General features: G+C 44.7%; 2 protein-coding genes across 2 annotated transcripts; one reads left to right on the forward strand and one right to left on the reverse strand.

The window, feature by feature from the left end:
• Positions 1-21,860: 21,860 nt before the first annotated feature.
• On the reverse strand, positions 21,861-36,228 carry ppm1aa (protein phosphatase, Mg2+/Mn2+ dependent, 1Aa). The gene is made up of 8 exons (XM_060925157.1): positions 35,899-36,228; positions 33,379-33,654; positions 33,000-33,293; positions 32,017-32,295; positions 31,774-31,891; positions 31,580-31,691; positions 25,564-25,621; positions 21,861-25,098 (listed from the first exon to the last, which is right to left on the reverse strand). Exons 2-8 carry the CDS (start codon positions 33,634-33,636, stop codon positions 25,069-25,071), a joined length of 1,149 nt encoding a protein of 382 aa, XP_060781140.1. The 5' UTR covers positions 33,637-33,654; positions 35,899-36,228; the 3' UTR covers positions 21,861-25,068.
• Positions 36,229-43,342: 7,114 nt separating this feature from the next.
• On the forward strand, positions 43,343-56,893 carry dhrs7 (dehydrogenase/reductase (SDR family) member 7). Its single transcript, XM_060925158.1, has 7 exons — positions 43,343-43,534; positions 49,680-49,832; positions 49,997-50,103; positions 50,247-50,486; positions 50,564-50,686; positions 56,280-56,495; positions 56,618-56,893. The coding sequence occupies exons 1-7, from the start codon at positions 43,405-43,407 to the stop codon at positions 56,663-56,665; spliced, it is 1,017 nt and encodes a 338-aa protein (XP_060781141.1). The 5' UTR covers positions 43,343-43,404; the 3' UTR covers positions 56,666-56,893.
• Positions 56,894-59,766: the final 2,873 nt, after the last annotated feature.

The following is a 59,766-nucleotide window of genomic DNA, read 5'->3' on the forward strand; positions in this document are numbered from 1 at the left end:
AACTTTCCAGGACCGTCTGGACAAACACCTTCCCTTCCTTTACATATTTCTGGTTCAGGTTTCAAATATTTAGGAGTTAAGATTACTAAGTCCTTTGCTTCCCTTTTGTCAAATTTTACAGCATTAGTTAATCAAATGAAGGATGACTTCAAAAGATGGTCTACTTTACCTCTCACTTTGGCAGGCCGTATAAATACTGTAAAGATGACGGTTCTCCCAAAGTTTTTATACCTCTTTCAGTGTTTACCTCTCTTTCTTACCAAGTCTTTCTTTCGACTGCTAGGTCAAGCTGTGACCTCATTTATTTGGGGGAATCAAGTACCGAGAGTTAAGGTGAATCTTTTACAAAGGCAGCGAAGTGTAGGTGGATTAGCTTCGCCCAGTTCTATCCATTACTACTGGGCTGCAAATGTCCAGAAGATACTTTATTGGTTACACGCCGCTAACACAAACTGTTGTATTTTGGAAGAACAGTCATGCAGACATTCAAGCCTTAGGGCTTTAATTTACTCATCCTTACCTTTAAAGCCTTCTCGCTTCTCCTCTAATCCTATAGTTCAGTCCACACTAAAAATTTGGAACCAGTTTCGTTCACATTACAAAATTTTTTCTGCCTCTATCTTTGGCCCCATTCACAAAAATCACTTATTTCCTCCATCTCCCGTACCATGGACTTGTCATTCATGGAGTGGTGGAAGAGGGATATTTACTGTTTCCAGAGTCTTTACAGCTCCAAGACCATGGACAGTTTTGAAATCTACAGAAACAGCATAATCTACCCAGACAATTATTCTTTCAGTATCTCCAAATACGACATTTTCTCAAAACTATTTTCCCCTCCTTCCCCAGTCTACCAACACTGGGAGTCTGGGAAGACTTAACTCTTTTAAAACCAGAAAGAGGTATAATTTCTGTCATATATCAGAAATTAATGTCTTTGGATGACCACAATTTAGCCAGAATTCAGTCTAAGTGGGAAGATGAGTTAGGAATGGAGCTGGGAGACTATTGGGACTGTGCACTTACAAAAGTTAATTCGTCATCATCCTGTGCACACCTGGCTCTTATTCAGTTCAAAGTCTTACACAGAGTACATTATAGTAAAGCCAAATTGGCTGAAATATACCCAAGAGCGGATGCAAGCTGTAGTAGGTGTTCCTTTTCTCCAGCTAATCTTATGGACAGTTTTTGGTCCTGTCCTTCCCTTGAATGATACTGGTCTGGAGTGTTTGAGGCTTTGTCTGAGGCATTCAATATATCCATCGAACCGAACCCCTTAACTGCAATTTTTGGTGTTCCTGCAGACACAGTTTCAAAGACTCAATCTGATGTCATTGCTTTTACCTCACTGCTTGCCTGCCATAGAATTCTCTTAGGATGGAAATCTTCTACACCCCCTTCGCTAGCCCGGTGGCTGGAGGATACTATGCTCTTTCTTAAATTAGAAAAGATTAAATTTACTCTTAAGGGGTTGCCATCTCAAGTAAAATTTTTTCATTAACCCTCTGTCACTTACTTTGATAAGTTAAAAGAACTGGAGGCTGAATCCACAAAGCTTATGTTACCTTCCCATGATCTTTTTGAGTGAGTAGGTCGAGTACACATGAAGCTGCTCTTGAACACCTAGGCTTATTCAATTATTTATTTCCTTCCCCCCCCCATTATTATTATTATTATTATTTATTTTTTTATTCTCTTCTTGGCTTGAAATTTACTTTATGCTATTGTTGTTTGTTGCTGTTCCATGTTTTATAAAAGGAAATAAGGTGGAAACTGCTTTTTACTATCTTTGTCTTAGTAGACAATGTCTACTTCACCCTCTGTATCACTTTGGTTTTCATCAATAAACAGATTTCTTAAAAAAAAGAGAGAGATTTTTTTTCCGTTACTCTGAGAAAATTTTCTTAGCATCCACCTTTTTTTTTTTCCAAACACGCATGCCCAGTGAAACGGAACTATTTTCGATTTATGTGGTGTTATAGTTGCATGTGGTTTTCTCGATCATTTAAGTCCATCAGCTCGGACTGCCCAGACTTCTGTGACGGCTGCAGAAGTTATGTTCTGCCAATTTCTCGTGGAGCACTACATCCCCCCGACTGTGGAACACAACATCCCTTCGACTGTGGAACACAACATCCCCCCCGACTGTGGAACACAACATCCCCCCCGACTGTGGAGCACAACATCCCCCCCGACTGTGGAACACAACATCCCCCCCGACTGTGGAGCACAACATCCCCCCCGACTGTGGAACACAACATCCCCCCCGACTGTGGAGCACAACATCCCCCCCGACTGTGGAGCACAACATCCCCCCCGACTGTGGAGCACAACATCCCCCCCGACTGTGGAGCACAACATCCCCCCCGACTGTGGAACACAACATCCCCCCCGACTGTGGAACACAACATCCCCCCCGACTGTGGAGCACAACATCCCCCCCGACTGTGGAACACAACATCCCCCCCGACTGTGGAACACAACATCCCCCCCGACTGTGGAGCACAACATCCCCCCCGACTGTGGAGCACAACATCCCCCCCGACTGTGGAGCACAACATCCCCCCCGACTGTGGAGCACAACATCCCCCCCGACTGTGGAGCACAACATCCCCCCCGACTGTGGAGCACAACATCCCCCCCGACTGTGGAACACAACATCCCCCCCGACTGTGGAACACAACATCCCCCCCGACTGTGGAACACAACATCCCCCCCGACTGTGGAACACAACATCCCCCCCGACTGTGGAACACAACATCCCCCCCGACTGTGGAACACAACATCCCCCCCGACTGTGGAACACAACATCCCCCCCGACTGTGGAGCACAACATCCCCCCTGACTGTGGAACACAACATCCCCCGACTGATCGCGGCAAGTATGCAACGATCCAGTTTGTCTGCTCCGCCTACCGTAGCTCTACCTTCTAAAGTTCCCGCCGAGTTTCTGCAGTCTGTGGCAGTCAGAGGAGGTTAGCGGCTGTGTTGGCAGCGCGTCGAATAATAGTGAGTAAAGAGGTTCACATACTTTTGCCACTCACAGATATGTAATATTGGATCATTTTCCTCAATAAATAAATGACCAATTATTTTCGATTTATGTGGTGTTATAGTTGCATGTGGTTTTCTCGATCATTTAAGTCCATCAGCTCGGACTGCCCAGACTTCTGTGACGGCTGCAGAAGTTATGTTCTGCCAATTTCTCGTGGAGCACTACATCCCCCCGACTGTGGAACACAACATCCCCTCGACTGTGGAACACAACATCCCCCCCGACTGTGGAACACAACATCCCCCCCGACTGTGGAGCACAACATCCCCCCGACTGTGGAGCACAACATCCCCCCCGACTGTGGAGCACAACATCCCCCCCGACTGTGGAGCACAACATCCCCCCCGACTGTGGAGCACAACATCCCCCCCGACTGTGGAGCACAACATCCCCCCCGACTGTGGAGCACAACATCCCCCCCGACTGTGGAGCACAACATCCCCCCCGACTGTGGAGCACAACATCCCCCCCGACTGTGGAGCACAACATCCCCCCCGACTGTGGAGCACAACATCCCCCCGACTGTGGAGCACAACATCCCCCCGACTGTGGAGCACAACATCCCCCCGACTGTGGAGCACAACATCCCCCCCGACTGTGGAGCACAACATCCCCCCCGACTGTGGAGCACAACATCCCCCCCGACTGTGGAGCACAACATCCCCCCCGACTGTGGAGCACAACATCCCCCCCGACTGTGGAGCACAACATCCCCCCGACTGTGGAGCACAACATCCCCCCCGACTGTGGAGCACAACATCCCCCCCGACTGTGGAGCACAACATCCCCCCCGACTGTGGAGCACAACATCCCCCCCGACTGTGGAGCACAACATCCCCCCCGACTGTGGAGCACAACATCCCCCCCGACTGTGGAGCACAACATCCCCCCCGACTGTGGAGCACAACATCCCCCCCGACTGTGGAGCACAACATCCCCCCCGACTGTGGAGCACAACATCCCCCCCGACTGTGGAGCACAACATCCCCCCCGACTGTGGAGCACAACATCCCCCCGACTGTGGAGCACAACATCCCCCCCGACTGTGGAGCACAACATCCCCCCGACTGTGGAGCACAACATCCCCCCCGACTGTGGAACACAACATCCCCCCCGACTGTGGAGCACAACATCCCCCCCGACTGTGGAGCACAACATCCCCCCCGACTGTGGAACACAACATCCCCCCCGACTGTGGAACACAACATCCCCCCGACTGTGGAGCACAACATCCCCCCCGACTGTGGAGCACAACATCCCCCCCGACTGTGGAGCACAACATCCCCCCCGACTGTGGAGCACAACATCCCCCCCGACTGTGGAGCACAACATCCCCCCGACTGTGGAGCACAACATCCCCCCCGACTGTGGAGCACAACATCCCCCCCGACTGTGGAGCACAACATCCCCCCCGACTGTGGAACACAACATCCCCCCCGACTGTGGAGCACAACATCCCCCCCGACTGTGGAGCACAACATCCCCCCCGACTGTGGAGCACAACATCCCCCCCGACTGTGGAGCACAACATCCCCCCCGACTGTGGAGCACAACATCCCCCCCGACTGTGGAGCACAACATCCCCCCCGACTGTGGAGCACAACATCCCCCCCGACTGTGGAGCACAACATCCCCCCCGACTGTGGAGCACAACATCCCCACCGACTGTGGAGCACAACATCCCCCCGACTGTGGAGCACAACATCCCCCCGACTGTGGAGCACAACATCCCCCCCGACTGTGGAACACAACATCCCCCCCGACTGTGGAGCACAACATCCCCCCCGACTGTGGAGCACAACATCCCCCCCGACTGTGGAGCACAACATCCCCCCCGACTGTGGAGCACAACATCCCCCCCGACTGTGGAGCACAACATCCCCCCCGACTGTGGAGCACAACATCCCCCCCGACTGTGGAGCACAACATCCCCCCCGACTGTGGAGCACAACATCCCCCCCGACTGTGGAGCACAACATCCCCCCCGACTGTGGAACACAACATCCCCCCCGACTGTGGAGCACAACATCCCCCCCGACTGTGGAGCACAACATCCCCCCCGACTGTGGAGCACAACATCCCCCCCGACTGTGGAACACAACATCCCCCCCGACTGTGGAACACAACATCCCCCCCGACTGTGGAGCACAACATCCCCCCCGACTGTGGAGCACAACATCCCCCCCGACTGTGGAGCACAACATCCCCCCCGACTGTGGAACACAACATCCCCCCCGACTGTGGAGCACAACATCCCCCCCGACTGTGGAGCACAACATCCCCCCGACTGTGGAGCACAACATCCCCCCGACTGTGGAGCACAACATCCCCCCCGACTGTGGAACACAACATCCCCCCCGACTGTGGAACACAACATCCCCCCCGACTGTGGAGCACAACATCCCCCCCGACTGTGGAACACAACATCCCCCCGACTGTGGAGCACAACATCCCCCCCGACTGTGGAGCACAACATCCCCCCCGACTGTGGAGCACAACATCCCCCCCGACTGTGGAGCACAACATCCCCCCCGACTGTGGAGCACAACATCCCCCCGACTGTGGAACACAACATCCCCCCCGACTGTGGAACACAACATCCCCCCCGACTGTGGAACACAACATCCCCCCGACTGTGGAACACAACATCCCCCCCGACTGTGGAACACAACATCCCCCCCGACTGTGGAACACAACATCCCCCCGACTGTGGAACACAACATCCCCCCCGACTGTGGAACACAACATCCCCCCCGACTGTGGAACACAACATCCCCCCCGACTGTGGAACACAACATCCCCCCCGACTGTGGAACACAACATCCCCCCCGACTGTGGAGCACAACATCCCCCCCGACTGTGGAGCACAACATCCCCCCCGACTGTGGAGCACAACATCCCCCCCGACTGTGGAGCACAACATCCCCCCGACTGTGGAGCACAACATCCCCCCGACTGTGGAGCACAACATCCCCCCCGACTGTGGAACACAACATCCCCCCCGACTGTGGAACACAACATCCCCCCCGACTGTGGAACACAACATCCCCCCCGACTGTGGAACACAACATCCCCCCCGACTGTGGAACACAACATCCCCCCTGACTGTGGAACACAACATCCCCCCTGACTGTGGAACACAACATCCCCCCTGACTGTGGAACACAACATCCCCCCGACTGATCGCGGCAAGTATGCAACGATCCAGTTTGTCCGCTCCGCCTACCGTAGCTCTACCTTCTAAAGTTCCCGCCGAGTTTCTGCAGTCTGTGGCAGTCAGAGGAGGTTAGCGGCTGTGTTGGCAGCGCGTCGAATAATAGTGAGTAAAGAGGTTCACATACTTTTGCCACTCACAGATATGTAATATTGGATCATTTTCCTCAATAAATAAATGACCAAGTATAATATTTTTGTCTCATTTGTTTAACTGGGTTCTCTTTATCTACTTTTAGGACTTGTGTGAAAATCTGATGATGTTTTAGGTCATATTTATCCAGAAATATAGAAAATTCTAAAGGGTTCACAAACTTTCAAGCACCACCGTAAGTATGAAAAGCGAGAATGTTGTGCGAGCAATAGGCTGAAGCACACTATCGCTGAAAGGAGCTGTGTTGGGATTGAACGCTGGGTTAAATAGCCGCTCACATTAGCGCGGAGAGCTTTCACACGGTCCGCGGTCTCAAAAGTAGCCGCTCACCGGCGGCAAATCGCCGTCTGTGGCTTGTTATGCCGCCGGCTATTGTCAGTCGAGTCACAAAATTTAATATTAAATATTTCTGACAGCAAAAAAAAGTTGTGAACGTAAATTACATCCACTATGTCATGTATGTCCGTTACCGCGTCAACTGTGTTTACATCCTCGACACGAGTGCAGCCATTACTGCCCTGTGTTGCCAGATTGGTTTTAAGTGCATTTTGGCGGGTTTTGAACATATTTTGGGCTGTAAAATGTCAGCAGTATCTGGCAACATATTTTTTTACTTAATACAAGAAATTAATGGATGCCAACGTTTTTGCCAAAATGGTATTTTATTTTCCATTGTTTCGGCAGCTTCAGCATCATACTGTGAGATTCTGTTCAAATTGTTTTTTTTTCTTCTATGAAGCCTGAGCCGTTTATTTTATTAGTTTATAATTATTGTTTAATTTAGTCTTCAGGAGAGACTGCCTGCACACAGTACTAGTATTAATAGTTTTTTTTTCTTACATGAAAGCTGAGGCATTTATATTATATTTGAAGGTAACTTCATGTTGTGCTGTGAGGTTCTCTGCGCTTTAACTTTTGAACCAACAGGAGCATTTGGATAAGTAAAGCCTATTTTTCTGCATTTTTGCAGTCCTGCTAATCTTTTTATATTGGTAAAGTTGTTTATAGGACCATTTCTCAGTGTCTTTGTTTTTTTTAATCAATAGTTTTTCAGTAATAACTTAATATTTAACATATCACTCAATTTTAACCCCCCCCATTGGCTGCCCCCATAGTCTCCAAAATTTCTGTGGGAAACACTGGCGTGCGTAACAACGCTAATCAAGCTTAAGGTAGACGACCCGCCTCAAATACCCGTCCCAGGTAAATGTTATCCCAATTTTAGACGACCTGTTCCAAACCATCCCGCCCCATGAAAAAATTCGTACTTGCATCTCTCTCTCTCTCTCTCTCTCTCTCTCATACATATATCCCTGCACGCTTTGCATGCATTATGTCTGCTGCTGGCAGACATTTTACCATTTTGCACCCTGCTGTAAATTATTTGTACCCTGCTATTCTCCCAAACTTTGAAGCCCCTGCACTGTAGACAATCTTAGCGTGCACATTACATGTCGTCAACGTTACCATGACATGGAGCGCATGAGTCCAGTCAGCGTATTCAGCTTTCTAACAGTGCTCTTTTTTTTTTATATATATTATTCTCTCCCCAATGGTGTGTCTTTCCTGGCTTTATTATTTAGTATTTATTAATTTTGCATTCATATTTTGCAATGATTTTACACCTCTGTCTCAAATGGCCCCTGTTTGCTCCGCTACTGCTTAAAAACCTGCTGTCTCCCTTGTATACCTCTCGCAAGGTATGACTTGATTTCATTGGTAAATCGCTGCCGCCTTGCGTGAGTTTGCTGTTTAACTGGAAGCAAGTGTGCTACGGGGCTACTACGTATGTTTTAACGATTAGTTTTAAAAGATGTGTATGCATTTTTACTGTTAATATGGTTGAAATGGTTGCTACAGCAAGGGCCGGTCTGCGATGCTGTGGTTTGCAGCATGGGGTTCACATGAGCAATCAAGAAAGTCATCATCTGACAACAGTGCATTATATAATAACACTGTTTTATTACCAGAACACCACTAATCAAAAGTTTAAATGAGTTCTGTTGCAGTTAGGGGAAAAACCCAAACCCCTACAGACTGCATTTACTGCACAAATGCCCTTTATCACTCTGTTGTCTTGTACTTTTGTTGCTATGTGACATAATGTACTAATGTTGTACTAATGTTGCCGTATGACATAAATAAGCACACAATCAGTTTGTATCCCTGATAGTCAGTTTACCAATACAAATGACTTTGTTTTGAGAATTGAACTCGATTGTCTGTTTTTGGGAAGGGCGGGGGTAGGGCAGGTTGTAATGCTTCGTGTTGGCCTAAAAATTTTTCATAATGGTCTTAAAAAGTCTAAAAAAGGTCTAAAATTTAACTTACTGAATCCTGCAAGAACCCCGAGTGTGACAGCCAGGTGGATATCTGTCAATGGTAGGGTTCAGTATTTCATTAAAATCCTCTCCCATTACTATGTGGGCATTTGGGAATTTAGTTAACCAGAGTTTAAGTTTACTTTCTAATTCTAGAAATAACTGCATATTTTCTGCATTAGCATTGTACCCATACACATTCAAAATTATGCAAATAACCTTGTTACAATTAATAACTTGACAAATAAAATGCCCTTTAGGATCTGCATCTGTGTGTAGAATATCACCATTAAATTTATGCTTTAAGGTCAAAACCCCTGCAGACCTTTCACTACAGTTAGCAAACCACATAGCGGTATCATTACCCCACTGGCTTCTCCAGAAACTAACATCATTTACAACGGAGTGAGATTCCTGACAAAAACACAAATCTGTATTCTGCTGTTTAGCAAACAAAAATAAGGCTTTACGCTTAGTGACGTTTCTTAATCCCCTGGCGTTAAAGGAAACTATACACAATAAAATGCTTTAAGAGATAAAGCTCCTTGGAATATGAGATAAGTATCAAAAACTGTTACTTTGAGCAAACGATCTCGCTAAAAGAAAACCCTTAACCTAGGCTACTAACAGTTTTCAACGCAAAAGCCTCCTCTCAGCTGTAAAACGAAACCTAAATGCAGCCACGGGTGAGGAGGCGTTTGTGTGATGTGCACTGGCACTGCTGTGCAGGCTGCGCATCATCCGCGATCAGTCAGTTCCTTTCCCTCGATGAAGGCTCTTGCACCAACGTAATAGGCCGCCTTTCCTTCTCCTCTCGCTTTCTTAATCAGTGGCCAAAACTTAAGTCTGGCTTCTTTGACAGGTTGTGGAAGATCTTCGGCTATCGCAGCCTTCCATAAGGCATCTCTGTTAGCCTGGGCCCGCCCATCCTAAGTGTGACGCAACACGGGGGCCTGTTGCGAACTTAGTCTGGCAAGGCAAGCTATCTCCAGCTCTTCCAAGCTCCCGAAAAATCAAGAGCCAATCAACTTTGAGCATCTCCAACGGCCCTGGGTAGAGGCGTGTTCAAGGCAGTGACGTAGTAGAACTGTGACCGGAAGCCATAGATTGTTTACAGAATCTATGCCGGAAGCGCTTCATTCACTACAAACATTACGAACATGGAGCAGCGGCAAGCCTTTGACACAGCGGTAGATGCTGTATTGAAAGCATTCAACAGGAAGTTCTCATTGAAAATGGAGCAAAGAGCAGCCCTGGAGGTATTTATCTTCTTCCTGTTACTCAAGCAGTTTCCATCGCATCACATACGTCAGAGGAAAGAGTGATGTGACTGGTTTAAGCTTCGTCACAGCCTTTTCTGGCTTCGACCAGTAGCAAACTGAGGCATTTCAGGGAGGCGGGTCAACCACGCCTTTGGGAAACGGTTGGGCTTAATATCTTTGCCAGACCAAATGCTCGCAGAGCTTTGAAGTTGCGTTAGCCAGACTACATCTCTGTAGCACCGCAGGGCCAATCGAATAATGACTCCTCTTGGTCTGGATTTGGCGACGGTGTTGTTCTTGTCACTGCTGTTGCTCTGAACTGGCCTCCCAAGACGATGTTCAATATCAATGGCTTCTTCGGGGTTTATCTTTGAGTCTGGGAGGACGGCCTGGCACAATTCCAAAACTTTATTCCTCACGTTCTCGTCCTTACTTTCTGCCAAGCCATATATTTTCAGGTTCCATCTTCTGGAGTATGCCTCCAAGTCAGACGCACAAGTGAGAGGTTTAGCAACCTTAATTTCTTCATCTTTAAGACGAGTGTTTACGTTCGCTACTACCTTCTGTGTATCTTTTGATTTCATTGCATGCAAAGTCCAGTGTCTTTTTTTTTTTTTAACCCGTCCATTTTCAGTGAGTTCTCATCTATCTTCTTCTAGTTGACGTTGACTAGCATCTCAAGAGAATCAGCTCTCTCATTGATAAGTTTAGAGAGAGTGGCGATGACAACGTTGTCTTGTGCAGAGTCGCTCTCCATTCCGTAGAAAGCCGTTTTAGCTGCAGGTGATTTGCATGGGGTTATAGGTAGAGAGTAAGATTCGTCTTCTGTCACTACAGCTACTGTTGATATAGCTTTAGCATAGTCGTGACACGAGGCTATCAGCGCATTACCTGGTGGCTGCGAGTTGGTAGAATCGTTTTTATGCATTCTTTTCAAGTCTCGTTTTTGCATTAGGTTGCAGTAGGTCATCACACTAGGGTAACTATGGTTCGTTTTGAGGTTGTTAGAGTGGTTTTCTATGTATTTTCTACCAGTTCATATACTTTGTGCAGGAGCTCGACAGAAACGCACCTTACACGGCAGCCATCTTGGCCCCCCGACCGTGCTGATGATGTGAGAGTGGAAACAGCACGACTGAACGTCACACAGCTCCTGGGTTACTGATTGGTTATTGGAGGGTCACGTGCTTACAGAGAGCCCAAACGGAGCAGGTGAAGATTGAGAAGGTTCACCACTGGCTGCATCTGGAACAGGGAAACCCTGGGGGTGGAGCTAATGGACCATGTTCCTGAAATAAATCTCAACCAAAAGATATTTCTGCACAGACCTTTAAAGGCCACAGTTGAAATTCCCCAGTTAAAATGATTGGAGTTGTTTTTGTCACAACTGTGTTTAGTTGTCTCTCTGAGGCTACATCCACACGACAACGGCAACGAGATGTTATTTAAAAATATATCGCGTCCAAATGGGCAACAATCAGTAAAATATCAGGTCCATATGGCAACGCAACGCTTGCTGAAAACGATGCAATACACATGCCACACCTCTAGGGGCGCTGTAAGACGGTCCCTTCGGAGACACCAGAACAATAGAAGAAGTAAGGACGCATGCGCATAAACTATTATGCGCGAGACTTCATATTAGCCACAAAGTCAGGAAAATCTGTTCGTAAAATTACATTATAATGACCAAATACAATGAAAAGTATTTTTCCAGTCTCACCTGTGAAAGGTAATCCCATGTGATCTCGTTTGGACAGAAAACCTGTTGGTACAGTTAAACGCAGCTAATCTTTATTCTCCGCTTTGACCTATCCAATATGGCGGCGAGGATGACATATGATTCTACACGGAAGGCGGCGTCTTCAATGGTCCGGAATAAAGTGAATGATACACGTTGATGGAATTAATTTGTTGTTTCTCACCTGTGAAAGGTAATCCCATATGATCTCGTTTGGACGGTAAACCTGTTGGTACAGTTAAACGCAGCTAATCTTTATTCTCCGCTTTGACCTATCCAATATGGCGGCGAGGATGACGTATGATTCTACGCGGAAGGCGGCGTCTTTAATGGTCCGGAATAAATTGGATTAATTTGCTCCTCTACGCCCTTTTTAAGGAATGTATTGTCGGACTTAAATCAACATCTGAAGAGGTGAGATCGCTCCTTTTTTCCCCTATTTTTGCTGGCGGGATTGCACCATTACACAATAAATATTCACAGTGAAAATATTTTGTAAGCGCGTTTCATGAACCAAGTTATAGGATTTGTTGACAAATCGCATCGCAATGAGAAGATCATTGGCACTACTGGTGTTAAGAATCAGACCATTTCATAAATGAATATTTTGCTGTAGAGCTGCAGTGTTTGTACAATTGCATGTTTTTGCTTCACTATTACTGTCACTATTCTGCTTCTTGCATTACGACTGTGAACTAACACTGAACATAATAATAATAATAATAATAATATCCAAGCTCGTGTTTCACTCTCACTAGTGCTCTGTAAGGCTTTTTCCTGGTGATATTCGTTACACTACCCGGCGTGAAGCACTCACAGTCATGTGGTTGTGACGTCATCGTAAACAAATCCGTTCTACTCATCCAGACGACTTCACAACGGCAACGTTGCCAGATCTTTCCACTCTGGAACCCGTTCTCAAAAAGATTGCGTTTTGGGCACCCAAAACGCCAGTGCCGTGTGGACGCCAGGCCTAAACGATAAGCAATTGTATCGGAGTCACCTGAATCCGTTGCCGTGTGGACAGGGCCTGAATCTAAAGAACCCTTTTCAGAATTTTGAAGAAAAGTTGTTTACTTCTGGATGATGTCAGATCTCAGCGACTTCATTTAGAGTGTGTTCTAGACCTTGTGTTTGCTGTGAGTCGATCAGACTCCTGATCAGTTCAGGGTTTGAAATACGCGGTGTTTATATGAAGAACACGTTATAGTTTTGTGAATACTGAGAGAGAGAGAGAGAGAGAGAGAGAGAGAGAGAGAGATGAAGAGCCACGTGGAACTCGGCCTTCTTTAGCAGCCCATTAAATAAGTAGGTGTTAAATCAATAAGGCACTCATAAGTTTCGGTCCCCAGTTGAGGTGTAAATGTTCAGGTGGGGGGGAAAAAAGCAGCTTTTTCCAAAGAAGCAAAGACTTGAGGGTCAAGATCAGTTTATTCACATTCTCAACTGCTATCTTCTGTATCACTGATAATTTACACACATGACCACCATCCTGTTGTATAATAATAATAATCTCATCTCATTATCTGTAGCTGCTTTATCCTGTTCTACAGGGTCGCAGGCGAGCTGGAGCCTATCCCAGCTGACTACGGGCGAAAGGCGGGGTTCACCCTGGACAAGTCGCCAGGTCATCACAGGGCTGACACATAGACACAGACAACCATTCACACTCACATTCACACCTACGCTCAATTTAGAGTCACCAGTTAACCTAACCTGCATGTCTTTGGACTGTGGGGGAAACCGGAGCACCCGGAGGAAACCCACGCGGACACGGGGAGAACATGCAAACTCCACACAGAAAGGCCCTTGCCGGCCACGGGGTTTGAACCCGGACCTTCTTGCTGTGAGGCGACAGCGCTAACCACTACACCACCGTGCCGCCAATAATAATAATAAATGCCCTTTAAAGAGAATTTCTTTAAACACACACACGGTGCTCTGAGTGCGATACTGAACTGTAGACTGAAGGTCCTGGTCTTAATAGAAAGTCCCTGCCTGACATAACCTTTGGTTTTTAAGATTAATGCTGGATTATTGTTCATTTTATTGTTTTTCGCAACATTTCCATTAATGCACTAATTCTGGGCTGTTAATTATTAGACATTTTAAAGCCCTCTGCTTTTAATATCTACAGTGTTCAATAAACAGAAACGAGCTCTCCAATCAAACGCCCCACTTTAGGAAGCTTTATCTGAAGTCTAAAGTGTGTGTTTCAGCATCACGTTCCCACGGCTGTGATCTGAACCTTGGTCTCAGTGTAACAGCGTTCTGCTGCGTTTCAGTTAACCTCGTAACCTGACAGTTTCTGACTTCACACTACTTGGAATTCCTCCTCGGAAAGTTTCCTAAACTCCGAGTTTGTCACAGCGATCTTTTCGAACAGACTTTCACTCAGTTAGCTGGAGACGTGTTTAGGAGGTGAGATGTCGAGTTGGTTAATGACTGTCCAGGGCACTGTTTGAGAAAGTAAATCCAAGGGGAACCTCATCACTCGGATCACTGACGTGAGCTGATGAGCTCGTGGACGTGATCGTGGAGGCTAATGTTTTATTCCCCACTTTGCAGCTCAAACTCACCGAGGTTGAAAACGGAGTAACTCCAGATTCCACTTTTGCCACAGAGTCGAGTCGAAGCCAACGTTAGTCATCTCAGTAATGATTTCAGTGATATTCTTCAGCTCTGGTTGGTGCTAAGTAATTAATTAATAAAGACATGATGCAATCATAACCCGGATACTGATCGCTCCTAACAGCGACTCAAACCCAGCAGTCATTTCCAGGGTGTCGAGACTCTGAGCTGTTTAAAACCAAGCTCAGACTGCTTCTGTGATGAGCTTTGCTCAGGAGTGAACCAGGTTCTGCTCAAACTGCGCTTCCTTCTCACCGTTTTACACCGTGACCGTCTTTCCTTGTAATGAAAAAAAAAAAGTACTATTTGTCAAGTGTTTCGTTAGTTGGAATGTCAGTGCTTTTTGTGAACTTACACACTCGAGTCTGGTCTGTTGAGCGGAATTATCATTATCAAGTAAAAAGAAAATCCCTCTCTCTCGGGGGAGGGGAGGGGACAGACATGGAGAGGAATCAGCACCACTTAAATATAAATTCTGATAAATAACTAACACACACACACTGAAGCGCTGCACTGCGAGTTTCCTTCCTCCTGATTTAACTGAAGCCTCGGAATAAAAGGATGACGGGGTCCTGGAGACAGAGAGAGAGAGACAAAGTGACTGGAAGAAAAGAGAAATAAAGGAGATGGGATGAAAGTGTGACAGTTAAATCCAAGTTTAAATGGAGATTCCAAAAACAGACACAGAAGAGGAAATAAATTTATTAGAGAGTGTGAGACAGTGAGAAAGATGGAATGTGAGACAGTAAGAGAGAGAGACAGAGAGTGTGAGACGAGAGATGGAGCATGAAAGAGGGAGAGAGAGAGAGAGAGAGAGAGAGAGAGAGAGAGAGAGAGAATGTGAGACGGTGAGAGAGAGACAGATTGTGAGATGGAGCATGAGACAGTGAGAGAGACAGCTTGTGAGACAGTGAAAGACATGGGGGGGAGAGAGAGAGACAGATCGTGAGATGGAGCATGAGACAGTGAGAGAGAGAGAGAGAGAGACGGCTTGTGAGACAGTGAAAGATGGGGAGGGAGAGAGGGAGAGAGACAGGCATGGAGTAAGAGACAGAGGGAGAGAGAGACAGAGACAAAGAGAAAGACAGACAGATCAGACACAGAGAGAGAGAATGTGAGACAGTGAGAGACAGATTGTGAGATGGAGCATGAGACAGTGAGAGAGACGACTTGTGAGATAGTGAAAGAGATGGGGAGAGAGAGACAGACAGATCGTGAGATGGAGCGTGAGACAGTGAGAGACAGCTTGTGAGATAGTGAAAGAGATGGGGAGGGAGAGAGAGAGAGAGAGAGAGCATGTGACAGTGAGAGACAGTGTGTGAGAGAGTGAGAAAGAGACAGGCATGGAGTAAGAGACAGAGGGAGAGAGAGACAGAGACAAAGAGAGAAAGACAGTGAGAAACAGACAGAGAGAGACAGACAGATCAGACAGAGAGAGAGAGAGAGAGAGAGAGAGAATGTGAGAGAGAGACAGATTGTGAGATGGAGCATGAGACAGTGAGAGAGACAGCTTGTGAGATAGTGAAAGAGATGGAGAGAGAGAGAGAGACAGATTGTGAGATGGAGCGTGAGACAGTGAGAGACGGCTTGTGAGACAGTGAAAGAGATGGGGGAGAGAGAGAGAGAGCATGTGAGAGACAGACAGTGTGAGAGAGTGAGAAAGAGACAGGCATGGAGTAAGAGACAGAGGGAGAGAGAGACAGAGACAAAGAGAAAGACAGTGAGAGAGAAACAGACAGAGAGAAAGACAGACAGATCAGAGAGAGAATGTGAGACAGTGAGAGAGAGACAGATTGTGAGATGGAGCATGAGACAGTGAGAGAGACGGCTTGTGAGACAGTGAAAGAGATGGGGGAGAGAGAGAGAGAGAGAATGTGAGAGTGAGAGACAGAGGGAGAGAGAGTGAGAAAGAGACAGGCATGGAGTAAGAGACAGAGGGAGAGAGAGACAGAGACAAAGAGAGAAAGACGGTGAGAGAGAGAAAGACAGACAGACAGATCTGTCTCCATGTTTGGAGAGAACCCTGAAGCTCCACAAATCATTTCCTCCTCGACGGTTTCTCTCCATAAAACATGCAGATAAACACACCATGCTGTTACACACTGCACCATTCACACACTCCCGAGTTCAAATAAAGTAATGCAGTGGATCAGCCAAGGGGTGTGTGTGTGTGTGTGTGTGTGTGTGTGTGTGTGTTGAATAATATTCAGTAAGTTTTCCTGCTGTGCTGTGTACAGGACGACCCCGTGATGGTGTGTAAATCACTGACACCAGCTCCTCGTTTCCCCAAATAAATCTGTTTATTCTCAGTGTGAACTCATTTTAACATGACAACAAGAACCAAAGGTTAAAAGATGAGTGTTTGGGTTACAGTGAGTTAGAGAAGAGGAGAATGTTCCGGTCATTATTCTGTCCATCTTTCAAAAAAAAAAAATACAAATATACATCAACATTTCCTGACATCAAACACGCGTTAGCTTATGAGTGAGAGACAGAACCTGAACAACTGACCACGGGGAGAAGAAACAGGAATAAAATAACCTTACACTGGTTTAATTTACACACACACACACACACAGGCTAATTGAACTATCAGGAGCTGATCATGAATTCAACATTAAATTATCATATTCAGTGTAAATGACTTTGACCCCATTGAAACACGTCTCCTGTTACATTTGAAATGTTTTCCTTGTTTTAGAAAACAGCTGTGTGTGTGTGTGTGTGTGTGAGAACATTAGAGATTAAAACAGTAATCGTCAATTTCACACGTCATAAGATCATAACTGTAGACTTTTTTAAGGATGTGTAAATGTCACACAGACCTGCTCCATGGCATTTACACACACACACACACACACACACACACACACACACACACACACACACACACAGAGTGTGGACCAAAGCAAAATGCAAAAAAGATCAAATATAATAAAATAAAAATCAAGATATAAAACAAGGACAAGGCATTTGGTCATGATGTAAAATATTGCTGTGTGTGTGTGTGTGTGTGTGTGTATACTGTGATCCTTATTTGCTCTAAACACACTTTCCAAGTTTGTGTTTTCATGCATGAGTGTGTCACATGAAATAAAGTATTCATAACACAACACTTTAGTTTCACAGACTATCCGTATTCGACGTGTTTGATTTTATATCGCGTGATCTGAAAAAGTAAATCTGAATAAAGGTAATTTAAAGGTGTCGAACAGGAGCGTGGGGCTGATCCGAGTCACACTTCCTCTCTGGACAGGACACACAAACATCGAACTGTGTTTCTGCAGCAGGATGGGGGTGTCATTACTTTTATATACTGAATAAAACTGTTGCAGTAACCCATAAATAAATAAAACAGACCGAATTACAAATTTTATTCAATGAACAATCCTTTCAAAATTCTGGCTCTTTCTCACAGATGCGGAACATTTTATTCCTCCGTTTTACACAAAACTCACTTAGAATTTTAATTCAGAAAATACAGAGACTTTATTTTGATTCCTGAGTGTCTGAGGTTTGGATTAAAGTCATTCAGCTGATCAGATCAGACGAATAACTTTGTTTGTGTATAATGAATAAAACTTTATTTGTGTGGAATGTGCTCTATCTAAATAAATTAAAAACCCCACAGACGCACTCTGAGAACCGGCTGAAGGTGATGATTTAGGAAAAAAGAGACGGCGTGGTGTTCATCAGTGTTGCGTCGTTCCTGATCTGATAAAGTGATGAGTTTTAGATTTGTTGGTTCTGTATCTCCACCGTTTCTGAGAAGCTCAGTGCTGGAGATTAATTTACAGCTTAAAAACCACACCCTTCCCCTCACCTGCCACCAGGATCAGGGCGGGGCAATCGAGTGATTATCAATATTGTGATTAATTACATCACAATATACATTTCAGAGATACGAGGTGTGGCAATTTAATAATGAGACTGAGAGACCATGTGGTTTCCGTTGACCAATGAGCTTCAGCTCCTGAAAGCTGTGTAACGATTCGCCCAGTTCACAATCTGATTTACAGAACTGCGTTCATGATTTGATTTTCCTATATTATCAACTTAAATATTCCTTTTGCTAAATTAAAAAATAAAAAAAAATTTCATTTTCTTAAAGCTGTACTGCCTTTCAGATTTTTCAAGTGTAGGTCATAAAAAGAATTTTCCCGACACCCAATTATTTTTGTTTAGTGACTGAAAGCTACTGAATTCAAATCACAGACTTCCAATTTTATTACTTTTTTTTTAAATAGAACAATTAATGAATTTATCTCCACGTGGCCCTAAATTCTCCGCTATTTTTTCCTGCTTCACCATGACTCAATACAAGATACTACGCCATGCATCACGTGGTGGGCTTTCCCTGTTGGCGCAAGGCATTGTGGGATACAAATTTGAAACAAGAGAGAAAAATGGAGGACGTGAGTGTGTGAATGAAATGTGAAAGAGCGACTACAGTAACGGAAAGAAAGCGAGAAGAAAAGACGTTATGTTCTATACGAAGGAAAGGAAACGCAGGACCAAACTAATAAATATGGGCGCTCAGCGAGCACCTCGGTGTGATCAGCTGTTCGTTTAGCGACAGAATGATGGAACTGTCAGTGCACGCTCAAAGGGAAACCTGTAGATGGCAGTAATGCAACACTGTGGATGCCAGCTGCTGTAAAACCCAAAAGAAGAAGGTGGTAAACCTGCGCATGCGCACACGGACTTCCTCTGTCTGCTTGACTGCGCCAAGCGAGCGATTTCATGCACATTATTTGCTTTAATCCCCTCAAATTAAATAACTTCCCAGCCACAGAATGGCCTGATATTTTGTGAGATATTACAGAAATAAACAGATATCACAATCACCACATTTCAGACGGAACTAAATTTCACCGATTTTATGAAATCGAAAGGCCGTCTCGGTTTAAAAACCAAGAATAATAATTTCCCGACATTTGTAAAGGTTGGAGTCAAATATAATTGCCTATTAACTAAAATATTCCTTTTATTAAAAATGGAAGTGTTGCTATCTGAACATTTTGTTCTTCCTCTATTTGCTTCTCTTTTCTTTATCGGTCAGCAATCTGTAAAAAGAGAGCTCGCTCTGATTTCTTGTTAAATCTATTCGTACACAATCACGCTCCAGCGCTGACATTTTACATGTTTTTTGTACCATTAGAGCTGTTTTACTTCCGCCTCCAGTGAAGTCGTGTGTTCCTGCGATCCCTCTGCTGTCTGAACACAATTACAGCAGAGGAAACACAGAGATTCCACACTGATTTGAATCGTCATGAAATCGTACGGTGATTTTATTGTTGCGTGATGAATCATTACATGCCTGTTGTTTATGAAGGTGAAAGTTGAAGTCTTGTGTGGACGTGTCTTTTCTGACATTATAAAAATGGTCGGTTCAAAAATTGAGCACGGCCTTAATTTGAGTTTTTTTTGTGAAACTGAAGACGCCGCTCCAGTATACTCGGAGAAACACATCGCAGGACTTGATTGAGCACCATGCAGTTCTTTCCTTTTCACTAAAATCAAGGGAACCCGTTTCGAGTCAGTTCCAGGAGTGAAGAAGAAAAAGGACGGAGCTTCTGAGACGACAAACAGAAGACGACCCGCTGCCCTGCTGGGATCAGTGTTAGTGTTGGAGCAGAACGCAGCAGCGTGTGAGGGAAACGCGCTGAGGAAGAAAGCAATCGACGCGTGAAAAAGATTTCTTTATTATTAAAACAGAACTGCAGCGCGAGTCTCGTTATTTAACGGCCACACGTTGTATTGTGAAAATTATCTTCAAAACTAGCAGCAGCTGATTTTAGATGTTTGTCTTTAAAGGAACAGTCCACCGTACTTCCATAATGAAATATGCTCTTATCTGAATTGAGACGAGCTGCTCCGTACCTCTCCGAGCTTTGCGCGACCTCCCAGTCAGTCAGACGCGCTGTCACTCCTGTTAGCAATGTAGCTAGGCTCAGCATGGCCAATGGTATTTTTTGGGGCTGTAGTTAGATGCGACCAAACTCTTCCGTGTTTTTCCTGTTTACATAGGTTTATATGACCAGTGACATGAAACAAGTTCAGTTACACAAATTGAAACGTAGCGATTTTCTATGCTATGGAAAGTGCGCACTATAATGACAGGCGTACTAACACCTTCTGCACGCTTTGGCAGCGCATTGATATCTGAGCTCCGTATCAATGCGCTGCCGAAGCGCGCAGAAGGTGTTAGTACGCCTCTCATTATAGTGCGCACTTTCCATAGCATAGAAAATCGCTACGTTTCAATTTGTGTAACTGAACTTGTTTCATATCACTGCTCATATAAACCTATGTAAACAGGAAAAACGTGGAAGAGTTTGGTCGCATCTAACTACAGCCCCAAAAAATACCATTGGCCATACTGAGCCTAGCTACATTGCTAACAGGAGTGACAGCGCGTCTGACTGACTGGGAGGTCGCGCAAAGCTCGGAGAGGTACGGAGCAGCTCGTCTCAATTCAGATAAGAGCATATTTCATTATGGAAGTACGGTGGACTGTTCCTTTAAATCTTCAAAATTGGAGAATGTTCTTTTCTTTTTGGATTTTTTTTTTTTACACCCCTTCAAATGTACAGCAATTTATTTCTGGAGGAATGAAATGAAAGTAAATGAAATGAAAGAACTTTTTTTAAAGTTCTATTTTGCTTTGCTGCCCCAGGTTTGGTCGGAGCCCGACACCATACTGACCCCGTCTTGTATCAGTAACTTCAGGTATCATGATCATGTCTGTCGTATTGCCCTGCCGCTAATCTTCTCCTCCAGGCAGCGGAGTGATGTTTCAGACCCTCACGCTGTAGAAGTCTGTACAGAGCTCCACTCCAGATGAGTTCCCTTTCCCACGTTAAAAAGCTCCGTTACAGCTTACAAATGTTTAACATTAACACAAATATATAAACTCGACTATTTGTAAAGTATTATTGGGCTGATGCTTGTTTATTAGACAATTGAACAAATCAGTGAAATGGGCTCGAACCTTCCCTCCTTCCGTCCTCATGAAATCATTAACCGATCCTGAAGCAGGTGTGGTGAGACTGCTCTCAGGTCATCACCTCAGCCCAAACAAATAAACCTGCGCTAATGCAACGCTGTAGTGTTTAAACGCGGGGCTGTGGTTAGTTTTTGTCCGTTTCCGTGGTGAAGGAGTGCAGAGCGTTTAACAGCTTTATTCAGCGCCAATGAAAAGCATGAAACCTTTCCTTCCAGTCTCCACAGGACAGAAAACAAACGACTGGACGGACAGACCAACAGGACGCTTCTGTTTCAAAAATATTCACCACCTGTTTAGATTCATTATCCATCATTAGATTGTCGATTCTGTTACTATAATAATTACTTTTTTTTTTTATTAAATAAATGACCTTGTGAGGTTTACCAATGCAACATTTCAATCTGAACAGCGGGCCGATTCATTAACGCTGACATTAATCCAAGGAACAAATTCTGAAAATAATAATATACATATATATATTTTAGGAATCTGGTTTATTATTGCGGTTCGGCTCAGCAGGAGGGAGGCGCACACACACACACACACACACACGCTAAACTCGCCACCAGGTCTTAAAGAAGTAAACAGGGCTGTAGTACAGTGAACACGTGTGTGTGTGTGTGTGTGTGTGTGTGTGTGAGAGAGAGATAGAGAAAGTAAGTAACGTTCTTTCTAAAATCTGATTTCATTTTTGCAGAAACATTTACAGCATTATGCCGGGGGGGAGTCAAAGTCCTTTAAAGCAATCACACCCTAGCAACAAACAGTGTTCAGACATGCTCCCGATTTAAAAAGGAAATAAAAATCAAACATCCCAGAGCTTGAGGAACGCACACGCAAAGTGGGGAAAAAAAAAAGCTTGGTGTTTTGTTCTCTTCTGAAAAAGTATAAAAATGGCAGAAAGAACAACATGGCAAAAACAAGCAAAAGCATCCACACACACACACACACACACACACTGGCTGAAGAACACAGTGTAACGTGTGTAAGCTTGCAGTCGGCTTAAGATGCTCCAGGGCTGTGTCCCAATTTTCTTGCCCTTTTTTTTTTTAAACAAATAAATACACCCTCGTCGCCTCATCCACTTCCCCAAGATCCTGAAATCCTCTGCGCTGCCCCGTCCTGGTGTTTTTCTTTCCATCAGTGCAAATTCTTACAACTCCTTGACCACAACTTACCCAGAATGCACTACTACAGTGTGTTTAAAAAAAAAAGCAAATAAAAGTTTTTTTTTTCTTCATAATGCCAACAAAACAAGTCTAACAATTAAACAAAAACACTTAAATGGTTCTCTGTCGAACACGGCGACCTTTCTTCTAAAGACCTCTTTACACTAAATTTAAAAAATATATATATATATTTTTTTAAATTTAGTGTAGAGTAAACTTGTATCCGATGCCTGAATGCTTGACTTGAAGGCTTTGCAACCTCTGTGAACATCAGCTTTAATACACCAAGTCATTAACACCTGGACTAAATCACTGTGGGTTTACTGTGTATTAAAACTCGCCTTATTAATTATTCATGTTAATTAACATCAGAAACAATTCAGTGAAAGGAGCCTGAAGACAAAAGTCTGTTTAAACAAACAAGAAAAAAAAAAAACCTAACGTTTGTGCTTGTGTGTTTGTGTTTTCCTGAATTCTCTGTTGTGCGTAGATTGTAAGCGTGGCTTATGTACCGTACGACACGCATCACCTCACAACTGTAATCTCATTAACAGTGTGGAGCTCCTCGGATCTGAACTAGAGTTTCTTGTAATTAGTTTTAATACACAGTAATCAGGGTAAAGGGGAAGTGAACGAGGGCACAATTAAAAAGAAAATATTGGAACACAGCTCAGGAATACAACACAATTATAATTCAAAAAAAAAAAAATTACACTTTTCTTAGAGGAAAAAGCTCCAACAATACAGTGTTCTGTGGATTTGGAGGAAAATTCAGCATTTTACACACACACACACGAGCTTGGTTCTAAGGAAGAGTTGATGATTTTCTTTTTTTCCCCCCTTCAAAAACATGAACAATTATTCAGAAAGAAAGACGTTAAATCTGGACTGTAAAACTCTCTCTCTCTCGCTGAAGCGATGTGTCGTATGTGCCGATCAAGGAAAAAACAACAACAAGCAAAGAAAACAAATGGATCTGTTAAAGAAAAGAGAATAAGCTCTCTGCGCTGTAAGCCTGTTATCGTTTACCCGTTTCATCAAAGGAGCAGGGGAAAAAAAAAAAAAGTCTGAAATCAAGCGTGTGCCAATGAGCGGTGATGTGGTACACCGCGATATTTGATGGACGCAGCGTGGTGCCGTGGAGGGTGAGAACAGGAGGATGGTGCAGAGGCAGATAGTGTTTCTGTTCCCTAAAATGCATCTGTCGTGTTCGGAAAGGACTCGGAAACAACCAAACCGACCTAGTGTCTTTAAACTCAGAGCAGTGATGGCCGGTAATGACTCGCGCATGACTCAGCTGTGGGAACGGAAACGAGCGACGACACCAGACTGGGGCAGCAGACCGGGGGAGCAGACCGTCCTCCGGCACAAACCATCGTAAAGAAATGAAAAGGGAGGGAAGAGACCCTCGTGAACCATTTTAAAAAGTGAAGATTCCCACCATGTTACTGCAGCACGTTTAATTACAGGAACGTGAACACAGCCATCATTTTAGTTTCTGTCCAGCTGGGAACGCATCGTGTCTGAGATCCAGACGCTCAGAGCACCGTGTGAAGAACAACGTGGTTTTCTAATGTTATAGCTGAACGCAGGGGATTTTGCAAAAGCCCATCGGTGCTGAGTGTAAAGAGGAGAAGATGGCTGGGGTGGAAGAAACAGTATCCATGTGTTTAGGTTCAGCACATTCACAACTCCTGAACCAGCTGTACATGGTGTTATTTCTTTGGGAGGAAGACGTCTGATTTGTGGCCGAACGCACGGTTTTGTGTCCGTTCTGTGGCTCGCTGCGTTTCTGCAGTCGTGTTACACTACCAGAGAAACCATGGCAACCAGCAGGCAACTCCCCACAGGAACGCCCACGAGAACAAGGCCCAATCAGAGAGCTCGGGCTCAGAGTCCTGTCCTGGACCGTCGGTTCTGCTTTATCCCATAATGACTTATTATTATCATACAATACAGTTTAGAAGCGTGTCGGACGCTGCCAGGCTTATTTCCTTCAAATATCGCAATGCTGAAGCGCACCGTCGGCACACGCCTGATGGAAACGGAAAGGAAAACAAGAGCTCAAGGAACCAGGAACTTACTGAGAGTCGACATTTCCTATGACAAGGCAGATAGTGCATAAACATTTTCTTTTTTTTTAAATTTTATAAGGTTTAGGTTAAAGTAAGACTTTTTATACATTTAATAACAAGCTGCATTTGATACAGGCTTTTTTCTTCCTTTTTTTTCTTTTTTAAAAACAATTGCACTTCAAAAACAAATATACAAACACACATGACAATGTGAATCAAATTAATTACAGCCCCCCCCCGAAAAAAAAAGACATCAGGAAAATAAAAAATAAAGGAATATAATGTCCCATTGTGAGTGTAGCTGAGTGTAAAGGGATGAGTCCCTCATTCCTCCTCTTCGGCTGGCGTCCTGTCGGTTCCTCTGTGTGTGTGTGTGAGAGTGAGAGAGAGAGAAGCCGGAGAGGCGTGGGGAAGGGGTGTGTGTGTGTGCTGTAAAATGCTACCACACGTCATCAGCGGATGCAGAGTCCTTTAGTGAGAGAAGAGGAAGAAGAGCAGGCAGTGAGACGCCACTCAGCGCTCTGTGTGTGTGTGTGTGTGTGTGTCGTCAGCTTTAAGTGTTATCACACTGATTTAGATGAAGGGATGAGTGGAAGGATGTTCGGTCACTTCCTGTTCTTAGCTGAGCTACTGACTGGACCAATCAGATTGCAGCACCCAGTCAGAGATCTGCAGGATCAGTGGCGTCTCGCCTCGTCACGTTTTAAGAGGTAACGAGCTACAACACATTCGTTAACGTGTCAGATTCGTGTCACGCTCACACACTCGACACGCTGAGTCAGGTGTGTGAAACATGGAGTGTGTAAATGTGTTTCAGTGATCGAGGTTTCATGTGCAGACAGAATGAGTTTATGGGTGTACAATATAAGCATGCGCGCACACACACACACACACACACACACACACACACACACACACGTGTATATATACTTACTGTGTCCTCATTCCTGTAGGGGTTGAGTTTGTTATATACGGCTTCAACGATGCTTCGCCTGGAAAAATAAATAAAAGCTGTTTGTTACAAAGTTCAATTTATGATTTCAAAGGTCTCTCCCTCTCGCCTCCCGTGTCTGCCCGTCTCTCCCTCTCGCCTCCCGTGTCTGCCCGTCTCTCCCTCTCGCCTCCCGTGTCTGCCCGTCTCTCCCTCTCGCCTCCCGTGTCTGCCCGTCTCTCCCTCTCGCCTCCCGTGTCTGCCCGTCTCTCCCTCTCGCCTCCCGTGTCTGCCCGTCTCTCCCTCTCGCCTCCCGTGTCTGCCCGTCTCTCCCTCTCGCCTCCCGTGTCTGCCCGTCTCTCCCTCTCGCCTCCCGTGTCTGCCCGTCTCTCCCTCTCGCCTCCCGTGTCTGCCCGTCTCTCCCTCTCGCCTCCTGTGTCTGTCTCTCCCTCTCGCCTTCTGTCTGTCTGTCTCTCCCTCTCGCCTTCTGTGTCTGCCCGTCTCTCCCGCTCGCCTTCTGTGTCTGCCCGTCTCTCCCGCTCGCCTTCTGTGTCTGCCCGTCTCTCCCTCTCGCCTTCTGTGTCTGCCCGTCTCTCCCTCTCGCCTTCTGTGTCTGCCCGTCTCTCCCTCTCGCCTTCTGTGTCTGCCCGTCTCTCCCTCTCGCCTTCTGTGTCTGCCCGTCTGTCTGTCTCTCCCTCTCGCCTTCTGTGTCTGCCCGTCTGTCTGTCTCTCCCTCTCGCCTTCTGTGTCTGCCCGTCTGTCTGTCTTTCCCTCTCGCCTTCTGTGTCTGCCCGTCTGTCTGTCTCTCCCTCTCGCCTTCTGTGTCTGCCCGTCTGTCTGTCTCTCCCTCTCGCCTTCTGTGTCTGCCCGTCTGTCTGTCTCTCCCTCTCGCCTTCTGTGTCTGCCCGTCTGTCTGTCTCTCCCTCTCGCCTTCTGTGTCTGCCCGTCTCTCCCTCTCGCCTTCTGTGTCTGCCCATCTGTCTGTCTCTCCCTCTCGCCTTCTGTGTCTGCCTGTCTGTCTGTCTCTACCTCTCGCCTTCTGTCTCTCTCTCACTGTCTCTTGCTGTCTGTCTCTCATCTTCACTCTTTCTCCAGTACGTTCCACTCCTCCTGTCCCTTTTTATCTCCTTCACTGTAAATAAAACTCATGTGATAATGAACATTAAATCAGCCTTCTGATATTCTGATTGGTCAGTCAAGTGGGAGGTGCTTTATTTCTCAGGAACATTTAATCCATCATTCTGTACAGCTGACCACGGAGTTCTGCCTCATGTCTGACAACGTGCATCAACACTGACACCCTCAAAAGCACTGAGCCCCCAACCCTCATTTTCTGTCTGTCTGTCTTCAGGTGAAACATTTGTTTTACACTGAATCACAAAACTTTATTGATCATGAAGGAATATACTAAGATGGCGCCGCGGACGGTTGCCTCGGTACTTCGCTCTCTCGTACTTTCTACGTTTTTGTGTATTTGTTGTGTTTCTTGCGCTTCTTCTCTGGTCACATACTCCAGAGAAGAACTCAAACATCGGAATAACCACCAGTAAAGTTTTTTCATCGGTTTTCATCGATCCGGAAAGTTTTCCAGAGCTACTTGTTGGAGGAGCAGCAACTCTCTATGGTCTCCGCCAAGGACGCCGAAGACACCAGGGGAAGCGAGCCGGCGCACTTGTCAGGCTGAGGCAGCGGGGGTTTCGCACTGCGCTCCCGTCTATTCACCTGGCTAACGTCCGCTCTCTGGCCAATAAGATGGACGAACTGCTGCTCCTCAACACAATCAACATGGATTTTAACAGATCTGCTGCCTTGTGCTTCACCGAAACCTGGCTCGGTGAGCACATCCTGGACTCTTCTCTCCACCTGCCTGGATTTCACCTGCACCGAGCGGACCGCGAAACGGAGCTCACGGGGAAAACGAGGGGAGGCAGAGTCTGCTTTTACATTAACGAAGGTTGGTGTACCGATGTCACGGTTCTAAACAAATCGTGCAGTCCTCATCTGGAGACATTATTCATAAACTGCAAACTGTTTTATGCTCCGCGAGAGTTTTCCTCGTTTATTCTGGTTGGAGTCTACATCCCCCCTCAGGGTTGTGTTACTGAGGCATTACAACACCTGGCTGACCAGATAAACAACGTGGAGAAAAAACACCCGGACTCTTTGCTCATCGTTTTGGGGGACTTTAACAGAGCAAACCTCAGCCACGAACTGCCAAAATATAAACAGCACATTAAGTGTCCCACCAGGGAATCTAACACTCTGGACCATTGTTACACTTTTAAAGGACTCATACCACTCTGTCCCCCGTGCAGCCTTGGGACTACCTGATCACTGTATGGTTCATCTTATCCCGACCTACAGGCAGAAGCTGAAATCTGCGCCTGTAGTCAAGACGGTGAGGAGATGGTCCGATGAGGCCAAAGTGGAACTACAAGCCTGCTTTGACTGCACTGACTGGAGTGTTTTTGAGGCTGCAGCTTCAGACCTTCATGAACTGACTGATACCGTGACATCTTGCATCAGTTTTTGTGAGGATGTGTGTGTGTGCCCACCAAGACCTTCCGCACATACACTACCGTTCAAAAGTTTGGGGTCACCCAGACAATTTTGTGTTTTCCATGAAAAGTCACACTTTTATTTCCCACCATAAGTTGTAAAATGAATAGAAAATATAGTCGAGACATTTTTCTGTCCATTTTGAGCATTTAATCGACCCCACAAATGTGATGCTCCAGAAACTCAATCGGCTCAAAGGAAGGTCAGTTTTATAGCTTCTCTAAAGAGCTCAACTGTTTTCAGCTGTGCTAACATGATTGTACAAGGGTTTTCTAATCATCCATTAGCCTTCTGAGGCAATGAGCAAACACATTGTACCATTAGAACACTGGAGTGAGAGTTGCTGGAAATGGGCCTCTATACACCTATGGAGATATTGCACCAAAAACCAGACATTTGCAGCTAGAATAGTCATTTACCACATTAGCAATGTATAGAGTGGATTTCTGATTAGTTTAAAGTGAGCTTCATTGAAAAGAACAGTGCGTTTCTTTCAAAAATAAGGACATTTCAAAGTGACCCCAAACTTTTGAACGGTAGTGTACAACAACAAACCCTGGTTCACTGCAAAACTCAGACACCTTCGCCAGGCCAAGGAGGAGGTCTACAGAAGTGGGGACAGAGTCCGGTACAAACAGGCCAGAAACACACTGACAAAAGAGGTAAAAGCAGCTAAGAGGAGCTACGCTGAAAGGATCAAAAACAGCCTTTCAGCCAACGATCCGGCGTCAGTGTGGAGAGGCTTGAAGAATATCACCAGCTACAGGAGACCATCCCCAACACTGCAATGAACCATCAACTGGCTGATGAGTTGGTGTTCTACTGCAGATTTGACACATTCACACCTCTCCCCCCCCTCAGACATTAAAGACCCATTTACACCCCCTGCTATTCTGCCTCCTCTCGCCTCTGACCCCACACCAGCACTCAAGATCTGGGAAGAGGATGTTTGTCAGCTTTTTTGCAGACAGAAGATCAGGAAGGCACCCGGCCCAGACGGTGCACCACCCTCCTGTCTGAAGGTCTGTGCTGATCAGCTGGCTCCCATCCTCACCCAGATCTTCAATAGATCCCTGGAGCTGTGTGAAGTCCCCTCATCCTTCAAACGCTCCACAGTAATCCTGGTTCCCAAGAAAACCACCATCACAGGACTGAATGACTACAGGCCTGTAGCCCTCACATCTGTAGTCATGAAGTCCTTCGAGAGACTGGTGTTGTCACACCTGAAGGACATCACAGACCCCCTGCTGGACCCCCTGCAGTTTGCTTACTGGGCAAACAGGTCAACGGATGATGCAATCAATATGGGACTGTACTACATCCTGCAACACCTTGACTCTGCAGGGACGTACGCCAGGATCCTGTTCGTGGACTTCAGTTCGGCGTTCAACACCATCGTTCCAGACATCCTCCACACCAAGCTCACTGTGCCCTCCTCCACCAGTCAGTGGATTATAAACTTCCTGACTGACAGGAAGCAGCAGGTGAGGCTGGGGAGCATCGCATCCAGCACCCGGACTATCAGCACTGGCGCTCCCCAGGGGTGCGTGCTCTCCCCACTGCTATTCTCCCTTTACACCAACGACTGCACCTTAAGAGATCCGTCTGTTAAACTCCTGAAATTTGCAGACGACACAACGGTCATCGGCCTCATCCGAGACGGTGACAAGTCTGCATACAGACGGGAGGTTGAACGGCTGGTCTGTTGGTGCGCTCAGAACAATCTGGAGCTGAACACGCTCAAAACTGTGGAGATGACAGTGGACTTTAGGAGGAGCCCCCCACCCTGCCGCCCATCACCATCACCAACAACACTGTGACTGCTGTTGAAACCTTCAGGTTTCTGGGCTCCACAATCTCTCGGGACCTGAAGTGGGAGACCAACACAGTCACTGTCATCAAAAAGGCCCAGCAGAGGTTGTACTTTCTGCGCCAGCTCAGGAAGCTCAACCTGTCTAAGGAGCTGCTGACACGATTCCACTCTGCCATCATTCAGTCTGTTCTCTGCTCTTCCATCACTGTTTGGTTTGGATCGGTCACCAAAAAGGACAAGAACAGACTGCAACGGACAATAAGGTCTGCAGAGAAAATGATTGGTGTCAGCCTGCCCTCCATCCAAGACCTGTACCTGTCCAGAGTCAGGAAACGGGCAGGTAACATCTCTGCAGACCCATCACACCCTGGTCACAAACTGTTTGAACTTCTCCCCTCTGGGAGGCGATATAGATCACTGTACGCAAAAACAACCAGACACAAGAACAGTTTTTCCCCCTCAGGCTGTCTCTGTGATGAACAGCTAAAACCGGACTCAAATATCAGTAACATCAGCTGTGAAATATCTGCACACTCATACTGTCATTCTGTGCACACTGTATATTTATATTTACCAAGTCATCCTTGTGCTATGCACCATTTTGCACCAAAAGATTCTACATGCACATAGCTTTTTTTTGTTTGTTTTTCGTCTAAGCATTTTTTAAAATCTGTTTGTACTAAGAGAGCTAAGTGAAACCGGAGTCAAATTCCTCGTGTGTGTTCACATACCTGGCAGTAAAAGTGATTCTGAAGTTACCTTTTTGTAGACGTTATCTTTGGTAAAAGGTGAAGTCGCATCGTTTTAAAGCTAGACGGCCTTTCGATTTCATAAAATCGGTGAAATTTAGTTCCGTCTGAAATGTGGTGATTGTGATAGATGTTTATTTCTGTAATATCTCACAAAATATCAGGCCATTCTGTGGCTGGGAAGTTATTTAATTTGAGGGGATTAAAGCAAATAATGTGCATGAAATCGCTTGCTTGGCGCAGTCAAGCAGACAGAGGAAGTCTGTGTGCGCATGCGCAGGTTTACCTTCTTCTTCTTCTTTTGGGTTTTACAGCAGCTGGCATCCACAGTGTTGCATTACTGCCATCTACAGGTTTCCCTTTGAGCGTGCACTGACAGTTCCATCATTCTGTCGCTAAACGAACAGCTGATCACACCGAGGTGCTCGCTGAGCGCCCATATTTATTAGTTTGGTCCTGCGTTTCCTTTCCTTCGTATAGAACATAACGTCTTTTCTTCTCGCTTTCTTTCCGTTACTGTAGTCGCTCTTTCACGTTTCATTCGCACACTCACGCCCTCCATTTTACTCTCCCGTTTCAAATTTGTATCCCACAATGCCTTGCGCCAACAGGGAAAGCCCACCACGTGATGCATGATGTAGTATCTTGTATTGGGTCATGGTGAAGCAGGAAAAAATAGCGGAGAATTTAGAGCCACGTGGAGATAAAGTCATTAATTGTTCTATTTTAAAAAAAAAGTAATAAAAATGGAAGTCTGTGATTTGAATTCGGTAGCTTTCAGTCACTAAACAAAAATAATTGGGTATCGGGAATATTATTTTTATGACCTACACTTGAAAAATCTGAAAGGCAGTACAGCTTTAACATTAGTGTGTGTGTGTGTTTGTTTAAGACCCACTTGCTGGCCAGCTCTCCTCCAGGCGGTAAGTTTGGGATGCTCTCTGAAGCCAGCGTTCGCATCACATTCACAAGGTCTGGGACTCTGTCATCATTCTGCTTCTTCAGGATCTCTGCGGAGGGGGGAGGGGGAGCGTGTGGTTTATGAAGACGAATACAATACATCGTGTTGGATCACCATGCTGCATTTCGTACCCTCGACTCGGCTCTCCAGGTATTTGTCGAGTTCTGCTTCTCTCTTCACGGCCTCTGGTGAAACCTTCGGCGCGCCGCTAAAACACACCAGCACCACGCTCATATTGTCTCTGCTTCCCTGCAACCATCACAGAAAACACAAGAAACATTTCCACTTAAGGCTACAAGCTGCTCCTCCTCCTCAGACGTCTACAAGCTCCTCCTCCTTTTATGCTGAGTGTATATATCTGGGTTTCTCCTCACCTTGTACAGACAGGTATCAACGATCTCGTTGCACACTCTCTCCAAGTCGTCAGTGACCTGCAGTCGCGAGCGTACAAAGTCACACAGCTCCTCGTTGGTCATCACGTCCCAGATCCCGTCGCAGGCCAGAACGATGAACTCGTCCTCAGCTTCGCAGCGTTCGATGGCGTAAACCTCAGGTTCGGGGGAAACGAGCTGCTCCGTGGGGCCTTTTCCACTCACACACTTGTAGTCGAAATCTCCGAGAGCTCTGGACACGGCGAGAGAGCCGTTCACACGCTGGACCAGGAAAAGAAGAAATTAAATACATAAAAATCAGTGAAAGACTCATTGGTATAAATCATGACATTACCATGTGAGACCATGGACTTGTACATCACAGCACCGAGACGTGGAGTTTGTCATCTCTGAGTGTAACTGCTCAGATAAAGATTTTAGGATCAGCAGAATAAAAACACTAGAATGGAAAATGAATTTCCTTCCGTTTTCTTCTCACAGTCATGAAATTTTATTTTATCATCAATTAAAATTGAGCAGTAGAGTGCTGGGACTCTGACAGGAGGAGCCGAATCCTTTATACAGTGGGTCGTTAGCAACAACTATGTTTAAAAAAACAAAAAAAACACACGCACCACTTTTGGTCCAGAAGTTGATTAAAATTCTCGCTGAAATTAATGCAATTTAAATCAGTGTTTTGGAGAAAAGCAACTTCTTGAAGGCGATACATAAATATACTTTTTAAAAAAATAATTTCCAACATTAAGACTTTTTCCTGTCAAATGAATAAATATAATAAACGCACACTCCTGACATCTTCACCTCACAGATAAAATACTGATTTCAATCATTACATCAATATTTACTGAATCCAAGACAAACTTAAACAAAGAAAAGGTTCATCATCATCATCATGGTGTCCAGCTCAAAGTGACAGCCACGTCCTGTACGTCTTATTTATTCATTCGTCCTGATCACATCCTCACCTGGATCATGACGGATCCTCCTGCGTTCTGGATGCGCTGTTTCTCCAGCGGGTTGCTGGGTTTGTGGTCCTGCGTGGAGAAGTGCACGGCGCCGGCGCGGCTCAGCAGCCCCCGAGAGTCACCGCAGTTGATCAAGAAGATGCGATGTGGCGAGATCATGGCGCCCACTGCCGTCGAGCCGCTCCGGTTCCGCTCCGACATCTCCCGCATGTGCTCATCGATCTGCAGGAAGCCGGTTCTGATCCCTGATGTGACGCGCTCCACGCTCGGCTCCTCCTCTCCTCCACTGCCGCCCTGAACGCCGTTACATCATACACTGATTTTATTCCACACTGAGCATCTGTGTGTGTGTTCGTGTTCCTCCTCCTGTGAAGCTTACCTGGAAGTCGGGGTTGCTGGTGATGTGCTCAAGCAGGTGTTCGCAGCAGTAGCGGGCGACCTGAGAGCCGGCATGGCCATCGTACACAGCGAAGAAGGACCAGGGCTCGAGTCCATGTGGGAGGCCGATCACAGCTGTGTGAGCGTCCTCCATCTCCACACGCCAGCCCTGCATGCTGCTCACGCCGTAACGCAGCCCGTTCCCCTCGCCATGAACGTTCTGCTTCTCCATCTTCGGCTTGTCCAGGAATGCACCCATCTCTCACACCTCACACACCTGCAGGAACAGAGAGAACAAGGTGAGGAGCAACATCAGCATCTACAAAGGATGTGTGCACTCATCCATCCATCTACACTAAGTAACTTTAAAAACGCACAATGGAATTCAACACGATATCACTTTAGATCCATGCATATATTTGAAATTTATGATATTGTATGTAATGCACACACATCTTGAAACATCGATAAAGGACATTTATTGTCAAACTCAAGAATTAATTCACAATAAAAAAATTCAAAGTGACAGTTGGTCCATGTTCACGAAATTACAGGTTCAGTATCGTGTATGACCTCCGTTTGCTTGCAACAAGGCGTTCACTCTTCGTGGCAGCAGTGACTGAGGGTGTCAGGAATCTGTCACGGAGGTGAGCTAGCCTGATGTGCTGATCCTGAACTGGCGTCGTGACTCGAGGCTGACCAGGGCGTGGACGATCCCTGGTGCTCCCTGTCTGTCTGTAACGCTGACTCAAACGGGAAATGGTCGAATGATGAACACCGAAGTGCCGGGCGACCTCTGTCTGTGTACTTCCGGCACGCAACATCCCGATGGCCTGTTCACGTTGATTTTGGCTTGGGCGTGGCATCTTCAATAATAACAATTTTCCCATCACTTCCCCCGGGTATTTATAGGCAAGATTGTGTGTGTGTACAGTGGATGCAAAATTTGTTTGAAAATTAAAGCCTGTCCATGTCATTGACTACCCGAGTCATATTGTACGTTATTGAGTACAACTCCCTTAAATTCTGATTTGAGCACAGATTTGGAACTTATTCGGGCGGAACGAAGTTATTTTTCCATTGTGATATATTTCTTTTCTTCTTGAGATAAACTCAGCACGAATTCAGCAAGTTTTATCAATGTGCGTTTTTAAAGTTACTTAGTATATATATATATGGGCAATTCCATGTAAATGTCAACCTCACCATGCAAAAATAAAGCAACATGCAATTCATCAAAACCACTCCCAAAGATATCACCTAGGCCTGTATTTTACAGATGTGAATAAGTTGAACCAATTTGTCACAAGAATCGTTCCCTTCGCCTTAATGTCAGTCTTTCTTTCTTATAATATAAAACCCAAGCTAAAATCAACTTTGATCATGTACAATTCTATATTATTGCCACAAGCCACAGAAAATGTATGCTAAAATCCACAAAACAATAGCCATCCTAAATATTATTTAAGAACTTTGATAGTTTTAGCTGATATTTAGAGAGTTTTTCAAAGGGTTATGGTGGTTAAATTGCTGATTTTCTAAACATATGCCATGTCTAAACATCAGTCGACACAGCTGTCTGTCTGCATTTATCCATCACTCCACCTAACTGCTTATCCATCCATCTACAGCACCCATTTATCCACCGGGCAATACTTAATCCACCAAACTATCCATCCATCCATCGTTTTATTCGTCCGTCAGTCCATCAACAATCTTTCTTTAGCCATCTGTTCACTTATCTATCTACCTGTATGTGCTCTCCATCCTTTCCATCTCTCTCTCACACACACAGCTGAGAGTCCTTATATGGCAGTGAGATTATCTCTGGTTCACACACATTTCACTACACTAAATATAGTAAGCTTTAGCCGCAGTTTATTGCTCACACACACACACACACACCTAGTGTGTACAGTTTACTGTAAACAATACCTAGTTGTTGACTGTGCGCGTCTGATTTCCCTAAACTCTGCATTAAAGTCCTATTCCAGTCACGTGATTAAGATTTATTTCTTTAACTTGCCGTACATACATTTTAAAATTCCCATTTGATTGAAATGAACGCATTACGTAATGGTGTGTAATTTTTTTTCCCGTCCGCATTCCGACGAGTTCCGGCTTCTCAACTGTGATTGGCCAACACAGCCCCGCCTCCTACGCCGGAATGGATGGTCAGCGGTACGTGCAGAAAAGTGAGACTTTCTCAGCCAATCCGAGAGGAGGGACGGAATTTGTCAGGAATACGGGTGGGAAACGGTTTGATGTGAGGGTTGTAAAGTGTCAGAATTGGACTGTGTGTCAGAAATAACGCGGTGTGTGTGTGTGTGCTGAGGTGGTGTGTGTGTGTGTCACGGCGGAGACACAGCCAGAGAAAGTACACCAGGAAAATAATAATAATAATACACGAGTATATGAAAGAGATTAGTCGTTAGCTCCTGCTGGCTAACTGATGTTTAAAACTTCACAGGTTCAGCTCGGGAGGAAAAAACAACAACTACTATATATTTTTTAAACTTACCGAAAACCCGAAGTGGTGAAACAGAGAGATGCTGAGGAGCAGCAGCAGGCTGAGGCGCTCAGGTTCGGTGCTGAATTAAAGTGTTCAGTCAGTGGCCGAGCGGACCTGCCCGCCGCTTATCAGCCGCTTCTGCATCATTCAACTTCACTCACAGCCCGGAACACAAACCTCAGCGGCTGTTAAAGGGTATTTTTGACCGAAATGTGCTCCTGCGCTGCCCCCGGCCTCCAGCGCGTAAACAACCCCGACAACGGCCAGCGCCAGGACCCGGATGTACAACCAGCCGAACTGCCAGCGTCGGGCAGTGACGTCATCACGTCGCAGGACCCGGATGTACAACCAGCCGAGCTGCCAGCGTCGGGCAGTGACGTCATCACGTCGCAGGACCCGGATGTACAACCATTTTTTTCCCCCCCTTCTTTATTGAAAAACCAAACATTATACAAAACACTGGAAGGGTGGGGTAGAGAAAGAAACATACAGTCATTAATTAAGAAAAGAAAGAAAATTATAAGTTGCCATCAAAATAATTGTCCTTTCGGCTTTGCGGTTGTTCAGTCCTTCAAGAGAGTTCATATATGATTTGACCTCATTTTTAAACGCAGCAAATGAGGGTTTCCTTCCCCCCCCCCCCCCATTTATATCTATGAATATGATATTTACCGAAAATAATAAAAAGATTCAATATAAAATTATATGGTTCACAAAATGTTTTTCAAAGAAAAACAAAACATCTTTTTTCACTAAAGGATACACTACAAGCCCATACCTCACAACACAGACGCTCAACCTCGACCCAAAAAAACCTTGAGAAAAAACATTCATAAAATAAATGACAAATAGATTCAGACGTAGCACCACAGAAAACACATAAATCTGAAAGGTCTGTTTTAAATCTTTGCAATAGTGTATTTGTGGGGTAAATTAAATGTAATATTTTAAAAGAAACTTCCTTGACTTTGTTATTAAGTATGTAATCACTTAAGCAAACCCAAATCTTATCCCAATCAATGTCCACAAAAAGGCCATTCCAGTAACTTTTACACCTTGGAGTAACAGGTGTCTGTATTATCTGTCTTAGCCACTTATTATTACATTTCCTATCTCTAATGTTTACACCATTAAGAAATATATTATTGTAAAAGTGTGGAGTAGACTGTTCACAAGGAGCTTGAGATAATATTCTCATAAAACCATTAGGAAGTGCATCAAATACAATACTGTATTCTCTGGGTTGTAATGGGAGAGCAAATTTATTTAGAAACTCTGTATATGTAAGGAAAAAACCTTGGTTATTAATTAATTGAGAAATAAACAAAATGTTATTACAAACCCAGTTTTCAAAGAATATAGATTTCTTTTTAAAAGTGACGAGGTTGTTATTCCATATTATCTGCTTGTGAGGTGAAAAGGTGTGTAAGTCAAAAGCTCCCGGATGTACAACCAGCCGAGCTGCCAGCGTCGGGCAGTGACGTCATCACGTCGCAGGACCCGGATGTGACCTCCTGTGCTCAAATCTCTGCTGCTTGAACTATTTCTCATCTCATCTCATTATCTCTAGCCGCTTTATCCTGTTCTACAGGGTCGCAGGCAAGCTGGAGCCTATCCCAGCTGACTACGGGCGAAAGGCGGGGTTCACCCTGGACAAGTCGCCAGGTCATCACAGGGCTGACACATAGACACAGACAACCATTCACACTCACATTCACACCTACGCTCAATTTAGAGTCACCAGTTAACCTAACCTGCATGTCTTTGGACTGTGGGGGAAACCGGAGCACCCGGAGGAAACCCACACGGACACGGGGAGAACATGCAAACTCTGCACAGAAAGGCCCTCACCGGCCACGGGGCTCGAACCCAGGACCTTCTTGCTGTGAGGCGGCAGCGCTAACCACTACACCACCACGCCGCCCCTTTTTTAAAATTGATGTTTGAAAATAATTTTTTTCTCTCACACGGTTTATAGTCCCCTGAGAGATGATAAAATGATTTAGCCCAGTGATTCTCAAACTGTGGTACGCGTACCACTAGTGGTGCGTACCACTAGTGGTACGCGTACCACAGTTTGAGAATCACTGGGCTAAATCATTTTATCATTCTAGTGGTACGCCAAAGAATCACTTAATTAAATATAAATAAAATTTAAAAAATAAAATAAAACGTGAAATACTATCCATAATATCCGAATGGGCGGCACGGTGGTGTAGTGGTTAGCGCTGTCGCCTCACAGCAAGAAGGTCCTGGGTTCGAGCCCCGTGGCCGGTGAGGGCCTTTCTGTGCGGAGTTTGCATGTTCTCCCCGTGTCCGCGTGGGTTTCCTCCGGGTGCTCCGGTTTCCCCCACAGTCCAAAGACATGCAGGTTAGGTTAACTGGTGACTCTAAATTGACCGTAGGTGTGAATGTGAGTGTGAATGGTTGTCTGTGTCTATGTGTCAGCCCTGTGATGACCTGGCGACTTGTCCAGGGTGTACCCCGCCTTTCGCCCATAGTCAGCTGGGATAGGCTCCAGCTTGCCTGCGACCCTGTAGAAGGATAAAGCGGCTAGAGATAATGTGATGTGATGTGAATATCCGAATGGATGAAAATATCTTATCAACCGATGACAAGAAAATGAAAGGAGATACAAATTAAGTTAATAATTTTAAAAAGTTTGCAAGTGCTTCTGGGTAGCCATACGTAGCGTACGTACGCATTCCCGCCGGTTCCGCTGACAGACGGTTATCCGCCATTGGTAGACTCGGCTGTGATGGGAAAAGGTGGAGGTGGCTTTGCTAATTATGACGAGTACGACAAAATTACTGTCGTGGCTTAAATCCGCGAATGGGAGCGTGGATCAGGAGAGAGGGAGAACTGAAGAGGACGTGTGTGAGCCGAGCGCAGATGCTAACGACAGTGGCAAAACCAGCCCCAGAACTGCTAGCAAACGGCAGAAACCAGTGAGGAGGAAGTCTGACGAAAAATACATAAAACCGGGATTCATTTGGAGCGGGACAGAGGAGCTGCCCAGGCCGCAGTGTGTTGTATGCGGGGACAGTACTGTTTTTTACTTAACATTTAAGTACAGTACAGTTATTTAACTTTTAAGTACATTTTCATTTAATCTTTGAGAACTGTCTTTTAATATTTATTTTAGTACAATGTTTATTTCACTTTTATGTGCAATTAATTTTATTTGATTCATTATTTAAGGACAGTGTTTTATTTTCCTATATTTAAACACAGTGTTACTGTTCAAAGTACTGTGCATAATGTTACAGTGGCCAACAATATTAAATATACTTGTTAAATAAAACCTCCGCCTTGTTTTTAATGAATACTTAGACCTACTACGCTACTGTATTTTAATGTTGGTCATTATGGTGGTACTTGGAGAGCCAAGTATTTTCTGAGGTGGTACTTGGTGAAAAAAGTTTGAGAACCACTGATTTAGCCTATAAGATGCACTGTGGCCAAAAGTATTGGCACCCCATGGGTATGACCATCATACCCATATGTGCTTCTACCCCAAACTGTTCCAGGAAGAACATGATAGAATGGACAGAATGTCTCTATATGCTGTGACTTTACAGTTTCCTTTCACCGGAGTAACACAGAGCCCCAAATCCACTCCTGTTCTAGTATGAGGATGCTCCTGTACACAAAGTGAGCTCCATGAAGGCATGGTGTGTTCAGGCTGGAGTGAAGAACTCAAGTGTCCTGCACAGAGCTGTGACTGAACTCAGCCCCACTCAACACCTTTGGGATGAACTAGAACTGGAGCCTCAACATCATCGCCAACATCAGTGTCTGATCTCACTAATGCTCCTGTAGCTGCTTTTGACATTTCTCCCAATTTATGTGATTTAAATTTTATTCCTTGAAGAAAATCTGAAAAACCATATCAACAGAATGATACATTCATTTACCATTGGCTATCAACAACGACAACAAGGGCACTTTATAAAGTGTTACTATCAACTTTACCTTAAAGCAAAGGGGGGGGGGGGGTAGATGGAAGTGAGGGATGTGCTGAATGAGGTTTGTGTCACAGTAATGTTGGTTCAGCTCAGATGATTTGGTGCTTCATAAATATCTGATGCTCCCTATTAGTCAGACAGAACTGAAGAAGCCTTTCGGATGAGAGGTGAAACGTCTTCAAGCAAGTCCAGTTGCTCTCTTCTACCATCCACAGTTTACTATGACCTGGATGACTGATACCCCTTTTCCACCAAGTCAGTTCCAGGGCTGGCTCGGGGCTGGTGCTGGTTCACAACTCGTTCAACTTGCGAGCCAGCTGAGAACCAGCTTGCTTTTCCATCGCTCGCGGTGCTAAGGGAAGACATGTCATTACGTCGCTGTATACGTCAGTTACGTCATTGTATATGTCATTACGTCGCTGTATACGTCAGTTACGTCGCTACGTTTGCATAAACCTTGGCGTGAATATCAAAGCAAAAACAACGCGGAAAAAGCAGCAGCAACAACAACAACAACAACAATAATAATAATGGAGGACTTTGCGTTTGTACAGCTGCTGCTTCTCGTCGCTTAAAAATGGCGATCTTTCGCGGTCTTGTTATTATTGTTGGTCTTAACAACTCCGCCCCCCCGCTGACGTAAGCGGTCCTTTCCTCTGGCCCAGCAGAGAGTTGGTGCTAGCCTGGAACCGGTTTTTCTGGCCCCAGAGCCAGTTCTTTGTCAGTGGAAACAGAAAACCCGGTTCCAAACTAAGCACTGGCCCCGAACCAGCCCTGGAACTGCTTTGGTGGAAAAGGGGCATGAGAGTCTTCACAGACGTGCTTTGACACTTTGCTCCACTGCGCCATCTGCTGGTTACTCCGAAGTTTTGAACATTGCCAGATCAGTGTCAGATTTATTTGGACACATTGCATTATATTTCTCTTTCATTCACACAGAACATGGATGTTTTCTTCACCTTCTGATTGAAACTTCAATTTCTTCAGCATGACGATCAACCACTGAGTTTTCAGTACAATATTTGTTTGGTGATTCCTCATGTTCAATATAATCCAATTAAACCTTAAGGCTCAGAATATGAAAGTGAAAAGTCCTGCAGAAGAATGAATGTGTTTGTTTGTGTTCCTGACTGTGCAACAGTACTGATGAGTAAATTATTCAGAAACACAAATTAAGGTGTTTTAATTTTTTTTCATTGAACTAAATAATATGTTCTGCTGTCCTGGGGCTCAACCAGGTCTGGTTGACACTTTGCTCCACTTCACAATGTGGTTGCTGGCAGCCCTGGGGACGCAGTCGTGTGTTATCAGAGTGAACAGCAGAGGGCTCAGGACACAGCCCTGAGGGGAGCCTGTGCTGAGGGTCATGACACTGGAGGTGTTCTGTCTGACCCGCACTGACTGAGGTCTTTCAGTGAGGAAGTCCAGCAGCCAGTTGCATTGGGGGGGGGGGGGGGGGGGGGGGGGGGGCTGAAGCACAGGGGACCCAGTTTGTTCACCAGATGCTGGTGATCTCTGTGTGGTGTGGAGGCTGCAGTGCCTCTGACTGGAAGAATGTGAGGAGAGCAGTGAGGACAGTAGAGAAAATAATTTGGACTTCTCTTCCCTCCATTCAGGACATTGCACCAAGGCGCTGCATGTCTCGAGCCAGAAACATCATCAGTGACCCCTCACACCCTCATTACGGACTGTTCTCCCCTCTGGCCTCTGGAAAGAGGTTCCGCAGCATTCGGTGCAGGATCACCAGGTTCTGCAACGGCTTTTTCCCCCAGGTCACCAGACTGCTGAGCTCCAAACCCAAACTCTAAACTTCTATTTATAACTTGAACATTCCTAATTCCACAGGCCACTTTGTACTATTGCACTTTATAATATTTCTGCTGCGGCACAATTTAATTTAATACACTTCATATTTATTTCTGTGCTGAGCCAATTTGCAACGAAATTTCGTTTGGTGTACACTTGTTGCAGACTGAATGACAATAAAGGTTGTCTAAGTCTAACCGGCTCAACACCTTTTCCCCCTCATCATGTTCCCAGTTTTAATAATCCGCCCACGTGGGTAATGGGTGTGGCAGTTAGAGCCAGATATTTACTGCACAGAGCTGAAGTTGGGACTCAGCAGCACACATGCTTATGTGGGTCTGTGGAGGCTGAAACGTTCCCACAGCTGAGAAGAGGGTTTCTTGTGTGTGTTTTCCATGAACTGCTGAATGACTAATTAATCAGCAGACTGAGATCAGATCCCCCGGTGCCTCCAGACTGAGATCAGATCCCCCGGCGCCTCCAGACTGAGATCAGATCCCCCAGCACCTCCAGACTGTGATCAGATCCCCCGGCGCCTCCAGACTGAGATCAGATCCCCCGGCGCCTCCAGACTGAGATCAGATCTCCCGGCACCTCCAGACTGAGATCAGATCCCCCAACGCCTCCAGACTGTGATCAGATCCCCCGGCGCCTCCAGACTGAGATCAGATCCCCCGGCACCTCCAGACTGAGATCAGATTCCCCAACACCTCCAGACTGTGATCAGATTCTCCAACACCTCCAGACTGAGATCAGATCCCCCGGTGCCTCCAGACTGAGATCAGATCCCCCGGCGCCTCCAGACTGAGATCAGATCCCCCGGCGCCTCCAGACTGAGATCAGATCCCCCGGCGCCTCCAGACTGAGATCAGATCCCCCGGCGCCTCCAGACTGAGATCAGATTCCCCAACACCTCCAGACTGTGATCAGATCCCCCGGTGCCTCCAGACTGAGATCAGATCTCCCGGCACCTCCAGACTGAGATTAGATTCCCCAACACCTCCAGACTGTGATCAGATTCCCCAACACCTCCAGACTGAGATCAGATCCCCCGGCGCCTCCAGACTGAGATCAGATTCCCCAACACCTCCAGACTGTGATCAGATCCCCCGGTGCCTCCAGACTGAGATCAGATCTCCCGGCACCTCCAGACTGAGATTAGATTCCCCAACACCTCCAGACTGTGATCAGATTCCCCAACACCTCCAGACTGAGATCAGATCCCCCGGCACCTCCAGACTGTGATCAGATCCCCCGGTGCCTCCAGACTGAGATCAGATCTCCCGGCACCTCCAGACTGAGATTAGATTCCCCAACACCTCCAGACTGTGATCAGATTCCCCAACACCTCCAGACTGAGATCAGATCCCCCGGCGCCTCCAGACTGAGATCAGATCCCTGGGCGCCTCCAGACTGAGATCAGGTCTGCAGTGAGGAAAGACTTTTATTCTAGGGGGAAAAGGGGTGGAGTCTGGAAGGTGCCATCGTTTATATTCACACAACAGCGTCATCCCTGTGTTTATTAGAATCATTTCATGAACAGCAAAATACAAGACTGACAGGAAGTGTCCGCTCTGTGTGTTTGCGCTGGAGGGCGCTGTCTGAACCGGAAACCTGCTGTGGGACACCACCTCGTTTCTGAGACCTGCATGACGTAACAGTGAGGCGCGCAGCGTCATTTCCGGAGGTCACGTGACCGTCTCAGCCGCGCGTGTGAAGTCTGCGGTGTGTGTGTGCGCAGATGGAGGTGTGTGTGAGCGGAGTGCTCCTGCTGGCGGTGTGTGTGTGTGTGAGCCTGCAGCTGCTCCGCTGGCTCCGGGCGGATGCGGACCTGTGCGCGCTGTGGGCGGCTGCAGCGGGGACAAAACCAGGTACAGGTCACGTGCTTCACCTCCGCTCACACCGGAAGCAGGTCGGGGTTTCCGGCGACAGTGAGGCGGTTTACAGGCGCGAGTTCTAATGGCGAATTCATTCATTAATTTTATTTATTTGTTATCTGTTTGACATTTTCTTGCTACTGTAACACGTGAATTTCCCCGATGTGGGATGAATAAAGTGAATCTAATCTAATCTAATCTAATGGCTGAAAAGACCCAGAGGGAGGTTGTGCTGGCTCAGCAGCATGTATACCATCAAAAGATCTGAGGATCAAGAAGAGAAGAAGTGACAGCATGTCAGATAGACCACTGAGCTGGCTGCAATCCTGCTGGCGCGAGAATGGCGCAGAGGAACTAGTCTTCTTAACCCTGTATGCTCCCCCAGATTTTAATTTTATGAATGTTACCTGACAGGGGAAAGGTGGAGAGATCACAAATATATTCAAAGGCCGAATCCCATTTCACCCCTTGGACCAACCCCTTGGCCCTTCCCCTCCATTTTGCGCGTTCACGTGAAGGGGTAGGGGTATCCCAATCCCAGTTAACGCGGAGGGGTAGGGGAAGGGGGAGGGCTTCTGTACCCCTCCAAATGGAGATTTTCCTGGAGCAGACTCCGAACGAAGGGGTTTGAGTGATTTCCCACAATGCCATGCGGATTTCAGCGAGATTTCATGCGGATTTCAGAAAGATGGCGGTTCCCGCGGCGAAAGATTGTCATAACTGTATTTTCTCCATTATTTACGTGTTTTAAGTTGTTATCCAGAGGAAACACGCCGCTTGATTCGCTTTCGAGCTGAGAATGAGCAGCGATTTCTGAAATCCAAGCTGCTGCTAAAAAGCTTTGGGAGTGAGTATTGTTTTCGGTTGCTTGACTGCGTACGTTTTGTTCTGTTATTCTCGCTTTTATTGTTTACATGAGTGTTCTGACACCTCATTCTGTCGGATGTGGTGCACGAAGCGCCAAAGATATCCCATTCAGTGGTGTTAGTTAACAAATCACACCCTGCCAGCAGAGATTTCTGCCTCTGGCTCTGACTGTAGCGGCTGGTCGCAGCCAATGACGCATTTGGTCGCGTTTTGCTAACGTAAACGCTGACGGAGGTACGCGATGACGTATGCGATCGTTGAAGGGCTATCCCAATACGTAGGGGTTGAATTTCAAGCCCTATCCCTTGTAGCTCAGTTTCAAGGGGAAGGGCCAAGGGGAAGGCGGAGGGGAAGGGGTAGGGGTAAGGGTAGAAATTAGAATTGGGATTGGGCCAAAGTCTCTTTTCAATGTAAACAATCCTCACTTGGTGATTTTACATCCTTTGAACACTTATGTGCACTTGTTACATGCTCTCCTAACATATTATTAACTATTTACAGGCCTCTGAGACATTCAGCCAAAGTTTTTCTGGAAGAATTTGGTGAACTGTTGTCAGTCATTTGCTTAGAGTTTGACTGTCTTATTATATCTGGGGATTTTAACCTGCATGTAGATAATCCTGAAAACACCTATGCCAGAGAACTACTTGCACTTATTGACAACTTCAACCTTGTACAACATGTACAGGGGCTGACCCACTCTCGTGGTCATACCCTTGACCTCGTTATCGCAAAGGGTCTTACTGTTTCTTATACTGTTGTTGACCTGGCATTATCTGATCATTCCTGTGTTTTCTCTGATGTTTCTATGTCTCCTCACATTCAGAACAGCTCAACGACTATGGGTAGGAGAGTCATAAACGACAACACGTGTTCTCTTTGAGCAAGCTCTCTCTCGGATCTCAACTAAAATGTCAGACTCTGTAGATGATTTACTGGAAATTTTTAATTTAAATATGACCCAAATTATGGATGATATTGCTCCATTCAAAATCAAAAGAGTCAATGATAAGCAGAAAGCACCATGGAAGCAATACCCGGCTGTTAAACTGCTAAAGAGAGAATGTAGAAAGACTGAAAGAAAATGGCGCAAAACTAAACTTCACATCCATTATCAAATCCATAAAGAGATGCTTTGTAAATATAATTATGAAATTCGTAAAGCAAGACAGTCTTTCTTCTCCAACATCATCAGCAGGAATATGAACAATGCCCGTGTGCTATTTTCAACAGTAGAGAAGCTAACTAATGCCCCACCACAATTAGCACCTGAACTTCTCTCAGTTAATAAATGCAATGAGTTTGAATCCTTCTTTAAAGGTAAAATTGATAAAATACGGCAGAATATTGCTCATAATATATCTCAGTTGCAAAAAATTGAAAAACTGCAATCACCAGTGACACAGATAGATAACTTTAACACAATGTCAGAATTTTGTTTGATTGATTACGAGACTCTTGAAAAAAACTGTACAAAATCTCAGTTCCTCAACATCTGAACTGGACATTCTGCCCACCAACTTTAAGTCTGTTCTTCATCTTATAATTACAGATGTGCTTCAAATTATAAATACATCCCTAGAGACTGGCGTTGTTCCTGTGTCCCTGAAAAAAGCCATTGTAAAGCTCCTACTTAAAAAAAATAATCTGGATCCTTCAGTATTAAATAACTACAGGCCAATATCAAATCTACCATTTATCGGGAAAATCCTTGAAAAAATTGTCTTCAATCAATTAACTGCCTTCTTGATGTCAAACAGCCGTTTTGATAATTTTCAGTCAGGATTTCGTGCCAATCATAGCACTGAAACAGCGCTGATTAAAGTTATAAATGACATACATCTTAATACTGATGCAGGCAAAACATCGGTCCTGGTATTACTGGACCTCAGTGCAGCTTTTGATACTATTGATCACAACATACTGCTATATCGACTTGAACACTGGGTTGGGTTGACTGGTAAAGTTATCAATTGGTTAAAATCATACTTAAAAGATAGAAGCTTCTTTGTTACCATGGGAAATTGTTCCTCAACGTCAATGTCCTTGACCTGTGGTGTCCCCCAGGGGTCGATTCTTGGACCATTACTATTCAACCTTTATATGCTCCCACTTGGGCAAATTATCAATAACAATTCAATTTTATATCACTGCTATGCAGATGATACCCAAATTTATCTTGCTCTATCACCTAATGATTATGCCCCCCTTGAATGTCTCTACCAGTGTATCGATCAAATCAACAACTGGATGTCACAAAATGTTCTTCAGCTGAACTCAGATAAAACAGAAGTAATTCTATTTGGGAAAAAAAGATGAAAGACTCAGGATTACCACTATTTTTGACACAAAAGGGATTAAAACAAAAGATATGGTTAAAAATCTTGGTGTTTTCATTGACAGCGAGCTAAACTTTGACAGTCACATGAAAGCAATCACTAAAACGGCATTTTATCACCTAAAAAACATTTCCAAACTAAGAGGACTTGTGTCAAAAAATGATCTGGAAAAACTAATACATGCCTTCATCTCTAGTAGGGTTGATTACTGCAATGGCCTTTTCACAGGCCTGCCAAAAAAGACCATCAAACGACTTCAGCTGGTTCAAAATGCAGCGGCGAGGGTTCTCACACGAACAAAAAGAACAGAGCACATTACTCCAATTCTAAGGTCCCTTCACTGGCTTCCAGTAAGCTACAGAATTGACTTTAAAGCATTGCTGCTGGTGTACAAATCTCTAAATGGTACAGGGCCCAATTACCTCTCTGATATGTTGCAGCGGCCTAACCCAATCAGATCTACCAGATCGCAACAGAAAAATTTACTGTTAAAACCTGTTGTTAAAACAAAGTGTGGTGAAGCAGCTTTTAGCTACTATGCAGTACAGCTATGGAACCAACTGCCAGAGGACATTAAAAATGCTCCTGCTGTTGGCAGCTTCAAATCTAGACTAAAGACCAAGCTGTTCTCAGATGCTTTCTGCTAAATTATTAATATTGTCTTCTTTACATGTTCTATAATCTTTACAGTCTCTGCATGTTTCAAATTTTACTTAACTTTTATTCTATTTTATTCTGCTGTTTTTTTTCCCCTATTTGAACTTCTACTTCATTTTATTATTTTATTTCTATTATTGTTTAATTCTTATTATATTTCTTCCCATTTATTTTATGTAATTTTATTCTCTATTGTTTACTGTTTTGCTTTTACTTCTGTAAAGCACATTGAACTGCCACTGTGTATGAAATGTGCTATAGAAATAAACTTGCCTTGCCTGTAATAATCTCCGACAGCTGTTCAGCACTCCAGAGTATTCGGTCAAGTAAATCATTCAGAAGTGACATCATTAACGACATCTATATTTGACTGTATAAGCTAGAATTAACGGGCATGTCTGTCCTTTTTCTGTGGGCACCTGCCCATGTTGGTGTGGAAGGGAATGAGCAGGTGGACAAACTCGCAAAGCAAACCGTACAACATAAAGACATTGACATACAGATCCCAATAAGTAAGGCTGAGGCAAAGGTTTACATCAAGAAGTATTGTAACTCTACCTGGCAGAAGTATTGGGATGGTAACGAAAAAGGAAGACACCTATACGGCATACAAAAAGAGGTTGGCACAGGAAGAATAGAGGAAGGAATAGAAGAGATGAATCCATCATTACACGCCTAAGAATAGGTCATACAGTACAGGTCTGAATTCCTCACTGAAGGTGATCGGCAGACATCAGACAGGAGGCTGTGATTACTGCGGCCAGTCAGAAACAGCAGAACAGCTCCTGCTACGCTGCGAACAGTCTGAGGGGGAAAGGGATCAGCGCTTTCAGTCCCTGAGAACAGTTAAGCACAGGAATTTTACCCGACCAGGACTGCTGGGTAAAACATCTCGCCATATTTACCACTTTATTCTCAGGTTTTTGAAAGAAACTGGGCTAGCCCAGAGAATATAGTTTTTATTTTATTTTATTTCCTTTTTTTTGTTTGTTTGCTTGTTTTACATATATAGTACCTCCACCGTCTACCTGTCCCACACTCCGGCCCAGTCAGTGGTGGTAATGCACCTTTCTAGTTGGTTGCCAACCGCCATTAAAACCGAAAGAAGAAGAAGGGGAATGAATTTACACACTTTATACACACACAGAGACAGACAGGGGGAGGGTCAGATGGGGAGAGAGAGAGAGAGAGAGAGAGAGAAGGATAGATAGCTGTAGACAGAGATAGAAACAGACAGATGTAGCCAGACAGACAGGGGGTAGAGAGAGAGGCACAGACAGATGGGTAGAGAGGGAGAGAGACAGATGTGGAGAGAGAGAAACAGACAGACAGATGTAGAGAGAGACAGACAGGGGGAGAGAGAGAGAGAGAGACAGACAGATAGAGAGAGAAACAGATGTAGAGAGAGACAGGGAGGGAGAGAGAGACGCGCGTGTGGAGGGAGGGAGAGAGAGAGACACGTGTAGAGAGACAGATAGAGAGAGGAGAGCGAGACAGAGAGGCACTGAATAAAACTATCTATACTTTTAAGACCACTAAATCTACAGAAGATGAGGGAACAACAATCCAAACATCATTTTTATAATAATCACCACATTCATTACTGACTCGTACACACACTACTGCGCCCGAAACACCCACTACCCGATACGCCCTCTACTGCGCCCGATACGCCCTCTACTGCGCCCGAAACGCCCTCTACTGCGCCCGAAACGCCCACTACCCGATACTCCCTCCACCGCGCCCGAGACGCCCTCCACCGCGCCTGAGACGCCCTCCACTGCGTCCGATACACACACATTATATTAACACTGAAATGGTAGAAACCATTTATTCACAAAACATACATCACATGTGCAGATGATTTACAGGACGATCGCAACCCGTTCACCATCGCGTTCAACACAAACACCAGCGAGCAGCAGCACCATTTAAAGAATAAAAATAAGAAGATTAGTGTGAACATAATTTTGACTAATCCTGTGTGTGTGTATATTATAGTGTGCATGTTTTCAGGAACATTATTTTGCTGTCTGTCTGTCTGTCTGTCTGTCTGTCTGTTGTCCGTTCCTGTTTCAGCACCCTGAGAATAAAGGGGTTGCCGTGGTGACCTGGTGCTCAGGGTTTGTGGAAAACATTCTTTTGTGAGGTTCTACAGAGAACCTTTAAGGGTTCCCCACAGAGACAACTGAACTTAGTGGTTCAAGATTTGACTTGCATCCGACTGATGATCCTCTCCCTCCATCTGTGTGTGTGTGTGTGTGTGTGTGTTGTAGCCGTGGCTCTGAGGGAGAAGGTGGTGTGGATCACTGGAGCATCCAGTGGGATTGGGGAGGAGCTGGCGTATCAGCTGGCTGCAGCTGGAGCTCGACTCGTTCTGTCTGCACGCCGAGAGGACGAGCTGCACAGAGTCCGGAGGAAGTGTTTGGGTAAATACACACCGATCCGGTGTTTGGAGGTTTCTTCATGACATCCCGTAACCAATCATCTTCAGAGTGTGTTTTTGGGAAGGCGATCTTAAAGTTGTAAAAGTGTGACGATTTAATTTCAGCCTAGTTATATTCATCATTATTTCCTTTTGTTTAACCTTCAGAGCTGTCCTCTTTGAAAGAGAACGATATTCTTGTTCTTCCACTTGATTTGTTGGACCGCTCGACTCATGGAGAGAAAACCGACGCTGTTCTGCAGCATTTCAGCAAGGTGGCGCTCTTTCTGCAGATATTGAAGTGATGAAGTTCTTCTTTGTGAAGATTTTCTCCACAGTTCCAGCGTGACTCAGAGGAACTGGATGTTCGTCCACAGTTCCAGGAGTAATTTGTTGTCTCTAATCATTAACGTTCTAGATCGATGTGCTGATCAATAATGGTGGGCGGAGTCAGCGCTCTCTCTTCCTCGAGACTGACCTTGATGTTTATGGCAGTCTGATGGAGCTCAACTACCTGGGTACCATCTCTGTCACCCAGCACGTCCTGCGACACATGATCCACCATGGCGACGGTATCATAGCAACCGTCAGCAGCATTGTGGGCCTGATGGGGGCGCCACTGTCCACCGGATACTCGGCCAGCAAACACGCGCTGCAGGTGAGAGACGCAGAGAAATAATGAGAAGGTGGGGTTTTTAAAAAATATATATATTTCCAGTCCTGTTTTCTGTGAAGGGATTCTTTAACTCCCTGAGGACGGAGCTGACCGACTATCCAAACATCACCATCAGTACCATCTGCCCCGGGCCGGTTGTGTCCCAAATCGTCCACAATGCCTTCACTGAGCAAGTTGACAAGGTAGTGCGTGCATGCACACACACACACACACACACACACACACACACTAAAATACTGGGGTGCTGTCTGTGATGTGTAATGACGGAAGTCCTTATTTCTCCTCATACACATACAGTGCTGAGCGTAAATGAGTCCACCCCCTTTGAAAAGTAACATTTTAAACACATAGCTGCCAACTACTACGAATAAATTGTATTTATTACGATTTGTCGTTCTGATTACGAAAATACGAATTTACTACAATAAAATACGATTTTGCCAGTTTTCATGGGTCATTTTCAAAATCTATCACCGGTGGGATTCGTATTTGAACCCGCTGTCTTTCAAACTGTCTCTGTGCGTATAGGCCAACGCTCTGACCAATCAGCGCAACAGTGACTGTGACGTAGTCAGAGCGACAGAAAGCAGTGGGGGAGGGTAAACCATAGACATATAAACATAGATGCCGCCTTCTGCGTAGAATCATACGTCATCCTCGCCACCATATTGGATGTGGCAAAGTGGAGATTCTTCAACCGTCTCTGGTATAGCGTCTAGACAGTAGCCGAGAATAAAGATGCCTCATTCATGTGCTGCGTTTAACTGTACCAACAGGTTTACCGTCCAAACGAGATCACATGGGATTACCTTTCACAGGTGAGACTGGAAAAATACTTTTCAATACTGTTCTTTCAGTCTTCAGTTTCCCAGCTCATCTCCACCGGGGGGGTGTAGAGTTATAAGCAGTGAGAATTAGAGAATACAGTGCCACACTATGATGAACGTTTTTGAACGTATGATGAATGTTTTTAACCTTTCTGAATGGGAAGGAATCAGTGATGTATTTTGTTTTGGTATGATGTTAGAACCTGGCCGAACTCAGTTTGGCGCTCATTCAGCTCACTTTATTCAGCGAGAGCAGGTCTGTGTGGTGACTCAATAAATAAAACAGTACATTTTTATTTTCATTCACTATTTCCAGTTTTTCCACTATTTCCATCATTTATCATATTCAGTCTTGTAGGTTGGTTATTGTGGCCTCAGGTTTTGGTAGCTTGCTACGGTATGCTGACTGATTAGCTTACCTGAGCTATCTATCGCGGATCTGTCGCTAGTTTGCAGTGTACAGGGGATTTCGCACTATTTATAACCATCACATTAAAAGTTATACGTGTTGTTTTGATGCCTGTTTGTTTCCCAAATATATACGTGTGTGTCTTAATGGGTGAATAAAAGGCATGGAGTTAAATATTATTGTAGAAAGGGGCTTTATGAAGTTCAGTCCATTTACTTGCATTGGTTTACGGGGAAGATTTGCCACATCCAATATGGCGGACGCTCTGACGTATCCCAGCAACGGGCCACCAGCTCAATGCGGCGTCTATGTTTATATGTCAGGGATGCAAACACAAACATGGTCAAAAAAGAGTGAGGTAGCGCAGCGACGCGGACCCCACCACCACCACCACACACACAAAAAAAAAATATCAGTCAGACTTCATTACGGTCCATCCCAACACAAACGAATTTCGCTTCGCTCTCATTGACTTTGAAAGGAGGCGAAATTCGCCAATGTTTTTGTTTAATTTAGACGGCTTAAGTGACTGTAATGTTGTGGCTACCATAGGGCTGCACGATTATGGAAAAAATGATAATCACGATTATCTTGATCAAAATTGTAATCGCGATTATTAATCACGATTATTCTTGATGTTAGGGAAATCACTTAAATTTTATTTCACTATATTCAAACAAACAATATGAACAGCTTTCAGTGCAGAATGAAATTTAAAAGAGAAATTCTGATTTCCAAATGACAAATAAATGAAATTTATCCAAGAAATTACCAAAGGATGAAGGAACTGAAAACTCATTTGCAACAATTACATAGCATTATACTGAGGCCTACAAGTTTTTAGCTAGAAGGACCAGCCTATCAACATGCTCTGGCTTTAAACATGAGCGAAGGCAGGTCACAACATTGCCTCCAGCGCTAAATAGTCTGTTGTTCCGACATAGTTAGCTTTTCTCTCTCACCTCAATCTGTTATCTGCTCTCACGCCATTAGGGGGCGAACCAATGCATGTAAGGTTTCATTACTGTGACTTGGCTTGCTTGCTTGCTTATTTAGGCGGAGTAATGAAACGTCGGTTTGCCCCCTAATGGTTTGGCGGAGTACTGGTCAAAAAGTGCTTGATCAGATGCAGCAGAGCTCGCACTTTAAATGGAAATAAATCGCGATTTTCATTTAATTTAATCGTGGCAGCCAAAATCGCGATTTTCGATTAAATTCGATTAATCGTGCAGCCCTAGGCTACTACGGATGGATGTATGCACCACGAACTCATATAACACACACACGGGTTACACATTACCATTTGATCACTCGATGTTCTAAAATAGCAGCTAGTCAGGTGCTAACGGTTAGCATTTAACTAAGCCAGACAGCCACAAGCTTTAATAAGACCAATTCTTGCACGTATAGAACGGTATTACGGCACTTAAATATTATCTAGGAACAAAAAACAAAAGTCATTAACCCATGCAGACACTACGCTGAGAACATATACAGTCATCATGCAACTCCTCAAATAACATTACGTTTTTCAGGCGTTTTTTACCCCAAGGATAAGTCATAACTAATATGGTTAGATGAAGGAGGCTAGGTTACGAGAGACAAAGTTAATATATGCACAGTTATTTTAACACTTACGCTTTGATTGTAGACGAGTAAATGACTTCCACTTCAACGCTGATCGTTTACTCCCAGTCACCGAGGCTCCAAAGAAACACACACTAGTAGATGAAATTCAGCAAGTTGATAAATGAACACACCGATCTGAGGAAAAGCCCGGGAGTCACGTTCCTTAGCAACCAGATTGCCCAGCCATCGGTTCCATCCACTGACAGTGTAGCAGCTAGCAGTTTGTAACGGAACGCTGTTGAATTATAATAGCAGCCAGCAGCTACACTGTCAATCTTACTGTCAATGGTTCCATATATCCACCAGGGGGAACCAAACGTTGTATGGTCTGCACAGTACTCGGGTCCATCATTACTACCAGAGTGGATTACCGGAGAGCAAACACACCCCCCACCCCCCCCCCCCCCACCCCCCCAAAACAAACTCTTCGGATCTGCACGAACTACACAAGTCGCCCAAAATGCTGGGGAAAAAGCGGAATGCGCCGAAAAGCGCGCCATTTGCACGCCTGATATGTCTATGGGGTAAACAAACAGCATGTGGAGAGGGACACCATTGGAGCGTCGAGTGTTTTGGTGAAGATTCCGCGATCATGGAATGAGCGGAGAACCTCTTCCTGCTCATGTTTCAACGAAAACTCCTAATTCTTCTAAAACTGATTCCAAAGCGGAGTCAATCGAGCGCTGTTCAATAGCGCTTTCTCCAGCGTCGGGCAGCCTTGTCGTCACTCCTGCAAAAGCCCGCCCAAAGAATCCAAACAAAAACCTTGCGTTGTGATTGGCGGGCACGATTTGATGCCCGGGGTGTGTTGTTGATTCTGTTCTGTTTGATTTGTAGTCATGTGAAGAAGCAAGTTGAAATTGACACTTTTTTGAGCTGTTTCACTTTGTGCCAAGCATGTTTTGAGACATTTTTATGTTTGGTGTTGATTACAAGAGGTTCCTTTTATGTTTGATCTGTGCCAAATTGCTTTGATGATATATATGTATTCTAGTTCCAGGTAAGTTTGTTTCCATTGTTGAAAAGAACTTTGCAAATTAATGTAGGATGATAGTTTAGTTTGTAGAATAAATTTTGTCAAACTATTTTGTTTTGGTGTGATTTTTCAGGGTAGTTTTGCTAGAAAGCTTTGGCGGTGGGGGGGCTTCACCCCCGACCCCCCCCACCAAGACTCCATACCCAACCTTGTATTACTATTTACAATTTCGGAATGTTGGCAGCTATGTAAACAATATCTCAATGAACACAAACAATTTCCAAAATGTCGACAAGACAAAGTTTAATATAACATCTGTTTAACTTATAACGGGAAAGTAAGGTTAATAATATAACTTAGATTATACATTTTTCAGTTTTACTCAAATTAGGGTGGTGCAAAAATGAGTACACCCCACTGAAAGTCTCTGGAGCAAAGCTAAATTGTAGACTACAAATGTCTAATTTAACAAGAATACAATCACAGGTGTCCAGCAGACAGTTGACCATAAAAGGGTGTTACTTAAAGAAAACCCCTTCCCATTTCATGCTGTCAGCAACGGCACCACATGGAAGAGAAATGACACAAAACCTGAGAAAGAAAATAATTTATTTCCACCACAAAGGTGAAGGCTACAAGAAGATCAGCAAAGCTTTACTTATCAGTCAGAATACTGTAGCAAAAGTGGTACAAAAATTTAAGAAAGCTGGAACTGCAACCATCTCACAGAGACGTCCAGGTCGTCCACGGAAGTTAACACCTCGACAGGAGCGTCTTCTGATGAGAAGGGCTGAAGAAAATCGGCATGCAAATTCACTGCAGTTATCTAAAGAAGTAGAAAGCCAAACTGGGGTGACTATTTCCCGTGACACAATACGGCGTACACTGCAGAGGAATGGCATGCATGGATGCCGTCCACGAAAGAAGCCTCTCCTAAAGCCCAGGCACAAAAAAGCCCACCTAGAGTTTGCCAGGGCCCATGCTGACAAAGATGAAGACTACTGGGACTCTATACTCTGGAGTGATGAGACCAAGATGAATGTTTTTGGAACTGATGGCTTCAAAACTGTATGGCGTCGCAAAGGTGAGGAATACAAAGAAAAATGCCTGGTGCCTACAGTGAAACATGGTGGTGGCAGTGTCCTTATGTGGGGCTGCATGAGTGCTGCTGGTGTCGGGGAGCTGCATTTCATTGATGGCATCATGAATTCACAGACGTATTGCTCTATACTGAAAGAGAAGATGCTCCCATCACTCCATGCCCTTGGTTGTCATGCACTTTTCCAACATGACTAAACACACATCTAAGGCCACTGTTGGATTTCTGAAGAAGAACAGGGTGAAAGTGATTCAGTGGCCAAGTATGTCTCCTGATCTGAACCCAATCGAACACCTATGGGGAATTCTGAAGAGACCAGTTGAGCATCACTCTCTATCCAGCATCCAGTCACTAAAAGAGGTTGTTGTTGAAGAATGGAAAAAGATTGATGTTGCAAAATGTCGCCAACTTGTTCATTCCATGCCTAGAAGACTTGGTGCGGTCATTAAAAATCATGGAGGCCAAACAAAGTACTAGATGTAGTAGTTTTTGTTGTGGGGTGTACTCATTTTTGCACCACCCTAATTTGAGTAAAACTGAAAAATGTGTAATCTAAGTTATATTATTAACCTTACTTCCCTGTTATAAGTTAAACAGATGTTATATTAAACTTTGTCTTGTCAACATTTTGGAAATTGTTTGTGTTCATTGAGAGATTGTTTAAAATGTTACTTTTCAAAGGGGGCGGACTCATTTACGCTCAGCACTGTATAAGTCATTTACATGACACTTCCCCCTCACATCTAATTTACATGAGACACGCCCGACTTTATGCATATACTGCAGAAGTGAGCCTCTTTCTCATTTGCTCTCAATCTGTGTGTGTGGCGTGAAGCGGGTCTCCTCTGCAGGAGATCAGTCCCATAAGATGCCGACTGAGCGTTGCGTGCGTCTGATCCTGGCCGGCCTGTCGAACCGCGTGAAGGAGATGTGGATCGCTCAGCAGCCGTTTCTTCTCTTGTTCTACCTTTGGCAGTACACGCCCACCCTCGCCTGGTACGTTACCAACCTGCTCAGCAAGAAACGAGTGCAGAACTTCAAAGCTGGAATGGTGAGAACACACACACACACACACACACACCCCTTGCCTCTGTCGGTTCATACTGCATGCTGTGAGTGAATATACCTGCGTGCTGATCATTTCAGAGCTGTATAAATGTTGTTTGTTTGTAGGATGCAGACTCGGCGTATTTCACCCAGCCGAAGTTCAAGAACAGCTGAACGCTTGCACTGCTATAAGGTGCTGAATATGCTGGGGTTTTTCTTATATGAGTCAAAATTTGCTAATGGGTAATAATGGTGAGACACGTATAAAAAATAATCTCCATCCACTATTTTAAACATAAATTGGATATTTTTTGGTTTAAATAAAATAATATTGCTCTAAGAAATAATGTTGACAATTTCAGATATCACAAGCTATATTTTCCCAATAAAATCATGAATTAATTTTTTGAAGTTGGTGAATTTTAGACACTCGACCGTAACAGTTCTGACTAACCAACTTCGACAAGGTTTGATTGCTATACAACTTATTGTCGGAATTAAATCAACTACACTCCATAAAACAGGTTTACTGAAGTGTTTAAAAAACCACATACAATGGGCCTGCACGTTTTCTAAACACGAAAAAATCATTAAAAAAAAGACCCTTATGCACGTTACTGTGTCCGTCAGAAGTCAACATCAACTTGTGAATAAGAATATTCCAACTAAAAACATTAATATAGAACAATATATGTAATCAATCACTTTAATATAAAAGCACCAATTGATTTTATAATTAATTCTCGCCTTGGAATCTGCCTGTTTTCAAAATACATCGATGGTAAAATCAAAGGATCGCTGTCTGTCAGAAAATAACGTACACAAGACTGTATCGTATATCTCCGACCGGCAGAGCACCGCATGATACACAAACCTCCAGGAAATCCACACTACCACAAGTTTTGATGACATCATCGCTTTCCGAGAAGATGGAGAAACTGGCCGCCTGAGCAGCGTGTGTTTGCAGTCTGTCAAGAAAGCTAACGTGCATAATACGTAACGCACGTAAGTATAGATTTGTTCTTCACTCACTAAAAATGAACCGTAGCGATCGGGGAACTGGCTGAAATACTTCATAATGGATGTAAACAAAAATTGACGCCAGTGCAACTGAAAGAATTTGCCGGGAGGGTGAATGATCGTGTGGAATGTGCTGGTCCCTGACGGAAGCAGGAAGTCGCACGTTACAATCTGATGGACATTTCTTATGCACGTTATATTTTGACGTCCCCCAATTGAAGATAAATAAAATTTGTTTTGGGTGTACTTGTCACCATGTCAGACAGGTCAGACAGGTCTCCTTCTGGAGTCGGAGAGCTTTAAGTGGACTTGTTGGAAAAAGGAAGAGATCGATGGCCCAGAAATATGTTTCCATGGCTGTAATCCAAATTTTAAGTCTCATTTATTACTTTATGGTGCATGCATATTACTATCAGACAGTTCCGGCTGTGTGCAATACTCATGTTGTAGTCTTCATTTATGAATTTTACTATATAATTTTAGTCTTAGATTTCTCCTGTTACTTAAATATTCATATTCCCCTTTCCCTAGTCAGATCTTATAGTGCAATTAGAGTACATTTCAATGAATTCATCTTTGGTAATTTATGTCCGTCAAAAGTAACATGCATAAGTATACTAACCCACATGTGTTTAATATTGTATTGTTCCACAGAGTCCTGTTTCCAATCCTTAATGTTAATAGTAAGTTACTACTGTTATGTTATGAGGATTTCTTCACAATGAATTATTGTGTTATGTCGGTTCATAAGTGATAACAGAAAAGTTATCACCTTGGCTCTTGGTCGTGAATCTTTTCACCTGTTTCTTGAATAACTATATTCTCATTTTCTGGAAAGATCTTTGATATTTTCCATTAAGTATTGTAAAAACCTGATTATTTCATTCTTATATGCATGGAGTTTTGTAAAATAAGGAGAAAAAACTAAAAATACTTCATTTTTTTCCATCAAAAAATAACATGCATAAGCGTAGATTTGATAACTTCACAGATGATTTTTTTTGAAAATCCAGTGTGATTACTGTCTTTTCAATTGTTAATGTTTAATAAAATAATAAAAGTTTAATATGATGTAGTTTAATTTTTCAATAAAAGAATATGAATTTTGACATGATTTGTTACATATTACCCATTAGCAGATTTTCATCCATATATATATATATATATATATATATATATATATATATATATATATATATATATATATATATATAATAAAGCAATGTGTGTTGTATGTATAATACTGTAGTATGAGTACCAGTGAAAAGTTTGGACACACCTTCGAATTCAGTGTTTTTTCACTTCTTCATGTCTTACAGTAACGATGGATGTCGTTTCTCTTTACTTAGTTGTTCGGTTCTTAATATAATACTGTACGGATTACTCCAGTTGTGGCGTTGAATAGGGCTATTTTATTATTTGTATTTTTATTGTTTACTGTTTGATCTCAAATGCATTAAGAAGGTACGAAACTCGTCCACTAATGACCTTTTGACGAGACACCTGTTAATTGAAAAGTATTCCGGGTGACTCTCTCATCAAGCTGGTTAAGAGAATGCCGATAGCGTATAAAGCGTCATTAAGGGAAACGCTGGATACGCTGAAGAATCAAAAATATCAAATATTTCAATCCCAATCTTATCTGCTTTCGGCTCCCTCAGACAGCACTGGCCTCGGTCAAGGCCGTTGCTGGAACAACAACTCCCCCTGAAGATCACTGCAGTGAGACGCTCTTGCATTCCCTCGGTCCCACTTCCCACGGTCGCGCTTTTTACCCCCAGTGTAACAAGCGGGTGCGTGACCAGCGCCGTCATGGCTGCAGGAACAGACGGCTGCTTGTTTGCCCTGGGTTACGTCTACCTCTACCCCCTCAAGCAGGCATGAAAACGGGTCAGGGGTGAAAAAGGTGAGAAGGGTGCGCGAGTGGTGACGTGGCCTCTGGTGTTGTTTATTTTGTTTGGGGGGTCCTCCCCCAGAATAAATATTATAGCCTCCTTACTAAGTATACTGTATTGACATTTGCACAAGGACATACAGTACAAATACAAATTCAAATACATGTAGTTATAGTGAAATTATGCCCTGGAAAAAAAATGCGAATAATAGAACGAAGAAAGTGGAGAACACACAAGGAATAGTGATCATTTTTTCCTTTTATTTGCCTGGACCACCAGTGTCTCCATGGCCCACTTTCGCCGAGTTGCCACATGTTTCAGCCTTGCCCGCTTCTCTCCTTCAGCAGTCTGTTTCTTGGC

This window comes from Neoarius graeffei, chromosome 7 (genome assembly GCF_027579695.1).
Source record: "Neoarius graeffei isolate fNeoGra1 chromosome 7, fNeoGra1.pri, whole genome shotgun sequence".
Lineage (NCBI taxonomy): Eukaryota > Metazoa > Chordata > Actinopteri > Siluriformes > Ariidae > Neoarius > Neoarius graeffei.

What these genes read in the sequence shown, in the direction of transcription:
- ppm1aa (XM_060925157.1), bottom strand. Translation starts at nt 33,636, where the DNA reads ATGGGTGCATTCCTGGACAAGCCGAAGATGGAGAAGCAGAACGTTCAT. An exon ending in CCAGCAACCCCGACTTCCAG is followed by an intron (nt 33,294 to 33,378) that starts GTAAGCTTCACA and finishes AACGGCGTTCAG; the next exon opens with GGCGGCAGTGGAGGAGAGGA. An exon ending in CCTGGAGAGCCGAGTCGAGG is followed by an intron (nt 31,692 to 31,773) that starts GTACGAAATGCA and finishes CCCCCTCCGCAG; the next exon opens with AGATCCTGAAGAAGCAGAAT.
- dhrs7 (XM_060925158.1), top strand. Translation starts at nt 43,405, where the DNA reads ATGGAGGTGTGTGTGAGCGGAGTGCTCCTGCTGGCGGTGTGTGTGTGT. An exon ending in TGCAGCGGGGACAAAACCAG is followed by an intron (nt 43,535 to 49,679) that starts GTACAGGTCACG and finishes TGTGTGTTGTAG; the next exon opens with CCGTGGCTCTGAGGGAGAAG. An exon ending in TTCTGCAGCATTTCAGCAAG is followed by an intron (nt 50,104 to 50,246) that starts GTGGCGCTCTTT and finishes TTAACGTTCTAG; the next exon opens with ATCGATGTGCTGATCAATAA.